Genomic DNA, 71,822 nt, shown 5'->3' with positions numbered 1-71,822 from the left:
CACAGAGGCTGAGTACTCAGTGCAAGAAATTAATTAACTATGGCCAGGAAAACACAAAGTCTGCATGTCATATTACATACATAGTTATTCCATATTTATGACATTGGTATTTTACTGTGATGTTGCCTGTCCTGATGGTTATCATTATGAATCTATTTGAAAGCAGTCAGAAATGTCCACAGCCTATGCATGCATGCGTGCATACATCATATTCATATATATATGCATATATATGTACAGTTTGCAGTGAGCACTGGTGTTCTATTCACAGTCAGCAGAAAGACAATTTCATAGACAATGAATCTTTAGAAGCACCATGGAAAGATGGGTGTGGTGACACACGCCATTAATCCCAGCACTCCAGAGGCAGAAGCAGGCAGATTTCTGAGTTCGAGGCCAGCCTCGTCTACAGAGTGAGTTCCAGGACAGCCAGGGCTATACAGAGAAACCCTGTCTCGAAAAACAAAAACAAAAACAAAAACGCATGAATTAATTGGGAGTGGATATATCGTGTGAATCCAGCAGTAAGAGAATATCATTCTTGAATTGCAAATTGAGCATGCACACAGAATGTCAGGAAGGGAGAAGGAGGTGGATTGAAATGAGGAATGAGTCAGTGGCAAGATAGGCAACAGATATGGGTCATGGAGGTGCAGAAGATACCAGCAAAGTACATGTTACATTTGTGTCAACGTGCCATAATGAAACACACAATAATGAATAGTATTTTAAAAGAAATAGTAGTTATTAGCCACAAAAAAACCTGTATAGTTTACTAAATCTGGACTACTGAAAATTTCATTTGCACACTTGAAAGACAATTTTCCTCTGTATTCGTATGAATGACTTCTCCACTCACATTACTCTAGATACAAGTCTCAGCATTCTAGAACAGCTTATCACAAAACCAGAAGTCATACATATGAGATATATTGAGTTTAAGTATACAGCAATATCCATTATAAAACACTAAACTTATTTGTGTCATTCAAACACAAAATAGGACATATCATCACCCAAATCCATGAATTGACTACATAAGTTCTGCTTTCTTTCAGTCCAAATCCACTGAAAGTAGTGTATGAGTTTACAGTCTTCATAAAATTCTCCAATGATCAGTGTTGATTCTAGAATATAACCAAGAATAGGCAAGTAGAAAGATTTTAGAGGAAAACTTTGCACAGTAAAACACAGTGTTGCTTCTCAGTCACTATTTGCTTCTAAAATACTAAGATATTTCTAAGAAAAGACTTCTTCACAGCCACTACTGCCATGTAAAATGCACACAAAAAATACGTAGGAAAACATAGATAATTTAAAATAGATAGCTTAGCAAAAAGTATTAAATTGAAAAAACTGAGAATCTAGGAGGAAGATCATGGTTTGGAATTCAAATATTAAGATTACTTTCTCATTCGTAATTATTGTTTGAAAGGTGGAGTTAACTTTTTGTTGTAATTGAAATAAAGCACAGAGCACGGCATTCTCTCTGCATCTTGTTGGATCTTTAAAACTCAATCTTTTTTTTTTTTTTTTTTTTTTGAAACAGGGTTTCTCTGTGTATCCCTGGCTGTCCTGGAACTCACTTTGTAGACCAGGCTGACCTCGAACTCATAAATCCGCCTGCCTCTGCCGCCTGAGTGCTGGGATTAAAGGTGTCCGGCCAAAACTCAATCTTTATTATGTAAATTAACTGTGGATCTGTGAAGAACTGTATAATTTTGGATACAATTGGATTAAATATATTTCTGGATTTGGTCTGTTTATTGATTCTAAGGACATTGGAAGCACAGTCCTTGTTTAGATATTCTGTACCTGTCACTGGTGTGACATAGTCCATACTGTACATGGTCTGTGGATCTCAATAACTATAAACATGAGATTGTCTCTCCCTGACTTGTACTTTGTAATGTCCTGTTTACTACATTGTCCTGTGTGTCCCTTGTAGCTCTGATTGTAGCATTACTGGATGTCTCACTGTGAATCATCTGGCATAATCCACTGACATCATTTCTAAATGTGTTCACATAATCAGCTTGTTGAAACTTTCCAAGGACCAAATATAGACAAAAGGGCTTCCTCCTAGGGGTTCACAAACATAAGTGATATCATGGAGCCTGAGAATGAATTATCCTCTTAAGTATTACCTACCCATGTTTATTACATGGTCTGTGGACACCAGTTGCACAGCTCCGGGGAAGAGGGGGTTTAAGATTACTCCAGGGCTCAGAAGCAAAAACAATGAATCATGAACATGCAACAATCGTCTCCTTTGCCCAAAGAAATAAAAGCAGGCAGAAATCTGATGTGCTGATATGCATGGCACTTCACAATCCCCACTGCCCAGGTTTAAGGCAGGGTAAATATGTTCATTTTGTTGGTAGTCTTCTTCCTCCTCAACATTCCCATTCTCGTGGCTGTCATTGATCCCAGGTGCTTTTGGAGAATAAATATGAATGAAGTCAAGGATAAAGATTTGGGGACATTGTATTCCTTTATCATTGGAGCAGTTCAGTTGCTAATTAAGAAAGATTATTTCAACCAGACTCTGCCATATAAGTGCATTTGTATTTTTCATGTAAGCGTCATCGTGAACATTCATGAGTGGTCTGAGGATGAAGATTAGGCAAATCCCTGAGTCATCTGTTGCTAAGTTAGAACACCAAGAAACAACCTTAATTCTTGCACAGACTCAATCCTATTTTCTCCTTTTAATTAATCCAATGAAGGTTTTGTTTTTCTTCTAGATGGCTTCTGACTCAAAGTCTGGAAGCTAAGGAATAAAGGACTATCTACATTGATTCTTCACATATAGCCCACCTATTAACAGTCTATACTGCACGTTAGACAGTGATGATTTATTGAAATAGATCCCCTTCAAAGCCAAGTCATGCTTTTGATATATTTCAGGAACAGAATGTATAGAGAATGTTGTTCTATATATAGATTGTTATGTAAACAATTGTACATAATAGGAATTGTATATGTACCATGGAATACTATTCAGCTATGAAAAACAAAGACATATAATTTAGCAGAAAAATAGATGGATCTTGAGAATATCATCTTGAGTGAGGTAACCCAGTCCCAAAAGGGGATGCCCTGTATGTATTCACTTATAAGTGAATATTAACCATAAAATACAGGATACCTGTACTACACTCCTCAGACCTAAGGAGACTGGACAGGGGGATGGGCATAAGATCAGATGTTTGAGTCTCAATTAGAAAGGTGAATGGAAATGTCATGGAAGGCAGATAGAGAGGTGGAACTGTGTGAAGGAGGAAATAATGAGGGGAGTGGGGTGTTGAGGTCTGTTGTGTGGTGGTTAAAGATGAATGGCTTGATGTCCAGTAGAAAGAATGGGAGTCTGCAACCAATGGGCAGGGGGAGGTAGGAAGCATCTCCAGGAAGAGAGAGTTCTGGGATAGGGGAGGTGCCCAGAAATTAACAGGAGTGAGCTTAGCTGTGATTCAAAGCATGGAGATTTAGACTGCCTCCTGTGGCCAGGCAGGAAGTCCAGTGGAGTAATAGGGACATAGAACCACCCACAAATCTATCCTTTCTGCAAGAAATCCTGGGATTGTGGATGGAACTGGATGGAACAGAGACTGAAGGAACTGGACCAACTTGAGACCTCTTACATGGGCAAGCACCAATCCCTGACACTATAAAGAATACTTTGTTATGCTTGTAGGTAGAAGTCTAAAATGGCTGCCATCTGAAAGGCTCCATTGAGCATCTTACTCGGACAGAAACAAGCACTCACAGCGAAACAGTTGATGGAGCTTGGGGACACTTATGCAAGAATAGGAGGAAGGACTGCAGTCCCTAAGGAGATAGGAAATCCACGATAAGATCAACAGAATCAACTAACCTGGACCCTCAGGGTTCTCAGATTCTGAACCACTAATCAAAGAGCATACACTGGCTAGACCTAGGTTGCCCTGTACATTTGTAACATATGTGCAGCTTGGTCTTTCTGTGGGTCCCAAACTACTAGAGTAGGGGCTATCCCAAGAACTATTGCCTATAAGATGAATATGTTCTTCTACCTAGGCTGTCTTCTCTGGCCTAAGTGGAAAAGGAAGTACCTAGCATCACAGAGATTTGTGGTACTGGCATAGACAGATACCCAGGGTGTCTCCACCTGCTCAGAAGAGAAGAAAAAGGGTGATAGGAAAAGGATAATGGGAAGTGTTGACCAGGAGTTGGGCAGTGAACAGGATGTAAAGAGAATACGTATAGAAAGAAAGAAAGAAAGAAAGAAAGAAAGAAAGAAAGAAAGAAAGAAAGAAAGAAAGAAAGGAAGAAAGGAAGAAAGGAAGAAAGGAAGAAAGGAAGAAAGGAAGAAAGAAAGAAAGAAAGAAAGAAAGAAAGAAAGAAAGAAAGAAAGAAAGAAAGAAAGAAAGAAAGAAAGGGAGAAAGAAAGGGAGAAAGAGAGAGAAATAAAGAAGAGAGAGGAAAAAGGAATAGAAGAAGGAGGTGGCAGAGAAAAGGAAGAGGAGGGGGAAGAAGAAGAGGAGGAGAAAGAGGAGGAAAGGAATCTAAATGGTCATTTGTTACTTGTGTTAAATATTAAATATGTGATCAAAAATTATGTTTGTGTTTCTTTCTGTGTATGTATGTTTCTGTGTTTATGTTTGACTCTGGTTATGTGATATATACACACACACACACACACACACACACACACACACATATATTCATATGTGCATATATTAACTTTGGAATTCAGAAGAAGTTGTCAAATACCCTGGGATAGCAATACAATAGGATGTATGCTGTTCTGTGTGTCCTGGAAACAGTAGCATATTCCTTTTTTAAAAATATTTATTTATTTATTTATTTATTTATTTATTTATTATATGTAAGTACACTGTAGCTGTCTTCAGACACTCCAGAACAGGGCATCAGATTTCGTTGTGGATGGTTGTGAGCCTCCATGTGGTTGCTGGGATTTGAACTCAGGACCTTTGGAAGAGCAGTCGGCGCTCTTAACCGCTGAGCCATCTCACCAGCCCAAGAAATAATTCACTTTTTTTGTTGTTGTTGTTGTTTGTTTTTTGAGATAGCCCTGGCTGTCCTGGAACTCACTTTGTAGACCAGGCTGGCCTTGAACTTAGAAATCCTCCTGCCTCTGCCTCCCAAGTGCTGGGATTAAAGGCATGTGCCACCATGCCCGGCGCATATTCTTCTAGAAAAACATCCAACGTTGCTAACCACTGAGCTATGCTTTGGAGATGGTGTAAGAGAGGAGATTCTGTCTGGGATGATGGCTGAGGATCATGGTCAACTGGGTGCTTCCTCTGCCTCCCTGAGCTACCAGGCTTTTACCTGAGCATCTGGCTCCTGTATCTTCAAAAGTAAAATCGGGCAATTGCTATTTTGTTTTTTAAAAACCAACAACAATGATTTATCTCCTGTGCTTGAGTTAAGAAGCAGGAGGCTTCCCACTCATTGTCCCAACGCTTTACTGTGCCAGTCACAGCTGATCACCAACGCTTCCTCATGGCACACTGTGGCCTAACAGAAGGAGACTGGGTAGAAAATGACGAACGTTGCAGGAAGGACTCCTACTAGGCCCATGAGAAAAAAACAAGAATACAGGTGGAGGTGAATGGGTAGTGCATCTTGGAATTGAGCAGACCTGTTTTCAAAATTCGGACTGTTTTAACATCTTTACACATCAGATAGGATATGGTCACCATTGGCTTTTTAGCTGAGCTTTCTTCTGCCAAAGGAACTTTGCTAATGCATACCGGAGTCAGACCCAGGAATCCACTTTACTTTATCCTTGATGATCAGGGAGTTGAAACACTGGTGCATCTGTAGGCAAGGCAGTGTCTAAATCCTTACATATCGCTTCCCCTGCTTACACATCTGCAGCAGTGTCCAGGTCTCCAGGGTGCACGCTGTCTGAACTACATTACCCAGAAGTGACAGCGCAGAAGAGCTTAACCAATGGAAACTGGCGCTTCCGTGGGCTATAACAGAAAGGAGAAGGGCGAAATAAGGAAAGGAAGGGGGTAAAGAAAGGGGTAGGAGAGCATTGGGACTTAATGGTTGCGTGCAGGTGATTATCTTTCTGGATGCTTGTGTCAGGTCAGAGGAAAACTGGTTTTACAGCTCTCTGTCCAGAACTGGAAGGCGCGAGAGGAGCGAGGCTTTGTCCTCTAGCAGACCGTTTTGAAGTCTACGAGGACCCCGTGTGGTTGGTTGCAGGCCTGGAAAGAATAGCCATGTCCACGGACCCAACTGCCCAGCAAAATCAGACTGCAGTAGCTCTGCAGGGTGGCCAGGCACAGGTGCGTACCACGTGGTCACACCCCCTTTCCCCAATCCTAGAGTGCAATGCGGGCTGGGATGTTAGTTGGAGTTTCCAGATAGCATAGAGTACTCACACTCGCCCACTAAAGAGCCTGGGAAGCCCTGTGAATGTAAGACCTACCTGTTCAGAGCCACCGGAACCTTTGTGTTCATAGCCTCCTTTATTCACAGGTTTCAGTAAGTGCAAAGTTACTACTATGCTACTGACTATGGAGAGGTAAATGGACGGACGGTGCCGCAGGAACTCACATTTCTAGATCCCCACATAAGTAATGTCTAGTACTACAATGCTTTGGGACTCTTTGCTTGATATTATTCTCCTGTCTTTCCATCTGAATTCCATAAAAGATAATTATAGAATATAAGGTCTCTGAGTCCAGAGCAGGAATTATATGGACAGGTTCCATTTATAGGGAGCCACTTCCTTAAGATTCAGAAGTATTCAAGTTCCAGTGACGACTGTTAAAAAATGTCTGGAAGTGAGATGGATTAGGGATGCCCAGAAGCCCTCAGGTGTACTTGAGATTGGCTGGTGCAGTGGAAGGCAGCCATTGGGAGGGGTAGAGGAGATGAGAAGCTGCAGGCACGAATATTAACATGAACATGGAAGGACGTTATGAAGGGTGATATGCGTAGTGACAGAAAGTATGAATAGATGTGCTCATGTCCAAGATCATGTGCCAGAGGTAGAGTGGAGAACTGTGGCTCAAATCTGGACATATCTGGCTGGCATGATGTGAAGAAGCCTATAGAAATAGGTGGGACTTTCCATAGCAAACGTCAAGACTGGTAAATTCCATTTGTCTGTCTACCTGTTTGTGGCTGGTGCTGAAAACAGTGGCCATTGCAACCCTGAGCAGAGACTGGGTGTCAGTGAATGAAGAGTCTGCTGCTCTCTGAAGAAGGAATCTAAATGGGATTGTCTGTCTCTGGGATGTCAAAGTCCAAGGGAAGGAAACTTCTTGTTAACTCAGCATTCTCTGTTGTGGCAGGGTGGTATGGCCTTTAGTGATGTGGCTATCTACTTCTTGAGGGGGGAATGGAGACTACTTGATGACTCTCAGAGGCGTCTGTACCACCAGGTGATGATGGAGGTCTTTGTTCTCATGTCCTCATTAGGTAAGCTCCCACCCCACACCCATTCTGTAAGAGCATCCTGTCTGGGTGGGCATGGCTTCTTTTCTATACAGAGACGTCTCCTTCCCAAATCTGGTCCATGGGCATTCATCCTTTCCCCAGTGTCATGGATTGGGAAGTACAGGTGAGAGACCTGGGCATGGTACACTACCATCTTCTCTCTCTTATATAGCAAAGACACAAAGGAAGCAGCCTGAAGTGAGGACTCTTATAGTAGTTTAATAGACTTCACACTGGTAGCTTCTCCATGGCTGGAGACATTGTAAATACTCTGTCATTCTCATGACCCAGGTACTCTTCTCTTCCTGTAGGTGACTTGGGTCAAGTTGTGGCACTGATATGGATACTACTTGGTGGGTTTTCTTGCAAGACCTCTCTATGGGTATCTTAGAGTTTCTATTGCTGTGAAGAGACACTATGACCATAACAACTATTTTTTAAGATTTATTTGTTTATTTTATGTATATGAGTACACTGTAGCTGTATAGATGGTTGTGAGCCATCATGTGGTTACTGAGAATTGAACACAGGACCTCTGTTCACTCTGGCCCCTCTCCCTCCAGCCTAAAGACTTATTTATCATTATATGTAAGTACACTGTAGCTGTCATTAGACACACCAGAAGAGGGCATCAGATCTCATTATGGATTGTTGTGAGCCACCATATGGTTGCTGGGATTTGAACTCAGGACCTTCAGAAGATCAGTCAGTGCTCTTAACCACTGAGCCATCTTCCAGCCCAACCATGGTGACTCCTATAAAAGAAAACACTTAATGGGGGGCTGACTTGAAATTCAGAGGTTTAGTCCACTGTCACCATGGTGGGAAGCATGATGGCATGCAGGCAGATACGATGCTGGAGAAGTAGCTGAGAGTTCTACACCTGAATCTGAAAGCAGCAGGGTGAATGAGACACTGGGCCGACAAGGGGTCTTTGTTGTCAGTTTTCATTCCTGTGGATTGCATGAGTTACATCACTCTGTCTGAGCATGGGACATTCCCCTTTCCTTTATTTTACATTAGGACTTATACCTTCTGGGACTGACATCACTCAGCTGGGGTCTTCAGGAAATCGCTTCATCCCTGCCCTGAGATTTTTGACTCCAAGTAAGTGCACAGGTATTTGGAGGGTGGGGGTTGCTGATGTATACACTCTAGATGAGTTCATAAGAAGTATCTTTCTGTTGGTTCTTTGGTGCCTGGGCAAAGGATCGTGGTAAAGTCCTTTTGGCTGTTTACCCAGTTGTCTACCAGTCATTGCTATTATCTCTGATCCAGGGCTATCTCTCACCTATGAGTCTTGTATGTTTTTCCTGCTCCCCTGTGACACTGTAAAGCATAAGTTTTCCTTAATTATGTTGTTAGTGTGTACAAGTGCCCTAAGCAGTCCTTGAAAACAGGTTCTTCAGGTATTGTATTGAATGGGCTTAGACACAGCCTTCTGCACTGTGTTGAACATCTCTGATTTTGAGTTTTTATAGCTATGATAAATCATGACCAAAGGCAACTTAGAAGGGGAAAGGGTTTGTTTCCTCTTTCATTTCCTGATAAAAATCCATCAATAAGAATAATTCAAGGTAGAAACTCAAGGCAAGAACTGAAGCAGAGGCCATGGAGGAGCATTGCTTACTGCCACCCAGGATCACCCTGGCCAGGGGTGGCACCACCAGAAATGAGATGGGCTTACCTGCATCAAGCATTAATGAAGAAAATGACCCTTAATGGTTATTTTATGGAGGCTTTTTTTCAATTGAGGTTCCCTACTCTCAGATGACCCTAACGTGTGTCAAGGAGAGGGAAAAAAGCAACAACAACAACAACAAAAAACAATCAGGACAGTGTCCATTTGAGGCTCTTCAGAAAGTCGTTTTCTAAGGAAGGAAGTTCGGTCCCCAGCACTCTTCCTTGTGCTGCTTGCCTTTCCTTTGTTGTTGCCCGACATGTTTTCTGGGACAGGGCTCTTTCAGCCTCATCCCTGGAGGAGGCCCCTCCCATCTTTAAGTTTCTGTGAGAAATCTCGGGTGTTGATTGCTTGTGTTTGTTGCCACTTCAAAGTCTATATGTCCTTTATCATTGTCTCTCTGTGTTTCTGTGTTGCTGCAAAGGAGTGGAGCTTGCAAAGATACCTTGTGAGCAGACCCTTTCAACGACCATGCAGCAGCAGCAGCAGCAGCAGCAGCTGAGCCATGCTGAGAAACCCTTACAAAGAGCAGAATGCAGAATTTCAGTTCCGAAGAGAAACAGAAGTGACCCATCAGAAAAGACTTTACAAAGCACAGACAATACAATGGACTGCCACACTCTCTCCGGGCTTCACAGGCATCATGTGACTCACAGTGCTGTGGAGCGACCCAAGAGTACCAAGAGAGGAAAGGCCACTCCCAGTGAGAAGAGGAATTGCAAATGTTACGACTGTGGCAAATCCTTCAATTGTAAGTCTCTGCTTATTCGACACCGGAGGATACACACTGGAGAAAAGCCTTTTAAGTGTAGCGAGTGTGAGAAGTCCTTCATCCAAAAGACTGATCTGAATCAACACTTGAAAGTTCACACTGGAGAAAAGCCCTTTAGATGCAGCGAATGTGGGAAAGATTTCAAACACAACCGCTCCCTTGTTGGGCATCAAAGACTTCACACTGGAGAGAAACCTTATAAATGCAACCAGTGTGGGGAATCGTACATGAACAGGTCCAGCCTCATATGTCATTATCTGGTTCACACTGGAGAAAAGCCTTACAAGTGCGGCGAGTGTGGAAAATTATTTAAGGAGAAATCCAGCCTCGTTTACCATACCCGAGTGCACACTGGAGAAAGGCCTTTTGAGTGCAGCCAGTGTAGGAAGTGTTTTAAAAAAAACTCACACCTCGTGAAACACCAGAAAGTTCACAGCAGGGGAAGACCCTTTAAGTGTAATGTGTGTGGGAGATACTTTACCATGAGGTACAGCCTCATCAAGCATCAGAGATTTCACACTGCAGCAAAGCATCACGAGTGCAAGGAGTGTGGGAAAGTGTTTTGCTACAGGACTGGACTTTCTAGACACCGAAAGATTCACGCTGAAAAAAGTATTGAGTGTAATGAGCATGGGAAGTAGTTCCCATGATCTACCCTATCTACACAAGAGGACGTTCAATGGGCAAAAGTCAATAGTGCTTCAAATGTGGAGAACCTTCACCCACACGTCCATCCTGTTTAACCTAAGAGGCCAGAGTGCTGGGATGCATCCTGAATTCACTGATGCTGGGAAAGCCTGAGAGCAAAGTCTGTTCTTATTAGCAACACAGACACAACCCAGATAGGTTTGTGAATGCAGAGAAGGTAGAGAGAGCTCCAGTCATTGACCAAGCTTGTTGAGCCTTAGGACTGAACACGACGTTGAGCAGAGAAGTCCTGAGAGTGGCCTTTGTGAGGAAGCCAGTCATTGCAAGTTACTCATCAAAGAAGGTCACAGAGGCAAGATGAGAATTAGTGCCATCTTCTTATTCCTATGAAGTTAATGCTTTCTGGGGAATTAGCAAGAGGAAGCCGTGTTCTTGACTGCACCAGAATGGGATGCAATCTCCATGTTACTGAGTGTGAATGGGGGAGGAAGAAAGTGACCTCGGTTTAAATAAGACATATATTTGTTGCTGCTACTGCTGTTGTTTGTTTGCTTGCTTGCTTGCTTTGTTTTTTCCCTCACTGAATATTGCAGTCCGTGGGATAAATGATCATTTACTGTAAAGTCTTCATGACTATTGTGTACTTAAGTGTCACTAATTTTGTTGGGGACTAGCTCTGTGTAGCACCTTATGCCCTCTTGTAGGCATATAGCCCATATGTTTTAAGTATGTGTTGCTTTCTTGGGTATGTTTTGTCTGTGTATATGTAGATACAGTGAATATGTGCCTGATGGTTATGAAGGTCCAAAAAAGGCATTTGTTTCCTAGAACTGGAATTACAGTTGGGTATGAACCAGTATGTTTGCTGGAAATGGAACCCAGGCCCTCTGCAAGGGTGGCACTTGAACACTGTGCCCTTGCTCCAGCCCAAGTTAAGAAGTTAGCAGATTCTATTCTAAGTGGCTATGTGTTTCAGATTTCCTCCTGCAGCATATCAGATACAGGGTCCTCACATCCTCCCTGATGCTCTGTAAGCTGCGTGGAGTTCATTTGAATCACTTAGTTCATTTGAGTCATTTAGTGTGGCAGCATGTAATTGTAGTTTTAATTTGGCATTATCTTCATGTGTTATTATAAAGATTCGGTTAAATTTGTGGGTTTGTGTAGGAGCCAATATGCATGTGTGTGCACCACATGTATGTCTGGTCCCCTTTCAGGTCACAATAGCCATCAGAGTCTCTTGATTGTGTAGGGAGCCATTCTGGACTTCCTGGTCAGCAGGATGGAAGTCTGTTCCAGGTAGTAAACAAGCCCATGTTTGGTGGATGGCCCGCCCTTAATTCCTGATTGGCTGAGCAAGCCTGCCTGGTGAGGTGATGTGACCTGTGGTGATTGGTGGGGGCGTGGTTGTGGCTGGAGTGGAGAAAAACACTTGTAAACTAGAGAGGCTGGGGGGTTTGAAGTAAGTAGCTGCCTGAGTAAAAACTGCATTAAGAAGAACTGGTGGTTGCGTCTTTCTTGCTGCTCGAGTGGGACGCGACAAATGGTGCCGAAATCCGGGACCCGAATCCCCCACCGAAGAGGTTCAGAACTTTCTGCAGTCAGGGTCTGTCGACAGGATGAGTACGGTAAGTAACTCAGTATCCCGGGATTGGGATTAGACTCTCGGTAAAGAGACAATAAGGCTCTCGGTAAAGAGACAGTAAGGTTCTCGGTAAAGAGACAATAAGGATCTTCGGCTCTGGAGACAAGAAAGTGAAAGTAAGAGAGAAAGTGAAAGTAAGAGGGTAATAGGGACAGTCTATGGGTTATTTTCTTTTTCTAGCCGTTGGAGTAATTTTTCTGAGCCATTTTTGTTGCTGTGGCGACTGTGTGGAGCATGAAAGACTAGGTATGGGGTCGTCACAGTCACACCCAATTTTTTCAGCGCTCGATGAGCTGCTAAGAGCGAAGGGCGCAAAAATATATCTTTTGGGTCATATTCAAACTTCTGTATCTCCATGGAATACCCAAAATTTTGTTATCAGAAAGAAATCAGGCAAATGGAGGTTATTACAGGATCTGCAAGCTATTAATGCACAGTTGCAGGTGATAGGCTCCATTCAGAGGGGTCTGTCTCTCTTATCTGCCCTGCCAGAAAAGTGGCCTCTAATAGTAATTGATATTAAAGATGGTTTCTTTTCCATTCCCTTGGATTTGAAAGAGAGTGTTAGATTTGCTTTTACTTTGCCCTCCTGTGATCATGAAGAACTTGATCAAAGATTTGAGTGGGTGGTGTTGCCTCAAGGAAAGGCTAAGAGTCCTACCATGTGCCAGCTTTATGTAGGAAAAGCATTGGAACCAATTAGGAAAGAATATCCCAAACTTCGCTGTGTTCATTACATCCTTCTTGCAGCAAAGAAAGAAAAGTATTTGCAGGAAGCCTATGGAAAGATGGTGGAGAGTTTGAGGCAATGGGGTTTGCATATTGCACCAGAGAAAGTGCAACAAGAAAAAATAGTATCCTGTTTAGGAGCAAGGATTGCCCCTACGGCCTTTGGCCTCAAAAGATACAACTGAGGGTTGATTCCTTGCATACTTTGTTTCAAATTTTAGAAGGAGACTCAGAGTTAAGTTCAGAAAGGGAATTAACACCTGAGGCTAGAAAGGCCCTTACCCTAGTGGAAGAAGAATTGATTAAAGCCCAGCTTCAGCGTTGTAGAGAAGGGTTACCCATCATTTTGATAATATTACCTACTGAGATGCAACCCACAGGATTATTGTGGCAAGAAGGTCCATTGTTATGGATCCATTCCAAAATATCTGCTGGGAGGACATTAGATCATTATCTCCTACAACAGTGGCTTCTTTAGCCTTGTTGGGAATTCAGCATTGTTTACAATATTTTGGTATAAAACCCAGCTCTATTGTAATCCCCTATGATAGGTATCAGCAAAAGGTCCTAACAGCAAATATTGATGAGTGGGCTATTTTAGCCTGTATAAATGAGGGCACATTTGATAATCATTATCCCAAACATCTGTTAATGACATTTTTTAAGGAACATCCAGTCATTTTCCCTCAAGTAGTGAGGAAAACACCCATTAAGGATGCAGTTAACGTGTTTACTGATGGATCAAAAACCGGATGTGGAGTATATATGGTAGAGGGGAGAGATCCTGTAGTCAGGAAGGATTTTGATTTTCCTTTTAATCTAATTTCAGATTCACAATATGTAGTTAATTTAGTTTTATCCCTAGAAGTGGCAGGCCAAATAAAAGTTTGTAGTACCATCCAAACCTTAGCCTTACAATTACAGAAGTTGCTGTGGGAAAGACGCCAACCATTATATATTGGACATATCCGTGCCCATAGTGGGCTTCCAGGACCCTTAAGTAGGGGAAATGATATTGTGGATAATTGTACTCGTATGGAGTTCATATTTTTAGCATCCCCTATGGAGTTAGCCTCACAGTTTCATTCTAAATTTCATGTTAATGCTAAAACTCTACAGAGAAAATTTGGAATCTAGAGCACAAGCTCAGGATGTAGTCACTACCTGTGGACGTTGCCTTGAGTTTCAACACCCACCTTCTTATAGAGTGAATCATAGAGGATTGCTCCCTCTGCAAGTGTGGCAGATGGATCTGACACATTTTTCAGAATTTGGCAAATTGAAATACATTCATGTATCCATTGATACATGTTCAGGAATAGTTTATGCATCTCCCATGGCAGGGGAAAAAGGCCTCCCATGTTATACAGCATTGTTTGGAGGCCTGGGCAGCTTGGGGTAAGCCCCAACAACTTAAAACAGACAATGGCCCTGCATATACTGCCAAAACCCTGGTGTCTTTTTGTCAACAGATGGAAGTACAAGTTAAACACGGCCTAACATATAATCCTCAAGGCCAAGGAATCATTGAACGAGCACATAGAACCTTAAAAGAATTATTAATAAAACAAAAAGGGGGAATAGGCTATGGTCACACCCCAAAGATAAGAAATTTTTTGCAATTGGATAAGGAAGGTCGCTCTGCTGCTGAACGGCATGCTAATACCAGCCCCAGTAAACTGGGGTATGCTAAATGGAAGGATGTGCTTACAGGATCATGGAATGGTCCGGATCCCGTGTTAGCCTGGGGGAGAGGGTGTGTTTGCATGTTTCCACAGAATCGCAAAGAGCCAGTGTGGGTTCCAGAGAGGCTAGTGCGACGCTGTCAAAATGAAGAAGCTGATCTTGCTGGTGATGAGCACGTGTCTGCCCCTGATGGGTGCGGAACCCAGATGGGGAATACTGTCGGTGTTTAAAGTGGACTGCAAATTTGATGGCAAGATGAATGAGCTTTGGTCGGCAATTGTCACCGTGAATTCTACCTGAGTGGATCCTAGCTTGGCATAGGCAAAGAATGGACTGGGATAGGTGCCCTCGCTGTGGCCCTTGTCTTGTCATGCATGTTGTGTGTATGGTGTATGTGTCAGTTGCAGAATGCCCAGGTCCACACTGCCACCATGGTGGTGCAAGCTTTTGCCACAGTGGAAGCAAGGAGTCACCTCAGATTTGGCTTGCTACCATGAAAAGTGAACAATGAAGCCATCGCTCCGTAGGGTTGTATGGCTAAGCACCGCACAGAGGTTAGTCTGGAAGCTGTTTGACTATCTCTGGGAGGTATGTCTGATTGCATGAGGGTTGAATGTCCTAGTGTCCTTCCCCCAGGCAAAACGGCACGGGAACAGGTCAGGGTTGCTCTGGGTAAAAACCTGTGAGCCTAAGAGTCAATCCTGTACATGGCCCCTATTTCTGCACACTGGGGATCAGACCTCTATCTTCACCCACGGAGCTTGTTCAAAAAAATACAAAAGGGGGAATTGTAGGGAGCCATTCCAGACTTCCTGGTCAGCAGGATGGAAGTCTGTTCCAGGTAGTAAACAAGCCCATGTTTGGTGGATGGCCCGCCCTTAATTCCTGATTGGCTGAGCAAGCCTGCCTGGTGAGGTGATGTGACCTGTGGTGATTGGTGGGGGCGTGGTTGTGGCTGGAGTGGAGAAAAACACTTGTAACTAGAGAGACTGGGGGGTTGAAGTAAGTAGCTGCCTGAGTAAAAACTGCATTAAGAAGAACTGGTGGTTGCGTCTTTCTTGCTGGTCGAGTGGGACGCGACAGAATTGGAGTCCCAGATTCTTGAACCTCCATTTGGATGCTGGGAATGAAACCAAGGTTATCTATAAGAACAGCAACTGCTGTTAGACAGGGCCATTTCTCTGTGCTCCTCACCCAGGTTGCCTTTACTTTCCTTTCCCTTTTTCTTTTCTCTTCTTTTCCTTTTTTTCCTTTTCTTTTCTTTCTTTCTTTCCTTCTTTTTTTCTTTCCTAGTCAGTGTCTCACTGTGTAGTCCTAACTGGCCTGGAATGCCCTCTGAAGACCAGGCTGGTCTAGAACACACAGTGGCCACCCACCTCTGCCTCCCAAGTAATGGGGTTAAAGATGGGAACCATCCCACCTGGTACCCACATTTTGGTTTTGCTAATTTTCTTTTACTATTTACTTTTTCAATTTTTGTTTATATGTGTGCTTATTCAAAACACAAACAAACAAGCAAAAAGGAATTGTGGTTTCCAAGCTGGGAAGTGGAGGCACTTGTCTTCAGTCCAAGTACTCAGGAGACACAGACAGGTGGATCTGAGAGTTCAAGTGCAGTCTGGTCTACAAAGTGAATCCCAGTGCCTCAGAGTATGAATGCCCTATCCCCACACACAGAGGAAGAGAATGTGGAGAACCTTCACCCACACTTCCATCCTATTTAACCTAAGAGGCCAGAATGCTGGGATGTATCATGAAAGGAGAAAACCTCGTTTTCTGAATCTGTTTTGAAAGTTTTGGGTATTTCTGAGAAAAATATCAAAGTCTATGGGTTTTGTTTTTTCTTTTATGGAAGCTCACTGTTGACCCCAAGATGTCCTCAAACTCTTCTGTCTCCTTTTTCAGTCTCATAAAAACTGAGATTGCATCTGTGCTAGCATGCACAGCTGTTTCCTTTGATCTCTTGAGGAGGCGTAGGCATTTCTGTCAACCTGCTGATTTAGTAACCTTTCTCTAAAAATGTGAGAATTCTCTAACCATGAAGGTAAGACCACATTCATACCTACTATAAGGAGTATGATTACGCCTATAAACAGAGGCACGTGTCATAGGATCTTGTAGTGTCTGCACAGACTTCTGCCCATTCATACTTTCCCAGACTGAAGGGCAGGGCATCCTGGAGAGGCCTTTGGTGTGATGTGAGATAATGGTGGCCTTGTATCTTCGCCTGGTATACAGTGGACTTTACCTGCAATTGAGTGCTTCCCAGACACAGCAAGTGGATCATGTGATAGCAAATGAAAATGAGACATTGGTGAATAAAGTCTAGTCACAAGCAGGCCTCATGATGTTTAAAAGAAAAAATGAAATAGAAGAGAAATAAAGCATATACTAAGGTATGTCAGTACATCATAAAGTCAGCAGAGAGACTGAGATCTGAAGAGGAATTATTTGGCTTCATTGACAAAGTACATGTGCAAAATATTATACTTTAATATTTTAAATATATGGTCAAAGGTCTGCATAAGCTATATGGTATGTGTATCAGTCAGTGGTATGGAAAGGCATGTGCATAGGCAGACACACAGACATCCAATAAAAGCAGTTGGAAGACTTCAGATAGGCACTGAAACTCCACTTTCTCCTCTGTAAGAACAAAACATACTCGTAGTTGCTGAGCCATCTCTCAAGCTGTGAAACTCCTTTTGAAAAGGCCAACATAATGGTGAGGTCAAAACATGAGGGTAGTAAGGTTGGGTTCAATTGGTAGAGTGCTTGCATAGCACGCATATGGCCCTGGGTTTGATTCTCAGCAGCATATAATCAAGAGGTGGTGGCCACACATTCTGGTCAGGGAGGCAGGTGGCTAGGAACTTCCAAAGTTATCCTGAGCTACAAAGATGGAGGCCAGCCTAACCCATAAAAACCTGTCTTTAAAAAATGAAAATGGGACAGAGTCGATGTGAGGTTGTGCAAGCCATTAATCCCATCCCTTGGGAGACAGAGGTAAGTAGATCTTTGTGAGTTATATACTAATATGGTCTACATAGTGAGTTCCTTCAAACCCCAAATTCTGGGATTATAGACTTGCATGTATATTCTCTGTTTGAAGAAAGGTATTCTTAATCATGAATGTGTAAGAAAAAATACAGGCCAGGTGGTAATGACACATACCTTGAGTCCCAGCACTTGGGAGACAGAGACAGGCTGATCTATGTGAGTTTGAGGTCTGTGGGGTCTACAGAGTGAGTTCCAGGATACCCGGGCCTACACAGAGAAACCCTGTCTTGAAACATTAAAAATGAAAAAGAAGGAGAAGGAAGATAAGAAGAGGGAGGAGAAGGAGGAAGAGAAGGAGGAAGAGGAGGAGGAGGAGAGCATGAATTTAAAAAGAACCAGGATGGAGTCAATCATGTCCCATCATGAAACCAGGAAATCCCAGAAAAGAAATAAGAGGAGAAAGAAATCAACAAACAAACCAAACATAAACACCCAACAAAATTACCTGACTCAACAAACAGTCCCCAGTAATTAACCTGTCTACTAACCATCTAAGTTCTCTAGTTATAAGCCAAAGGCTAATTGCTTGGGTTGAAAGCAAAGTCTCACTCATTTTTGTTCCCAATAAATAAGGTCACTAGCAAAGAAATTGAAAAGAAAACAATGTAAGATACAAACTCATGGAAGACAAAACTTAACCATGAGCAGTTAAATCTTCCTTCTGATAAATTACACTTTACCTAAATTGGATAAGATAAAACATGCTACAACATATTAATAAGAGGAACAATGTGTTAAGAATTTGATAGATAGATAGATAGATAGAGATTTAGATATCAATTAGAGTCCTTTATTTTCTAAGATAAACATAGATAGACATGAACAAATAAACAAATAGAGTGACTTCAATAACTCATTGTCATCAGAAGAGAGCAGTCACCTAGATTTAAAAAAAAAAATCAAGTGAAGAATTAAATTGCAAGAGATTTCCAGACTATTATAAATGGATAAATGGGCTGGACAGATAGGGGTGGTGCATAGATAGATAGATAGATAGATAGATAGATAGATAGATAGATAGATAGATAGATAAATATAGATAGATATATATATACATAAATATACAAGACACCTATACATATTACAATTTTAAAATAATAATATTTATTTAAAGCAACTACTATTGAAGACTTATTCTCAGAGGACCATGAAGCTTTTCTGACATAAATCACATTGTAGAATATAATTGATGTCGTTTTGTTTTGTTTTGCTTTGCTTTGCTTTGCTTTGCTTTGCTTTGTTTAAGACAGGGTTCTCTGCAACAGACCTGGCTGGCCTGGAAATCACAAAGTTCCACCTACCTCTGCCTCCCAAGCCCTGGGATTAAAGATGTACACCACTACTCCCACCATAAAAGGTATCTTCAAAAATACAAAACAATCAAAATTATTACTTGTATCTACTCATGTAACAGTCAAGTAAAACTAAAATCTACAAAGTATGCAAAGAAAAACATCAGGAGGAAAATCTAAAAATTCTTAAATTCCAATGTAAATGAAAATACCATGTATGGAGGGACAATGTGGCGCTGTAGGTTCAAGGCCAGCCTGCAGATTTTCATATAGTTCACAGGCAGCCAAGGACATATAAAGATACCCGATTTCAAGAAGGAAGGAAGGAAGGAAGGAAGGAAGGAAGGAAGGAAGGAAGGAAGGAAGGAAGGAAGGAAAAGAAAGGAAGGGAGAGAGGGAAGGAGGGATGGAGGGAGGGAGGGAAGGAGGGAGAGAGGGAGGGAGGACGGAAGGAAGGAAGGAAGGAAGGAAGGAAGGAAGGAAGGAAGGAAGGAAGGAAGAGGGGACGGAAGGAAGGAAGAGAGAGAGAGAGAGAGAGAAGAAAGGAAAAAGGACCCTTGGGATACAAACAGTTCTAAAGAAGGGCTGATAGCTATGAAAGCTGTATCAGTTACCTTTCACATCAATGTGGCAGGATATTTAATATATGTAACATAGGGGACTTCAATTTAGTCATTGAAACTTGTTTTGTCACTCGTTGTCCTGGCTTGAATCAAAGGGTAACAAAAGAAAAAAAACAAAATCCAAGAAGGGCTGGAGTGATTGCTCAGCAGTTAAAAGCACTAGATGCTATTTCAGCCTTTAGGCAAAGAGCAGGCTACATCTGACTATTGTCACTCTGTTCTGTTGTGAGGCCACTTTCCTTGGACAAAGAATCCTTGTCCATCTTATACTGTACCACTTTGTGGAGCTGGTGCTTGCCACATTGCTTGCAGAAAGTCTGGAGTATCTTAGTAATGTTCACATGTTTACAGGAGTAGTACTGGCACAGAAAGGAAATACAATCTTCAGGAGAGTAAAAATAAAAACAATAAAAACAACCTTCTAGGACTGGATTGCTATCAGGGACATCAGCCCTGTGCCTGGGCTCATTATCCAGACCCCAGGGTTCTGTAACATCAGTAGACCGGGGACCATGTACCATCTCATCTGCATCAAGAGTTTGCAGCCCAGCTGACCCAGCTGACCTGAGAGGCTCATGAATAGAGGCATTCCTACTTAAGGCTTAGAATCAGTCACACTAAGGCAGCAGATTTCAGACTTGTCCAGATGTCAGAAGACAAAACCTATCTCCGCTCCTACCTTCCAACCTTGTTTTTCTTTTAGTAAAAGGGTTTCTTGTGTATTACTGGAAATTGCTCTGTAGAGAAAGTTAGCCTTGAACTCCAAGATCCATTTGTCTCTGCCTCTCAAGTGCTGGAATTAAAGGTGTATGAGCCATCTCTTCTGGGTATTGTAGTTCAGACAATGTGGACCATGGGAAACCGGGACAGTTGCAGAAGGGGAAAGTGGAGAAGCGATATGCATGAAATTAACAGGACTTCTGCGGACACTGTCATGATTACAGATACGCCCGTGTTCGCATTTTCCAGAGCAGTCTTGGGGGGGGGGGGGAGTACAGCAAAGCTTCCTAAATGTTCCTAAATGTTCCTTTAATTTTCTCTTAGCACAATAGAAGCATTAATCCTGACGACTCCATAGTGGTGTGAGAAGTGTCTGAATCTAGAGTCCTGTGGTGAAGGAATCTTTGAATCCAATCCAAACATGTCCTTTTCCCCTCTTCCATGGTCACCATTTCTGTATTTATTAGCCCACGAACCTGGCGAGTATCATTTCACACAAGGCAAATGTCTCAAATGCAAAATTCAACTTTGCCCGTCTCCTGTATTTCTAGACATCAAATAAAACAAGGTTTCACTATGTAGCCCTGTCTGGCCTGGAACACACTATGACAGCTTCGAAAACACAGAAATCTACCTGCCTCTGCCTGCAGTTCTGTAATTTAAGAGTTCCAGCAAGCCTGACCTTGTGACTCAGCCTCTACTATTTCTAATCCACATCTAACTCACCTAAGGTAGAAAACGGTGTGGAGAAAATAGTCTCCACGCCAGTGCCAAGAAATCCACTGAAACTTGGTCTTGTCAAGCAGGGCAGTTGTGTCCGGATCGCAGAAATTTGCTCCTGCATGAACTACATTGCCCAGAAAACATTGCATGAAACTCAGCCAATGAAAATGGGCATTTCAGCGACGGCGAGAACCGTTGGGCGGGACTTTTGGCTTTGCGTGCTGGAGGTTCTTTGTAACTTCCTGGACCCGTCAGTATGGCTCACAGAAAACTGGTGTCATCTGCTTTGGCCATGGCAGGAAAGCCGGCACGTTAAAAGCGTTTGTCCCCCGTCACAGAGACGGATCTGAGGTTTGCGACAGCTCGTGTGATCTGATCCAGGCTTCGAGTGCGGATGGCGACTTCCCAGGGCCCCACCATCCTCTGGAGCCCGATGGTGATTGTGGAGGCTGCGGGTGGAGCCCTGCCCCAGGTGAGTGCCTAGTGATCGCCCACCTACCTGAGTTCTAGAGCACTGAGATCTGGGTCAGGAGCCAACAGGGCAGACGTTCATGTCCCCGACTGTAGGGTACGGATGAACGAAATAATGTTTTTTGACATCTGTGTGCTAGATCGCTAGAGCCATCCCCTCTGACTCACAGTGCCTGTTGGACTGTACCTCCCAAGGCTTGTGGGCGGGCCTGAGCTCGGAGACAGAGCCCTGGGGTGACCTCTACTGGCGTTTTAGATGAGGGAAAAAGGGCCCAGTACCCCTAAGGACCTGACTTTTGTTTATAGAGAGACTGGTAGCCATGGAAGATTTGAACAGAGGTGAAACTTGATCTATTCAAACTTTCCCAAGCATCTCCGGGGGAATATTGAGCAAGGATGAAGTTATGTGGATGGAGACAGAGATCTATGAATCCTTAGGTAAATGCTGTGGACTAATGCAGCAGTTAGGGTTGTAGACCATAGAGGGAGAGATTAGTCTTCAAATATCTGAATTTTTTTGAGACATATGTAAACGAGGCTATGTAAACGAGGCTAGAATCAAACTTGCAATCCTTTAGAGTGATTGGATTAAAGGCAGGACCTCCCACTTCCTGCTTGTTTGACTTTAAAGTAGTACTTTCTTTCCCTTTTATTATTCATTCATTCATTTACTTACTTACTTACTTACTTATGTGAAAACATTCAGCATTTAACTAAAGTCTGCTGTGTTAACTACTTTTCCCCCTGGAACTCAGGTCTGGCTGGCCTATGTAGCCAGTGCTTGCCTCAGTCTCCGAGATCTGCCTTCCTTTGCCTTCCAAGTGTTGCAGTTAAAGGGATGCACACCATGCTTACCCAATAACTTTTTTTTTTCATTTTCCCCTTGGCTTTTTATAGAGACAGGGTTTCTCTGTGTAGCCCTGACTGTCCTGGAACTCTCTCTGTAAATCAGCCTAGCCCTGAACTCAAAGATCTACCTGTCTCTGCCTCCCTAGTTCTGGCATTAAAGGAGCGTGCCACCACTGCCTGACATCTTTTTTGGTTTTTTGAGACAGGCTTTTTCTGTATAGGATTAAAGATGAAAGCCACCACCACCTGCCTCCCAATTGTATATAGATAAACCTATACATTCTAAAACAATTGTGTGTTTGTGAAATTCTCGACACAAGCATTAGTGAGGTGCATAGGAAACAGCTGTACTGAGTACTTCACGCATAGGACTCAGTTTGGTGCAATCACTTTCCTTTTGAGCTAGGATTGTGTGGCGGTATTAATGAGAATGATTTCCATAGGCTGATGTATTTGAATGCTTAGTCACCAGGGAGTGGCACTGTTTGAGAAAAACTAAGAGGTGTGGCCTTGTTAAAGGAAGTGTGTAGCTGGGAGAGTTTGCCAAGGCTAGTGTCTCTCTCTGCCCGAACCCCACCCCTCTTTCCTGCTGCATCTATATTAGGACGCAAAGCTCACATCAGCTACTGTGCCAGTACCACACCAGTCTGCTTCCCACCATGATAATGATAATGGACTAACCCCCATGAAACTATAAGCAAGCCCTACTTAAATGCTTTTGTAAGAGTTGCCTTGGCCATGGTACCTCTTCACAACAACAAAGCAGTAACTGAGACAGGCTGCCATGCTTATCCTCAGGTAACAAACTGAAGAGATTGATTCTTTGTCCAAGGTCACCCAGTAAGAGACACCATTAAGGGATGGAGCCCAGTGGGTACCCGACTGCATGTATGAGAGGGGACTTGGGTGAAATTTTGGGATACCAACACTCTTGCTTATTATTCCCAACCTTGTTTTTCTACAGGTTTCCCAGTATTCAGTGAAACCTGCCAACCAGGAAGAGGTAAGTGGAGGGTGCCCAGGAATCACACTCCTGACTTAACACATAAGGGACCTCAGGGACGGTGGTGTCCTGGGACTCTGTGCTGGAATTGTCTCTGTCCTTTTGTGATAGTTTGTTTATGCTTGGCCCAGAGAGTGGCACTAATAGGAGGTGTGGCCTTGTTGGAATAGGTGTGTCACTGTGGGCATGGGCTTAAGACCCTCACCCTAGCTTCCTGGAAGCCAGTATTCTGTTAGCATCCTTCAGATGACGATGTAGAACTCTCAGCTCCTCCTGCACCATGCCTGCCTGGATGTTGCCATGCTCCTGCCCTGTGATAATGGACTGAACCTCTGAACCTGTAAGCCAGCCTCAAATGTTGTCCTTTATAAGGGTTGCCTTAGTCATGGTGTCTTTTCACAGCAGTAAAACCCTGACTAAGACACCTTCCATTGGATTTCCCTGGCACATGCTCAGAATGAAAGGTCCCCACGTCCACAGCAGGGATTACATGGCTAGGTTTCCCTTTATGGTAACCATTGGCTGAAGATTCAAAGGTCTTAAAGCTCCAGTGATGACATTAGACCAGGCCTGGAAGTGAGATGGGTTGGGGATGATTAGAAATGCTCAGGCATGCATGAGATCAGCTGGTTTTAGTGGAAGGTAGGAATTGTGGTAGCACAGCAGCTGAGGGCTAAGTCTGCATACTGAGATGAAAATGGAGGCTCAGTGTGAAGACTGATGTGTGTGCCCTGCGGTCATGTACAGATGGCTTCCTGGCCTTTGTGCCAGGGACAGAGTGGACAACAGTGACCCAAATGTGGTCTGTGTGAGACAGATGATTGGGAGGAGCCCAGATGAATTCCCTGATAGCCTGATAGAAAGGAGGGACTTTCCTTGGCAGCCTTCTAGCTTGGATTGATTCCAGCTGTGGTGGTTTCAACGGAGATGTCCCACATTGGCTCATAGACTTGAATACTTGGTCCTCATTGGTTAAAAGTCTGGGGAGAATTATGAGATATGGCCTTGTTGAAGGAGATGGAGGTGGGCTTGTATGTTTTTAAAGCTCTTGTCATTTCCAGTTAACTCTCTTAGCTTGCTACCTATGGATCATGATGTATTTAATTTCTCAGCTAGTGCTCCAGTGCCATGTATGCCTGTAGCCATGCTCCCTGCCATGAAAGTTACAGACCCAACCTCTGAAGCCCCAATAAACTTGTTGTTGTTCTATAAATTGCCTTGGTCATAGTGTCTCTTCACAGTAATAGAAAAGTAACCGAGCCAGCATGTCCACTTGGCTGTTGTTGCTGAGTGCCCAGTACAGTGATTAGTGGGACCTGGAGGACAGCTGTGTGTCAATAGGTTCACAGCCTGGTACCCTCTGAGATAGGAGCCTAAGTAGAAATGACTGTCTTGAGGATATGAAGATTCCCTGACGAGGGAGCTTCATATAAACAAATTCAACTTTCCCCATGTGCAGGGCTGCGTGTCCTTTGAGGATGTGGCTGTGTACTTCTCCTGGGAGGAATGGACACTGCTCGATGACTCTCAAAGGCTCCTGTACCAGACTGTGATGACGGAGATCTTCACACTGGTGTCTTCACTGAGTAAGGGACCTCCTATCTTGTCAGAGCACAACTGTGGTAGAAACCAGGAGACATCTTAAAGCTGCCCTATGAACACTCAGTCTTTCCTCAAGTGACCTATAGCTGAAAGTACAGGTTATAGACATAGGCTTGTTACACAACTACCTTTTCACTCTTAAGTACAGTAAAGGCAAACAGGAATCAGTTTGAGGTGACAATATTTGTTTGGGTGGTGGGTTAAGGCAAGGTCTCCTAGAACTCTCTATATTGACCAAGCTGGCTAATATTCACAGAGATCCTTCTGCCTCTGCCTTCCAAGTGCTGGGATTAACGATTTGCACCACTAAGGGGTTAGGAGTCTTAACAGTGGTCATTTCTCCCTGACCTGATGACACTGTAAATGCATGGCATTTCTGTGACAAGTACTACTCTCTCTATCTAGGTGACATGCCTTGTGTCTGTGTGTGCTAGGAATTATGACCCTGGTGGGCTTACTATTTGGTGTTTTTCTTACAAGACACTCTTATGAGGATTGTTCTCATTGGGCATCTTTACTTTCTATTGTTGGGGTTAGTCTTATGTGCTGTGTATTCCCAAACTGAGTTATGTGTCCCAGTCCAGACTACAACCTGATCTTGGGGCACTGTGTAACCGATTTACTGTAAAGAATGCTCCCTAATGATTCCTGGTTGGCCAATAAATGTCTGGGGCTTATGACTGGGCAGAGAAGAGAAGAAGGAGGGACTAAGAATTGAGTGAGGGGTCTCAAGACAGACCATGAAGGGAAGGAGGGGGAAGACAACAGAGAAGGTCGCCATGAGGCAGGTTGGACCATGAGCACGTGACTAAGAGAAGCTTGTCCTAAAGACACACCCGTAACACACAAGCAGGACAAGACTCAAACTACAAGTAACATGAGGCCTGTGATTTGGATAGTGTTTAGAATAGCTCAGGATCTGCCCAGTCTAGGCTTACAGCTTTATTGCACAGGTGCACATTCCCAAGAGACATAAGAGATTCCTTCCAGATTGGATTATTATGAGTTGGAGATCAGCCAGTCCTTATATGGAGCGCTCACTTCTCATTTTATTTTAGGACTTGAACTTTCTGGGATTCATGATTCAACTCAGGTGGAATCTTGTGGAGATCTCTCTGTGCCTGCACTAAGATTCCTGACTCCGTGTTTATGGACAGGTACATTTTGTCTGTTTCTTTTGCAACGTTTTGAAACACAGGCTTTCCTCTATTGTGTTAGTGTGCACTCTACCCAGGGCAGTCCTTGAGTGCAGGCTCTTCAGTTACCATGTCTTAGGGGGCTAGACAGTGTTCTGCACCGTGTCCTGCATCTCCAGCAGCTGAGGCTTGCAGAAAGTTATTGGTGAGGAGTGTGTTACAGTTCCTAGCATGCCTCCCTGTGATTCTCGCTGCCCCTAAGTTCTCTAGACCTATGAACTTGAAAAATTCAGCATGGTAACTGGCCCTATCCACCCTGAACTAGACCCTTTGTTCCATGAGAAATCCCAGATCACCATTAGTATTAGGTAGTATCTGTCTGTCTGTCATTCAGCAGTCTATATGCCACTCATCAGTATTTCTCTGTATTCAGGTTGTTGGATCAAAGTGGAGAGTGAAACACCCCCCTTTAATCAAAGCCTGTCCACAGAAGGAGGTGTCAGTCCGTCCACACTGCAACAGCACATGCTGTGCTGTGCTGAGACACCCGTGCTAAGCACGGACAATGTGACGATCCTCCAGACCTCCTCGGGCCTTCTCAGGCATCAGGTGACTTCCAGTGGTGGGGACACCCCCACGAACACTGAGAGTGGAGAGGCCATTCAGAGTGAGAAGAAGAACTGCAAATGCACTTACTGTGGCAAGATCTTTACCAGTATATCCCACCTCAATCGGCACTGGAAGATACACACTGGGGAAAAGCCTTTTCAGTGCACCGAGTGTGGCAAGTCCTTCAGCCAAAAAGCCTTTCTCATTAAGCATTTCAGAATGCACACCGGAGAGAAACCTTATAGGTGCAGTGAGTGTGGCAAAGCCTTCAAGCATAATATCTCCCTTATTTCTCATCAGGGACTCCACACAGGAGAGATGCCTTTTAAGTGCACTGAATGTGGGAAATCGTACAGGAGCAAAGAAGGCCTTAAGGTCCATTATCGATTTCATACTGGTGAAATGCCCTTTGAGTGTAGTGAATGTGGCAAATCGTACAGGAGCAGAGAGGGCCTTCTGAATCATTTCTACAGTCATACCGCGGAGAAGCCTTTCAGCTGCGGTGAATGTGGCATGTATTTCACCCAGAACTCCGAGCTCATTGAACATCTAACAGTTCACGGCAAGCCTTTCAAGTGCAACGAGTGTGGACGAGTCTTCAATTCCAGCTACAACTTCATTAGACACATGAAAGTGCACGTTGTAGCAAAGCAGTATGCGTGCAGGGAGTGTGACAAGGTGTACTGCAGTAGCTCTAGCCTGTACAAACACCGGAAGATTCACGCTCGATAAACCCATAGGAGAGCCATGAGGGGAAGAGGTCCCTTATTCATCTCCATGAACACCTGAAATCTCAGCAGGAGGAAAAAAGAAGTGTCTAACGCTTCAAAGCAAGCGTGGGCATCATCCAGCCACACCTCTAGCCCATAAAAGCAGAGCGGTCACTGGACTAGGATGCATCCCTTGGATCCTGGGATAGGCTCTGATCGGACCATAAGTGTTTTCTGAAAACAACACGCACACCCTGCATAGGTCTCTGGGTGCAGAGTTTGTAGAGAGCAGCTTCAGCCGCTGGCAAACCTTCAGCCCTAGGGTTGAACCTGACCTTAAGGAGAAGTTCTGAGAGTGGCCTTTGTGAGACACAGCTACTGAAGCTTCCTGCTCTAGTAGGTATACTGGAACATGATGAGGACTGCTGTCATCTTTCTGTTACCCAGGAGTTGACACCAGGGAGCTCCGGGAGACTGAGCTCTGTGTTCTTGACTTCACAGAGTGCAGTTTCCATGCTGCTGAGTTTGGATGACGGGGGAACGGAGTGGTTTAATAATGAGACATGAATTCTCTTTTTACTAAGTGTTGCAGTGCCCTGAATAAATGTGTTTTCCTTCTCTGGAATCTTTAATGACTCTTGAGGTTTTCTGTTATGCTCCTGAGTTTTAGTAGGTTTGGGTTTTTGTTTGTTTGCTTGCTTGCTTATTTGGTTATTTTGTTTTGTTTAGTAGATAATTATTTTTGTGTATAAGTATTTGGTTGCATATATGTATGTCTACCATATACATATGTCTATGTATGTATACCATATTTTGTTTGGTGCCCACAAAGATCAGAAGAAGACAGGCTTTTCCGGAACTAGAGGTACAGATGATTGTGAACCACAGTATCAGTGCAAGGGAAACCCCTGTGCTCTAAAAGAGTAGCACGTGCTCTTAACCTCTGAGCCATCTCTCCAGCCCCAATTTTCACTATTTTTGATGGGGAACGGCTCTATGGTGCTTCTCATGTTGAAGTGTAGCCCAAATGTTGTATGTGTTCACCTGTGTGTATTTGTGTGTCTTGAGTACACATGTGGTGCCTGAAGAAGTCATTGGGACATGACTTATCTATGCTGGGAATGGAACCTAGGTCCTCTGCAAGGTAACAGGCATTTTGTTTTGTTTTGTTTTGGTTTTGGTGAAAGTTATTTATTCTTCTTTCATATGTTACATCAAGACTGAAGTTTACCCTCCCCTCTCTCTTCTCTGTTCCTTTCTTCCACCATTTCTCTTCCCCAGATCTACTCTGTTTCCCTTCAGAAAAGAGCCAGGCCTCCTAGAGATATCAACCAAATGTGGCATAACAAGTTACAATAAGACTAGGTACAAACCCTCATATTGAGGCCGGACAAGGCAGTCTGGTGGGAGGAAAAGTACCCCCAAAAGCAGGCAAAAGTGTCAGGGGGAGTCCCACGAGAACACAAAGTTATACAACCATAACATACATGCAGAAGATATAGGTCAGACCCAGAGGCTCCCTGATAGTTGCTTCAGTCTCTATGAGCCAGATTAGTTGATTCATGGGCTGTTTTGTGGTGTCCTTACCCCTTTGGCTCTTACAGTCCTTCCTCTACATCTTCCACAGGATGCCCCAAGCTCCACCTAATGTTCCTATCAGTTGCTGGATGAAGCCTCTCTGATGAGGATTAGGACAGCAGGTTCTCTTAAGCTCTGAGCCATCTCAGCCACCCTGTTACATGCTTGCTTTGTTTGTTTTCTGAGTCCCCTGGAGAGATGCTAAGGTGGGGTGAGTTTGAGCTTATGAACCTGTCGTCTACTCCGCACACTTCCATCATTTACCTCAGGCATCCCGCAGAGCCTCCCTTCTTTTTTGGTTTTTCTATGGAGCTCTGGCTGTTCTGGAACTCGCTTTGTAGATCAGGCTGGCCTCGAATGCACTGAGATCATCTGCCTCTATCAAGTGCTACCATTAAAGGCCTGTGCAACCACATCCAGACGAAGAGGCTCCCTTCCTCTCAGAAACATTTCCCCTTTCTTTCCACTACTGGCCAAAGACAGGTTGTACTGTTCCTGATGTGTTGTCTTTTGCCATTAGTTCTCCAAACCACATCCGTTCCAGCAAAAAGCTCCTATCGACATGAACTTGCTTCTTCATCTCCATCAGCAGAAGGACATGCCAGCCCCACTCAAACATGGCCTCCTATGTTTCCTCCTGGAAGCTGCTGGAGGTTGCAGCTTGTCTTATCTGCTCAGGTTTTGGTTTTTGTTTTTCCTCACCAGTGCTGGGAAAATTGCCTTTGAGCTTTCTTTCTAGTCCATTTCACGATTTTTTTTTTAATTTCTTAAAATTTCTCTCTTTACATTTTTTGTTTCGTTTGTTTATATATGCTCACAATTTGGAATGGAGGTCAGAGAAATTGCTTATCTTCTAGCATGAAAACCGTCAGGCTTGGTGGCCAGCACCTTTACCTCCTGAACCATCTCACAAGAACTTAAGTACACCACCCACCCATAGATTTTATTTTTATTTACATTGGTGTTTATGAGCAAGAGTGGGCATGCATATGTATATGTTTGCCTCCAGGGGCAACAGAAATTGGATCCCCAGGAGCCAAAGTCACTGGCCGCTGTGACTGCAGGACTGGAGTTTCTAGAACAATGGCTTTCAAACTACCAAATGTTGTGACCCTTTAATATATTTCCTCATGTTATGGTGACCCCCCCAACCATAAAATTACCTATTGCTACTTTATAACTGTCATTTTGCTACTATCATGAATTTGTAATGTATCTGATAAGCAGGATATCTGACCTATGACCTACAAGGGGGTCATGACAGGCTAAGAACCACTCTTCTAGAATGTAAGGATTCTGGACTGTGTGAAGACCTGCCTGTTGGTATTGCCTGTTCTGCCCAGTCCCTGTGGACAAAATGAAGGTTAGTCATGCAGATAGTGCAACCTATTTGTGGCTCAGATCCTCAGCTTTCACAGAAAAGGGATGATCCCCTGTCCCTTTGGAAGGGTCCTAGCAGAATTCCCTCCTTGGGAATGTACCCCTGGCAGTTAGCTGAAACAAAGAGCTAACTTCTAAGGGCCAGCCAGTCTTAGTTTTCTAGCAAGTACTTGTTGAAAAAGTACTGAGTCAATATTCATCCACAAATGGACAATAAAATATTATGAGAGCTTAGCATTTGCGTTAAAATATTTGGCATTTGATTAAAGTCTAGTTATTCATTCATTCATTTATTTTGTTTTGTTTTGAGACAGTGTCTCTTTATATGGCCCTGACTGTCCTGGAATTCACTAGGTACACTGGCCTCTGCCTACTTCTGCTGTTACAGTGCTGGGACTAAAGGTGTTTGCCTACACACAATGTCCTGGATCTGTCAAGACTTAAACATTTCTGCTGCCTTGACAAATCAAGGTAAGGTAGTGCTGAGACCTGAAAACAGCTGAGTGTCTGTGTGGGCTAAAGTTATATTTAAGTTTCAATTACTGTGCTTGAGTCCTATAAAACAAAAATGCCTCTCACCTTTAAGCCCCACTTGCCCACGGACACATAACTTTCTGGAATGCTAGGGACTGTCACGTTTTCACTTTTGTAAACAAGGTCGGTTGCCCCAACTTGCACAGGATCTGCTTGGTCACACATAGGCAGGAGAGTATGGCCTGGTGTACATTTGCCCTGCTTAGATGAAGCAGGAAGTACATGTCTTTGTGGATTTTACCTTTATAAGCCTCTGACTAATGTAATTTGGTGTCATACTTCAAGCATCCTAGGTGTGAACCCAGTCAGTGTCCATCATCCTGGCCAGTATTTAATAAAGCATGCTTCAATTTTGGCTCAAGGGCTGGTGAGGTGGCTCAGCAGATAGGAGCACTTGACTGCTCTCCCGAAGGTCCTGAGTTCAAATCCCAGCAACCACATGGTGGCTCATAACCACCCATAATGAGATCTGATGCCCTCTTCTGGCACATCTGAAGACAGCTGCAGTGTACTTCTGTATAATAATAAAAAATCTTGAAAGAAAGAAAGAAAGAAAGAAAGAAAGAAAGAAAGAAAGAAAGAAAAAACAAATTTGGCTCAAAAAAATTGTGGTAGTGGTCTTATTCTCACCTGGTGGAAATAACAGAAAACACTTCAAAGAGTGTTTTCCTTTTTTTTTTTTTTTTAAGGAATTAAAAACTACCCCTCATGTTGGTGTAAACTAGGCTACCACACTTCCAGGTGTGTAAAAGCATAGCACATATGACTGTGTACAACATAAAGCAATCAGTAGTGATAATAAAGGTCTATATTACTGTTTCAAAAAAAAAAAAAAAAGCTACCCCTCAAGGAGAGGCTGGGCTTCAACTTCCAGAGTCTCCCTCTTGATGTGTGCTTGCTGTATGAGTGTGTTTCATCATCTCTAATAAAGGCCTTTCTTGCAGGCTGATGTTGTCTGCTCATATCTGCTGTGTTTGAGATGTTCCCTGCTGCTACCTACTGGAGACTTTTTCCTGCCTTTTAATTCTTTAACTGGAGAGAAAACAAAGCTTGTTTCAAAATTGGCTCCAAAATTGTGGTAATGGTTGTATTCTCCCTGGTGGGATCCTGAGGAGCTGGTAGGCATACAATCCCGGTGCTCAGGAGACTGAAGTATGAGAATCAAGAGCCTAAGGCCAGACGGGAACGCAGAATGGAGTCTGTCACAAAACACTAAAGGACAAAGAAGGGAAATGGACTTGGATACTTGTTCTGAAGTCAAAACAAAACCAGGTGTGGTGGCACTCACCTCAATCCCAGCATTCAAGAGGCAAAAGCTTGCAGATCTGTCAGTTTCAGAGCCAACCTAGTAGAGTTCTGGCCTAGGCAGGGCTATAAAGTGAGGACCTGGTCCCCCAAAATAAAGACAAAAACAAACATACAAGCACTTGAAATTTTAAAACAATAACAGATGCACATAAACACAGAAAGACAAGAAAAGCACAAAATTAAGGGTACACCTTAAAAATGATGTATGTGCATGCCTTTGATCCACCCAGAAGGCAGAAACAGTCCAATCTCTGAGTTCAGCCTGGTCTACAAAGTGAGTTTCAGGTTACCCAGGGCTACAACAGGGAAACCCAGTCTCAAAAAACCAGTAAGAAGAAGGGAGGCTCTTCAGACTGCCTGAGGTAAACTGTGAAAGTTCGAGGAGGTAGTCTGTGGAGGATAAACTCAGAGTCACCTCATCTTAGAATCTGTAGGGGGGGGGGGCGGGGCTCAGATTTCATGGAGGTTCAGAATTCCAGGTAAAAGAAGGCAAGATCTATGGGGCAGGTGACTGACAAGCCCAGATGGATCAACACTGGAAAGAATTTATTTATTTTACGTGTATGCATCTTGGGTGCCTGTATGTCATGTGCTTCTGTGGAGACCAGAAAGGGACATCAGATGCCCTGGAAATGGATTTGCCATGGGAACTGAGGGTCCCCTGCCTGAGCAGCAAGCAAGCTCCTTTAATCTTTGAGTCATCTTTCGCTAGAATCTGAATTAACTCTTTAAAAAGGGGGAAAGGACACATATTACGTAATAGGGAGTTTCTCAGCTGGGCGGTGATGGCACACACACTCAGCCAGGGATACACAGAGAAACCCAGTCTCAAAAAACAAAACAACAAAAAATATAATTTCTCCACCTATACCTGGAATTTAGATTGCAGTCCCCAACCTTGCAGCTAGTAAGAGGAAGCTTTGTCTTAAAGGGCCTCAGTGCAGACCAGAAATCCCCACCTTCCAATCCTAAAGAGTGGCTGAGTTGAAGTTCACCGTTCCAGAGCTACCAGTCTGGATCTCTGTATTAGTCATGGCCCAGTGTCCCATAGGCCTTGGAACAATCAGGAAATCAGGTCAGTGATCACTCAGCATTCACTTGATATTCATTCTGACATGCTCCTTCAGTGCTGCTCTTCTGAAGAGCAAGGTGGAAGAACTTGGCAGTCCCTAGCCAAGGCTTGAGCAGGTCCCTTGTGGTGTCTCAGATTTCCACCTCTACTGCCTTTCCATCCTGGTCAATACAGGATAAAACCAGTTTGTGCAGACCTGGTCAACCAATCCAGGTACTTTGAAAAGAATTACCTGCAGGCAACACACTAAATTTGATTCGACACTATATTTAGTTAGTCTCAAAGACACCTATTTTCACTGACTGAAAAATTTTTATTTTTTATTTTTTTCATACAATATGCTGGTCATTTCTTTCCTCCTCCCAGATCCCACCCCCACCTAACTTCATATACTTTCTCTGTTTTATTTAAGAAATTAAAAAAAGCGGGAGTACAAACACCCATGAAGTTTGCCATGGGGCGTGGTATACCCAAGGGCTGGCATGTGGAGAAACTTTAAAAAAAAAAAAAAACAGCAACAACAACTCAGCACGCCTTTAATCCATCCAGCACTTGGGAGGCAGAGGCAGGCAGATTTCTGAGTTCGAGGCCAGCCTGGTCTACAGAGTGAGTTCCAGGACAGCCAGGGCTACACAGAGAAATCCTGACTGGGAGGGGGGGTGGGGCAGAGGGCACCTCAGCCAATCAAAATGGAGGCTTCCATTGTTGCAACCCGTGTTGGGCGGGACTTTTAGTATTGCGGCCAAAAGACTCCCTCAAAGTTCCTGGTTGAGCTTCCAGTTCCACAGAGTCCGGGTTATTAGTCCAGGAGAGTAAGTTGCCAGAGGAGCAGAGCCTTGACCTCTGGTACCAAAGTCTGAAGTCTGTGGTATCCTTGTGTGACCCGCCGCATGTCTGATTCAAAGATGCTCCCCACATCCCTGTTCCCTACTAACTGGCAGAGTGAAATGGCAGCTGCTGAGGCGGGACCCCAGACCCAGGTTAGTGCCACGTGGCTCTGGGCCTACCAAAATGCGAGAGCGCTAGGAGGAAGCCCTGGGGTCATAAGCCTACGGGGCGGGGTGGGACGGGGCGGGGCGGGGCGGGGCGGGCTGGGGCAAGATGGGGCAGCATCCCAGATTGTGAGGTACCAGAGCTCTGTCTTGGACTGCTAGAGTCTCCTTTCTGACAACCTGTGCTGGAAGTCTGTCTGACCCATGTAGATGGAACGAACCTCCTAAGGTTTGCAGGCAGGCCTGAGCGCTGAGACTTAACTAACCTCTGAGGTGACCCCTGCCTTACTGTGGGAGAAAGGGCTCAGCGCGCTTAACACAGCTCAGTTCGGTTTGTGACAATGCCCGCTGGCTATGGGTTTATAAGCAGGGCAGACTTTGAATCAACTTCTCCAAGCTTCACCCCTCCTGCTCGCAAATGCAGGATGGTGTGGACTACAGGGGTGGAGAGGACAGATCAGATTTCTTTTATTTTATTTCTTTTTTTATGGTGGAAAAAAAAAAGTATATGTTTAGAGTTAGCCATCTGGACTCAGTTTAGATGGTCCCAATCTTGTTGGCAACATCTAGAGCATCATAATCAGGAGCCAAGCGAACATACACCTGAAAGATCCTGACAAAATATAAAAGGTCACAGAAGCCCTGAAATTGGCAAAATAGATTTCATTGTTAGCAGAACTAGCTTCACTGATTTAGAAAAATAGAGGTGCACAATGCTCTGGCCACTCCTTGAACCCGTGTGTGTCTGCCAATGTTTTGACCGTTTCTTGAACCCATGTGTGTGCCCACTGATGAAGCCCATTGCCAGGTGTTTGTAATATTGGTTGCTGGGGAAGAGTCGGAAAATCTCCCCAGCAACCACAGCAGAGGCAATCCAGAGTTGCTACACCTGCACCAGACTCTTTCCTTGTACCCCACCCATACCCATTTCTTAAGAATGGACTTTGTTTAGATCTGGAAATCCCCTATCCCCCCCTTTTCCTTCCCCCCCCCCGAGGGCCTATAAAAACTGGGACCCCTTTCCCCTCAAGGTTGACTCCTCTACCCCTACGTTGGATATGAGTCATCCCCAGAGCTCTGGCTTTCCCCGAATAAAGCCTCATGTGGTTTGCATCAAGCTTGGTCTCTCGTGAGTTCTTGGGGGTCCGCTATTGTCCCGAGGCTTGAGCGAGGGGCTCCTCTCAGGGTCTTTCACACCCTCTTCTGTCAGGCCTTATCAGTGTCCCACAAGGAACACAAGCATGTTGTCCCATCTTCCTCATGGCTGACTCAGTGGTCAGTGGGAATTTGATGATAGCGTAGTGGTCAACCTTGTTTCTCCCGGGTGCACTCTTTCAAGGGTATTTTGGCTGCCTCTGGAGCAGCTGGGTCTTATTTTTGTGGCTGTGGACGCCATAAGGCACCGCCTTCTTAACTTACAAGGCCTTGGCTTCGGCTTCAGGAGTGGCAGGCGTGTCCCTCTTCACTTTCGGCTCCATCTTGGTGAAAAGGGCCCAATCAGATTTCTTGACAGATTTTAAAATCCGTCAAGGATTTTACTGTCAGAACACTCTCCCTGGCGGAGGGCAGCAAATAAAGAAGAAAGGACTATTCGAGTTTTTCGGGTCCCTTTTTTTTTTTTCCCCCCTGACCATCTGGAAAGATAGCGGTCTGAGAGTTTGTGCCGTGGCAACTTCACAGAGTGAGATCAGTTTGTCCTTGGCGATGCTGATGCTAGAGTATCAGAATTAGAGTGCCAGATGGGCAGCTTCTCGCTCACTTCTGGAGTTCTGGGGAAGGGTGTGAGCTGAGGATAAATAAGGGAGGTCACTGGGTGCCAGTACCAACACAAAGCCTAGGCTGATATTTAGGGAGGACAATATTAAAGAGTTCTATTAAATGTGTGTGGTGGTAAAATTCTTTAATCTCAGCCCTTGGAAGGCAGAGGCAGGAGGTTCACTGTGAGTTTGAGGCCTCCAGGGATATGCAGACAGACCTTGTCTCTGAAAAACAAAATAAAACTAACAGTCTTAACTAAGTGGGATCTGAGGTGAAGGAGGAGGCAGGTGGACCTGGGGCTAGGAATGCTTCCATTGGGTTTATGTTCAGGGTTTAAAGTTTATCATTAAAGAGTAGGATTCTGGACTGTTGAATTTATAAATAAAAAAATATTAATTTCAACAGGGTCTGGTCAAGATCCATACCCAAACAGTGGCAATAAAACCAGCATTGTTGGGCTTGGTTGGGTCACCATTCTGACCCCAGAAGCAGGCTGATCTCTTTGAGTTCAAGGATAGCCATAATGAGACTCTCTTGATGGATATATCTAAAGATACATAAACATACACACACACACACACACACACACACACACACACACACACGTGTGTGTGTGTTATTGTGGACATACATTATTAAAAGCACCTACCAATTGATTAAAACCATATTCAGTGTTTGATGTGTTCAGTGTTTGATTAAAGTCTAAAGTTGATTACCACATTTGTTTGTGATTCCTACCCCTAAGATAAGATCACTCTGGGTATCCCTAGCTGATCCAAAACTCCCTATGTGGACCAGGCTAGCCTCTAATTTACAGAGTCCCACCTTTCTCAGCTTCTAGAGTGCTGGGGTTAAAGGCTATGCCACTATGCCTGGTATAAGTCTTCATTAAATATATTAATTAATTATATATAAATAAAGTGATATATTCTGAGAGCATATATAAGTGTTTATACTGACAGCTATTTGCTTGTTCTGAGACAGAGTCACTCTGTGGAACCCTGGCTGGCCTGTAACTCACTATGTAGACAAGGCTGGCTTCAAATTCATACAGATTCACCTGCCTCTGCCTCTCAAGTGCTGAGATTAAAGGTATACACCACCACACATTGTGCTAAAACACTTCAAAAAATTATGTGTGTAGGGAGCACCTTTTTATTATGATGATGATTACTTCACACGTTGAACTGAGTGTAGCATAATAACATACATGCATGGGTATTTTTTTTTTTGAGACCTGATTTTGCTCTGTAACCCTGACTGGCCTTGAACTCACTTACTCACTGTGGTTAGCAGGCTGCCCTCAGACTCAAAGATATGCCTGCGGTTTCTTTCCCAAAGCTGGAATTAAAAATGTGCACCTTTTCACCAGGCAACATGGGTAACATTCTTCTCCTTGTATTCTAATAGACAAGACTAAGAATATTGCTTCCTTGCCCAAGAGGACACAGAAAGAGCTCTCCTTGAGGACTGGGGCTCAGGTGGCAGTTGGGTATACCTTATTGTAGATATGAGAGAGGGCTTAGGTGAGCCTTGGAGATACCAGCACCATAGCTTGTTTCTTGGAGCTTTGTTACCTCACAGGTTCCTTTTGGATCCTTGACAACTACCAATGAAGAAGTGGACAATGCCCCATGACTTGTTTCATGCCCACTTTTGTGATCTCTGAGATTGTAATGCCTTGGGACTCTGCTTTCTACCCTCTTATTCTTCTATATACTTGCCAAAGAACATGATTACTGAAAATAAGGTCCCTGAGTCCAGAACAAGGATTATATGGAGAGGTCCTATCTTACACCATGACCAAAATGTGAGTTGGGGAAAAAGGAGTTTATTTGACTTATACTTTTATTTTGCTATTCAAAGGAAGTCAAGACAGGAACTCAGACAAGACAGGAACCTGGAGGCAGGAGCTGATACAGAGGCCAGGGAGTGGTGTTGTTCACTGGCTTACTTCCCTACGCTTGCTCGGCCTGCTTCCTTATAGAATCTAGGACTGGCAGCTCAGGGATGAGACCACCAGGTATTGCTGGGCCCTCTCTCATCAATCTTAATGCCTTACAGCTGAATCTTAGGGAGGCATCTTCTCAATTGAGGTTCCTTCCTTTCAGATAGCACTAGTTTGTGTATCAAGGTGACATAAGACTAGCCAGCGTAGGTTTCCACTTATGGCAGCACTGTCTTAACATTTAGAGGCATTGAACTTCCAGTAATGACCATTATAGAAAGCCTGGAACTGAGATGGATTGATGATGCTCAGAAGTCCTCAGGTGTGCATCTCTTTGTTAGAGTTAGACAGGGGTACATTGCTCAGTAGCCGAGCACCTGGACTTGAATGCTAAATAGAAATATAGGTACAGGTAAAGTGTATGGTGAGAGTGTGCATACATGGCCTCCAAGCCCATGTGCCTGTGCATCATGGAGTGGCACAAATGGTCATATGTGCTAAGATAATCTATAGGAACCCAAGGGAATTATTTGGTAGAAACAAGGGGCTTTAAATGTCATAATAGAGTAATCGATGGGCTTCTTCTGCCCACCTACCTGTTGTATTAGGTTGGTGAACACAGTGGTCAGAGAAACCTTGAGGAGAGATTGAATTTCAGTAGCTTCAGAGCTTAGTACCCTCTGAGGAATTAGCTAAGTGGGAATGACTGTCTTGGAGAAGGCTGGAGTGCCACAGGAGGTGGTTTTCTGTGAACTCAGATATCCTCATCGTGGCAGGACCGTGTGGAATTCAAGGACGTGGCTATCTACTTTTCGGAAGAAGAATGGACACTTCTTGATGACTCTCAAAGGCTCCTGTACCACAGTGTGATGATGGAGATCTTTGTCCTCATGGCTTCATTAGGTAAGGGCATCCCATCTTATCAGAGCAAGTCTGTGATAGGTGTAGCTTCTTTTCTACAGAGGGATGTGTTTTCCCAAAGTTATGCCATGTTTGGTGAATCATTTCCAAACATCCTGGAGTACAGAATACTGGTGACAATCCTGGCTTAGAACAATTCTCTCTCTCTCTCTCCCCCTCTCTCTCTCTCTAGAGAGAGAGAGAGAGAGAGAGAGAGGTACATAGGAAGCAGTATGGGATAAGCAGCCATATAGTGAGCATAATAGAGGTCAAATTGATGGCTTTCATGTGCTGGTGACACTATGACTATATGATATCCCTATGTTCTGGATACAGCTTTCTCAGAGAGAGAGAGGGAGAGAGGGAGAGAGAGAGAGAGGTACATAGGAAGCAGTATGGGATAAGCAGCCATATAGTGAGCATAATAGAGGTCAAATTGATGGCTTTCATGTGCTGGTGACACTATGACTACATGATATCCCTATGTTCTGGATACAGCTTTCTCAGAGAGAGAGAGAGAGAGAGAGAGAGAGAGGGAGAGAGGGAGAGAGGGAGAGAGAGAGAGAGAGGGAGAGAGAGGGAGAGAGAGAGAGAGGTACATAGGAAGCAGTATGGGATAAGCAGCCATATAGTGAGCATAATAGAGGTCAAATTGATGGCTTTCATGTGCTGGTGACACTATGACTACATGATATCCCTATGTTCTGGATACAGCTTTCTCCCTCTAAGTGGCCTGCATTGGGTGTGCCTGTGTCAGTAATTGATGAATTAATGTGATAATTGTTTGATGGGTTTTTCCCATAAGACACTCCTAGGGACAATTCTTATTAGTTTTCTTTCCTATGGATCACCATGCTTTGCATCATTGTTTCTAGTATGCACTGTTCACTTGTCCCATTTTTTACTTTATAACTCATACCTGCTGGGGTCCGTGACATCACTCAGCTGGAGTCTTCAGGGGGTCCCTTCACCCCTACATTGAGATTCAAGGCTCCAGGTATGTGGGACAGGTATTTGGAGGGTGTATGTTGCTGTTATATGCTGAAGTATACATACGTATACTTCCTATGAAGTATTTTTCTGCTAGTTCTGATGGTTTGGTGCCAAGTCAATAATGGCAGATTCCATCTCTGGTTTCCCAGTTATTCTGAACCAAAGCTGTTCTTTATGTTCTAATCTTTACGCCACTGACGCACAGCGTTTCCTTTATTGTACTGTTAGTGTGCGGTGTGTCCTGGGCATCCTTGAACATAGGTTCTTTGGTTACCATATCTTATGGGCATAAACAGCCTTCTGCACTGTGTCCTGCATCTCCAGCAGGGGAGGCTTGCAGAAAGCCATTTGCTGAGGAGTGTGCTATGTTCTGCTCCACTCCTCCCTGTGCTCTGCTTCTGGTTTATATTCTTGCTGCCTCTAAGGTCCCTAGAGACTATAGTCGTGACAATTTCAACATGGTAATGGGCCCTTACGACCCTGAACTAGCCCCCTTGTTCTGTGAAGAATCTCAGAGCGCTGTTAGCAATATGTGCTGTCTGTCATCCCATAGCCTCCATGCCCTTCATGACTATTTCTCTGTGTTCAGGATGTTGGAACAGTGGGGGTGAGATGTCACCCATTGAGAGGAGCACTTCTCCCGAAGAGATCAATGCAACCATGCTTGAACAGCAGAAGCAGAGATGTGCTAAGAAATCCCTACAAAGGAAACAGGTCAGGATTCCAGCTATGAAGACTGGCAGAAGTGACCCTCCAGAGAAGATGTCACAAAGCATAGACCATGTGATGGACTTCCAGGACTCCTCAAGTCTTCTTGGGTCTCAGGTGACTACCAGCACTGGGCAGCCACACAGAAGCTCTGTGGATGCAGAGTCCGTTTAGCCCGAGAATGAAAACCACAAATGCAGTGTCTGTGGCAAAACTTTTAGTCATAAGTTCCGGCTTAGCCGACACCAGAAAATACACACTGGAGAAAGGCCTTTTAAGTGCTCTGAATGTGAGAGATCCTTCCAGCAAAATGCCCATCTCACTGTGCACTTGAAAATCCACACTGGAGAAAAGCGATTTAAATGCAGCGAATGTGGGAAAGCTTTCAATTATAAAAACTCTCTCATACACCATCTGAATGGCCACAATGGAGAAAAGCCTTATAAGTGTAGTGAATGTGGGAAATTGTACAGGAACAAATCCAGCTTGGTATGTCATCGAGTCTATACCGGGGAAAAGCCCTTTGAGTGCACTGAATGTGGAGAGTCTTATAGGACCAGAGACAGCCTCGCAAGTCATTATCAATTTCATACTGGTGAAAAGCCCTAAAAGTGCTTTAAATGTGGGAAATAATTTATGGAAAAATCTGGCCTTTTTTATCATGACCTTGTGCACAATGGGGAAAGGCCTTTCGAGTGTAGCAAATGTGGAAAATGTTTCATCCAAAAATCTCACCTTGTGAAACACCAAAATGTCCATGGCAAGCCTTTCATGTGCAATGAGTGTGAGAGGGTCTTCACTTCCAGTTACAGCCTCATTAGACGTAAGAGAGTTCACAACACAAGAAAGCAGTACGAGTGCAAAGAATGCAACAAAGTGTATTGCAATAGCTCTGGTCTCTATAAATATCACAAGGTTCACAATAGATAGATGACCACTGAGCAAAAAAAAAAAAAAAAAATGGTCAAAGTTCCTTAGTTGTCTAAACACCTGAAAATTCTCTGAAAAAAAAAAACATAAACAAAACCAAAAAAAGCCATGAATACTTCAAATGTGGAGGACGTTCTCCCAGATCCTCACACGGTGGGCTCCTCATCAAAGAAACTTCTTGCTGGTAATTAACTGAGCCACAACTGGACAGTGTGCGAGAGTGAGAGACTTTGGAGCACTCTGCCCTAAATACGAAGTCTTCTTCAAACCCTCCCCTCAAGGCCCAGGGATCTCTAGAGGAGAGGAGGCAGATTATATGAGTCAGAGGTGCTGGATGACTCCCAGGAAAGAGTCACGTCTGTTTATACACATCGGGACTGATAGAAATGGAAGTCACAGAGACTGGAAGCACAGACAAGACACCACATTCAAAGCAGACAAAATCCTAGTACTGAGAGAAGTGCACACAAAATCCCCCTTCTAACCAAGAAGCAATTTATTACCCAAGTTTTCTCCAGTGAACTATCACTGGATATATGAACCACACTCTAGAAGAGGCCCTATGCCCAGAAGTAGCTGACCAGTGGATTGATTTTGTTGTTGTTGTTGTTGTTGTTGTTATTGTTGTTGTTTAGTTTTAGTATTTTGTTTTTTCGGAGAAAGTAAAACCATTAAGTTGAGTGGGTAAGGAGGTGAGAAGAGTCTGGGTGGAGTCGGGAGTGGGGAGAATATGATCAAACTACACTGTATGAAAAAATGTAAATAAAAAAGAGACATTGTTTGCATATATGAATTTTCCAAGGAATTAATTTAAAAGATGTATTTATTTACTACGTGTGTATGAGCTTTTACCTACATGTGAATACGGACATCCAGTGCATGCCTGGATGGTGCTGGAGGAAGTTGCCTAGATGGTTAGATGTCCTGCAAGTGGGAGTACATACACTTGGGAACCATCCAGGCCCTATGCTAGAAACCAAGTCATCCTAACCACTGAGCCATCTCTCTATCCCCATCACCCACTTTCTTGAAGGACATGTGCCTTCAAATTTTGTGCTTATTTAGTTTTGGTCATATCTTTGTGTGTGTGCTTTGTTTTGTTTTGTTTTGTTTTGTTTTTGAAACAGGGTTTCTTCTGTGTAACCCTGGCTGTCCTGGACTCACTTTGTAGACCAGGCTGCCCTTGAACTCACACAGATCTACCTGCCTCTGCTTCCTGAGTGCTGAGACACCACACCCAACTATGTGCACTAATTTTTTGTTGTTGTTTGTTTTTATTTGTTTTTGTTTTTGTTTTTATTTTTTTTTCGAGACAGGGTTTTTCCCTGTAGCCCTGGCTGTCCTGGAACTCACTCTGTAGACCAGGCTGGCTTCGAACTCAGAAACCTGCCTGCCTCTGCCTCCCAAGTGCTGGGATTAAAGGCATGCACCACCACTGCCTGGCACACTAATTTTTTTAAAGCTAGTTTTATATTATTGTTTTATAATTGTTTTCTTTCCTTATGTTATTTTAATACAAGTTCTCAGAATATAGCCCTTGTTGGTCTGGAGCTCTCTACCCTGGGCTGGCCTTAAAACTTACAGATATTCACCTGCCTCTACCTCCAAGTACTCAGATTAAAGGTGTGTGCCTCTATTTGCTGTGTCTATAGTTTGATGCTCGTATCATACCCCAGTCCCCTGAGCACTGGGGTTGTATGTGCACCAACATGCCAAGCTATTTTCAGTTTTCAAAACTACCATGATCTGTCAAGGGCTTAAGCATTTCTCTTGCCTTTGTGATTCATGGTTACTTCTCTAACCTTGAAAAGTCTAGCCATATTCATATCTAATATGCCAATGCTCCTGACATTAGAACATAGAGATGCAACATAGGAAATTGTGATGTCTGCATAGGCTCGTGCCTATTCATGCTTCTCAGATCATAAAGGGCATTATCAGCAGAGGCCTTTAATATGATTCCAGACAGTGGAAGCCCTATATTTTTGTCTTGAATGCACCAGGATTGGCCCACAGTTGAATGTTTTCTGGAGAAGCAGCTAAATCACATTATAGTGAATGAAAGCGAGCCCTTTGTAGATGTAGTCTAGCAACAAGCAGGTCTTGTGGTATATAAAGAGATAAAATAGAACAAAAATGAATAAATTAAAATGGGTCTTTTCTGCCTCATTTACAAGACAATAGTGGAACTTCCAGGTTCAAGGGCATTGTGTATCAGAGTAGATGAGAACTTGCTAGCACCAGCAGAGAAATCCAGAGCTGAAGAGAAATGTCATTACATCACCTACCTTCTCTAATGTAGTGTCAAACGTATGTGTGCAAAAACTGATTTGCTATTTTACTTGAGTAATACTTTAAGTATATGGTATTAAAATGTCTTCATGAGGTCTGGAGAGATGTCAAAACTACAGAATAACTGGCTCGGTAGAATGCTTGCCTTGCATACACCTAGCCATAGGTTTGATCCATAGTACACCACCATACAAGCTGACACATTAATTACTTTTCCTAAAGACCAGAGTCCAGTTCTCAGCACCCACATGGTAACTCTAAACAATCTGTAACTCCAGCCTCAGAGTATCTCATGCCCTCTTGAGTCCACAGAAGCACACGTACAGATAGAATACTCATACACATATAAAAGAATAGTTTCCAAAAAAAGATAGTATAAGATGATAGGTGAACAAATAAACATTAGGAAAGGGTCAATTATGTCCAACTCAAATTCATAAACACCTAATAATAATAATACAGAAGAAAGAAATAATCAGATAATTTAGCTAAGTATTTGAGCAACCAAGGAAACTATCAGAATTACCAAATATTTTCCAATAAATACCCTACTCATTAATATTCTGAATGGTCTAACTACAAGACAAATGATAGCTGATTGGATTTAAAACAACACCCAGTTAAGTTGTTTATATAATTAATAGTTTTAGTGGTAAAGAAATTCAAATAAAAGGATGTAAGTAGATATGCCAAGCAAAACCAGGGAGAGATAGATATACTTGTAACTGATAAGTTAGACTTTGACCCCAAACTCAAATAGATAAGGCAGGCCACAACATATATTCCCTATATTAATATGTAAAGGAATAATCTGTTAAGAATTTAAGAGGGTGGGCCGTGTGGAGGAGGCTAGACAGCAAGCCAGGCTAGACAGCGGCTCACCAGGACGAACCATGGACAGCCAGGGCAGGAAGGTGGTGGTGTGCGACAATGGCACTGGATTTGTGAAGTGTGGATATGCAGGCTCTAACTTTCCAGAACACATCTTCCCAGCTTTGGTTGTAAGACCTATTATCAGATCAACCACCAAAGGGGGAAACATTGAAATCAAGGACCTTATGGTTGGTGATGAGGCAAGTAAGCTGTGTTCCATGTTGGAAGTGAACTACCCTATGGAGAATGGCATCGTGCAGAATTGGGATGACATGAAGCCCCTGTAGGACTACACATTTGGACCAGAGAAACTCAATATAGACACCAGAAACTGCAAGATTTTACTTACAGGACCATCTATGAATCCAACCAAAAACAGAGAGAAGATTGTAAAGGTAATGTTTGAAACTTACCAGATTTCTGGTGTGTATGTAGCCATCCAGGCAGTTCTGACTTTGTATGCTCAATGTTTACTGACTGGTGTAGTAGTGAACTCTGGAGATGGTGTCACTTACATTTGCCCAGTATATGAAGGCTTTTCTCTCCCTCACCTTACAAGGAGGCTGGATATGACTGGGAGGGATATTACCAGGTATCTTATCAAGCTGCTGCTGTTGCAAGGATATGCCTTCAACCATTCTGCTGATTTTGAGACAGTTTTCATGATTAAAGAAAACTTTGTTATGTGGGTTACAATATTGAGCAAGAGCAGAAGCTAGCCGTAGAGACCACAGTGTTAGTTGAGTCATATACACTTCCAGATGGACATATTATTAAGGTTGGAGGAGAAAGATTTGAACACCAGAAACTTTATTTCAGCCTTATTTGATCAATGTTGAGGGGGTTGGTATTGCTTAATTGCTTTTTAACACAATCCAAGCAGCCGACATTGATACCAGATCTGAATTTTACAAGCCCATTGTGCTTTCTGGAGGTTCTACCATGTATTCTGGCCTGCCATGATCGAGGTTGAACAAGAACTTAAACAGCTTTACTTAGAACGAGTTCTGAAAGAAGGTGTGGAAAAACTTTCAAAATTTAAGATCCAAATTGAAGACCCACCCCGCAGGAAGCACGTGGTGTTCTTGAGTGGCACATATCCTAGCAGACCTCATGACATACAAAAACAACTTTTGGATGACCAGACAAGAGTACCAAGAAAACGGTGTCTGCGTGCTGGAGAAAGTCGATGTAACTGTTGGATAAAATGGCAGGCTTGTCCCCATCACGCCTCTAATGCTTTTTCTTTTTCCCTTTAAAAAATTTTTTTTCTTTATTGCCAATCTTTGAAGTCATTCAACTCCAGGACTGAAAGAGGCTCTCTGTCCCTTTTGACAGAAAGGTCAAGTTTTTCTCTATCTTGGGGAAGCATTGCTAAATTCTTGTTAATATGGGTAAATCTGGTTGTTTAAGGCAACCAGTTCTCTGCAGACATTACCAGGGCGAGGGGTTGCTGCTGCTCTGTCTCTTTCTTTGTAGGCATTTAGAACTTCTTGTAGGCTTCCAATTTTTGCTTTCTTGCTCTAATGCTGCTAGTTTTAGTTTTAGTTTTAGTTTTAGTTTTAGTTTTAGTTTTAGTTTTAGTTTTAGGACAGTAGGTGGTATGTCTTTATTAGCATAAGAAAAAACTTTCACAGGAGCTTTTACATATTCTGGGTTGGGGTGGTACAGGGTGGGTGGGCAGCCTGAGCCCAGGAGGGCCTTTCTTCTGTAGTGTTAGCTTTCAGCAGTTAGCTGATGTTACTTTTTAAGTACTCTGACGTGTCTCCTAGTAACATCTTAGGGAAATATTAAGCTCACAAATAAGGTGTTTGGGGTAGAGTTTTATGTGATGGAACAAATGGGTGGTCTTTCTGTTGTGATTTTTGAGGTTTTCTGCTTCTGGGTACAAAAGACAAATGAACTTCATTTACAGTACTCAGTAATGAATGAGACAGGGTTTCTCTGTATAGACCTGGCTGTCCTGAAACTCACTTTGTAGACCAGGCTGGCCTCGAACTCAGAAACCTGCCTGCCTCTGCCTCCCAAGTGCTGGGATTAAAGGCGTGCGCCACCAACGGCCGGGCAAAAAAAATAACATTTTAAAGGAAATGCTTTTGTTAGGTCAAATTACAGATAGAAAATCGTGCAAGCGGGCTGGTGAGATGGCTCAGTGGGTAAGAGCACCGGACTGCTCTTCCGAAGCAACCACATGGTGACTCACAACCATCTGTAATGAGATCTGACTCCCTCTTCTGGAATGTCTGAAGACAGCTACAGTGTACTTACATATAATAAATAAATAAATCTTTAAAAAAATTTTAAAAAAGAAAAAAGAAAATCCCAACTAATAACCAAAACACGAGTTTAAAAAAAAAAAAAAGAAAAGAAAAGAAAAGAAAATCGCGCAAGGGCCGGCATTTTCTAATGCTGTGGTTTTTCCTGGAAGCACTAAGGTAACGAACCAACCAAGTTCCATTCTTAAAAAGTTGTACTTTTATGTTCCTGATCAGTGCTTCTCAACAAGAGCTACTGTAATTCATAGCCATGTGTTAATTATATTGTTGTATTAACATTAACATTGGGACTTGGTGCCAGTTGTCTTCTTTTGTTTTTTTCATGAGACTTGGGACTAAAATTTTAGCAACAACAACCACAATAGAAAATTTACCAGTAGTTAACCATGTCTGTACAGTTGTGGAGGCTACTTCCCAGCCCTCTTTGGTTCTTGCAGGAAAAGTGTTTGCAGACCTGTCAGGAAATCCTACTTCTGAGTCCTGTTGGTATTGTTTGTCAGCTCAGAAAGAATCAGGTGGTACCCAAGCCTTTCTAACGTTAAAAAATGAAATGAGAAGCTGTATCACACAAAATACAAAATGATGATTCTGAGAGAAATATTTTCCTTCATTTCAAATGTTCTTTACTAATGATGAATTTGAAAGAATGGCTTTTTTCTTTTGTTTCTTTCTTTTTGGATGCTTAAAATCAGAATTTTTAATGGATTTTTTAAAGGTAGCTTTAAAATTAGTTTATATGCAAAAGAAAGTTTGTCTTAATAATGCAGCTTCTGTGATGTTAAGTATTTTTGCCAGTTTTACCTCAATTTGAACAAATAGGAGAAGTCTGTGTGCATGCTGTGTGCATGCTGGACATGCTCAGTACACACGACAGCCCGCCAGTGCGGTGCCGGCTGCTCGGTGTTGGGTGCCTGACTCAAAGTCACAGTGAAATTCCTAAGTGTTCCTAAATCATGTTGTCAAATTCTCCATTCTCAGGAGTTCTCAGCCCATTACCTGCTGTACATAGGACTGGTACCAAGGACCATTGAGTGTAGAAAAATGATCAACTCTTGGCTTTGACCATGGCTTTAAACAAAGGAGTGAAAACAAGAAAGAATAGGATAGAATCTTGAATAAAACAGTGAAAGAACATTATTCTTTGTACCTTGAATATAGAATTTGTTTTTATTTTATAATTCTGCTAACAAACATGACTGTTAAAATGATATGTTTGTATCATTTATTTAGAAATTCCATTTTATAGTTTTCCTATTCTAAGGTGAAATAATGGATTTAATAATTTGGGAGTTCGGACATACTGTATTCTATTGGAGGTGCCAGGTTTGAGTCCTTCAAAAAAAAAAAAAGAATTTAGTAATATGGGGCTGGTGAGATGGCTCAGCAATTAAGAGAGCTGACTGCTCTTCAGAAGGCCCTGAGTTCAAATCCCGGAAACCACATGGTGGCTCACAACCATCTGTAATGAGAACTGACATCCTCTCCCGGTGCATCTGAGGTCAGCTAGAGTGTACTTACGTGTAAAAATAAGTCTTTGGGTCAGAGCAAGCAGAGACTGAGTGAGCAAGGCTAACCAGAGGGAGCAGGGTTGACTAGAGCGAGCAGAGGTCCTAAAAATTCAATTCGCAACAACCACATTAAGGCTCACAACCATCTGTACACCTAGCTACAGTGTACTCACATACATAAAATAAATAAATAAATCTTAAAAAAAATAAATTTAATAGTGTAAATATATGTGCACCAAATATTAAGGTATATAATTTCATAAATCTAGCCATGAAAGACAAATAAGCCAGATACATTAATAGTGATTTCAATATATCACTGTTACCAAAAATCTGCAACCCAGATTTTAAAAAATCAGGAAGAAAATGCAGAGTTAAATCATACCAGACTTAACAGAAATTTCCAGAATATTGCATGCAACAGCTGTGGAATATACATTCTTCTCAGCAGCTCATGGAACATTCTCTAAATTAAATCATGCTATAGGCATTAGATAACATCTTCACAAGTACAAAAGAATCAAGATCATCTCTTGTTCCTGATCATATCATAGCTGACTAGAAATGGGGGTTGGACTGGTAATAAGAACACATGCTCCACTATGTTCATAGCAGGCTTATTTATAATAGCAAGAAGCTGGAAAGAACCCAGATGTCCCTCAACAGAGAAATGGATAAAGAAAATGTGGTACATTTACACAATGGAGTACTACTCAGCTATTAACAATGAATTTATGAAATTCCTAGGCAAATGGATGAAATCTGGAGGGTATCATCCTGAGTGAGGTAACCCAAACACAAAAGAACTCACATGATATGCACTCACTGATAAGTGGATATTAGCCCAGAAACTTAGAATACCCAAGATACAATTTGCAAAACACATGAAATTCAAGAAGAACGAAGACCAAAGTGTGGACACTTCACCCCTTCTTACAAGTGGGAACAAAACACCCATGGGAGGAGTTACAGAGACAAAGTTTGGAGCTAAGATGAAAGGATGGACAATCTAGAGACTGTCCCACCCAGGAATCCATCCCATAATCAGCCACCAAACGCAGCCACTATTGCATATGCCAGCAAGATTTTGCTGAAAGGACCCTGATATAGCTGTCTCTTGTGAGGCTATGCCAGTGCCTGGCAAACACAGAAGTGGATGCTCACAGTCAGCTATTGGATGGAACACAGGGCCCCCAATGGAGGAGCTAGAGAAAGTACCCAAGGAGCTGAAGGGTTCTGCAACCCTATAGGTGGAACAACAATATGAACTAACCAGTACCCCCGGAGCTCATGTCTCTAGCTGCATATGTAGCAGAAGATGGCCTAGTCGGCCATCACTGGGAAGAGAGGCCCCTTGGTATTGCAAACTTTATATGCCCTAGTACAGGGGAATGCCAGGGCCAAGAAGTGGGAGTGGGTGGATAGGGGAGCAGGGCAGAGGGAGGGTATAGGGAACTTTCAGGATAGCATTTGAAATGTAAATGAAGAAAATACCTAATAAAAATTGGAAAAAGGGAAAAAAAGAAATGGGGGTTGGAGAAATAGCTCAGAAGAAATAAGAGCACTGGCTGTTTGTTTGTTTGTTTGTTTGTTTTTTCAGAGAGCCCAAATTCAATTCCCATCACCTAAATGGCAGCTCACAACTATCTGTAACTCCAGTTCCAGGAGACTCAACACCTTTATACATGCATGCAGGTAAGACACCAGTACATATGAAATGAAAACAAAGAAATTAAGAAGTAATGAAATTAAACTGGATATCAACAGACAAAAACTGTACAAGGAAAAGGTAGTTTGACCAGTACCCCGAAGAGATCAATGTGTCATTAAAGCATTCAGGGGGGAAAAATAAAACTCTTGAACAAAGGCACAACTTACAAGGACATTCGACGTATACCATACCCGGTTCTAAAGAAAGCTGGCAGTTATGAGTGCTATATTAATTACCTTTCTTATTGCTGTGGGAGAATACTTGCAGAACCATCATAGGAGACTTGAGGTTTATTTTGGCTTATGTATGGTTCAGGGCTTGGAATCCTTAACAGGGAAGAAGACAATGTAAAGGGACCAGGTCTACACCCCTTCATGCACACACAAATTAATTAAAATTTAAAACCGTCTACTAGAGAATCTGAGACATGATAAACACTTTCATCAAATTACCTAGATAGATCATTGACCTAGAAAGATCTAAGAGATGGGGGGTTCCTGTGGTTCATAGCTGAGTAAAACCATGGACACCTTTTCTCCCCCAGCAGCGTTCAAGTACCTTATGTAACTCTAAAAGCCAGTCTGCTGGAAGGAAAACTCTTTATATCTGCAATCAACATGTGTTATCTTCAGCAATAGTGTCTTAGTCTCTAACTCTGATGAGGAAGGAAGAAGGGTGGCAGAAGCTTCTAACTTTTAGATGCTCTGGTTCTTCCCTGTCCAACGACTCAGAAGGCGTTATCTCACTTTGCTATTGGGATTTTTGTTTAATAACTCCTAGCTTCTAGTAGGCAAGATACACACACTGGTGCAATACTGGCATGACTATGATGGAGCAACCAATCACACTGTTTGTATTATAGGTCCATTCCCAAGGAATCCTACAAATCTGACCAAAAAACCATGCTAGAAGGGGAATGCACCAGTCCTCGCATGGGAACTTAACATTGCTATTTTGGAAAACAAGCATACCATTAAATTACTGGTTAAATATTTTTATTTGTCCTCATGGATAAATGCTACCTCCCCCCTTACTTAGAGAAGCCCCTCTTCCTTAAATGGCAATGACTGAAGAGGCTTCTCATTTCTCAAAATAATGACATCATCTATTTACCCTTTAAATTTTAATTTAAATTTTACTTCTTTGTGAATGGATGTTTTGCCTGTATACTGTGTATGTGCCTGGAGTTGCTAATCCTAAGGATTTGAGGAGAAATACCACTGACCTAAATTATCATAGCCAAATTAATTAAACAACCAAGTAAATAATGCAAGTGCTTTTATTTGTGTATACCAGGTGCCTCCCTGGTGCGGTTCAAGTGGTCAGCATTGGGCATTGGCAAAATAGGGGTTTTATAGTCAGGGGTGGGGTGTTTCCAAATAGGGCATTTTGCAGGCAAATAGGAAGGGTTACAGAAGCCTAACAAGTTGGTCATGACAACAACCTCTTGTGAAATAAAGATATGATTGCAAGGTGATTATAACAAGGCAATCATAACAAGATAGTCATGATAGCCTTCTGAAAGAAAGGCATGGTTGCTATTACCTGAAACAGGCAGGACAGAACCATTTGTGGTTAAGGTTACAGGACAATCTATGAGAAACATAGTTAATAAAAAACAGGAATGAACCTAGTTTGTCTTTATGAGAAGATGGCTTTCAAGCCTAAGATGGAGGCAGGCTAGTTCATCAGTGTCCACAGAGGCCAGGAGAGTCACAAACTGTTGTAAGCTGCTACATGGCTGCTGGGAACTGAAACCATGTCCTCTGATGAACAGCAAGGGCTCTTAATCACTAAGACATCTTTAGCATTCATGGATGTTTATAATACAATCTGGTTGTTCTCTCCATTGTGAGAGACCAAACTGTGGGAAACCAGACCCTCAACAACTCTCACCCTGAAGATCCGGCTGACCCTTTGATGGGAGCAGTGGCACCCCCCTCCTTCTTGTCTCCACTTGGCACCTGGGACTATTTAGATAGAGCCTGCATTCCAAGATAAGCTGCAAGATGTCTGAAGCCTGCACTCAGCATCCTCCCCAGATGTCCATTTCTGTGCTTTGATTGTTCCCCCTCGGCCCCTCCCTATTTTCTCTCACTGTGTGCTTATAATCAGGCTCCCAGCCTCCATTAAACAGACCTTGACAACTCTTTGCTGGTCTCGCTCCCTTTTCTCACTCATTTCTTTTACAGGGTTGGTCCCCCTCGATCTCACAAATAACTATGTCCCGCAGGTCAGGATACTCCACCAACCATTTTACCATCCTGGGATTTCTGTCAACTCTCTTCTCCCTACAGACCTATTTGACAAATCTCTGTTATTGATGTTGTTGTTGTTATTGTTGTTTAAATTTTGTGATCAAGTGAATTCAACCAGAGTTATATATTTGACCATCAGCTTAAAGTTACTCACTGGAGTTTTGTGGGCTCAACAGTAGGCAATAATTTCACTTCTCCCATAATGTATTCATAGCCAATAGTGAAGAGTAGACACCTCCTTGGGCATCTCCTCTATCCATGCCTGACAGTCACAGCACCCACATTGACTGGAAAAAGAATTCTAAGATTAAGGCTGAAAGTAGCATTTATCTATGAGTATAAGCAAGTACTTAGTAAGAAATTTATGCTATCTTTATTTAGGTAGATGATAGTATTAAGTTTTGGTCTAGGGCCTGTGACTTCCAGACATTAAGGGTTGTAACCTGCCCCCCTCAGCCTGAAATCTGGCTGATCAGGTTTGACTGTTAGCACCAGGAGAGCATCGGGGGTGGAGCCTGCCACCCTATCATTCTGCCACTCCCACTGCTGCTCCTGCCTACCTAGCTGTTCCAGAGCCAACATGTGGTCACCTGAAACTGGACTCCAAGGATGATTTGGCGGAAATGGGCCCCTCCCCCCTTCTTCATAACCTGGTGTTCCGAATAGTAAAATTGAACTTTGATCAGAACCTTTGTCTTAGCTTCATTCTTTCTCTCGTCCATCTAGTTCCCTCTCTTTCAGCCCGAGTCTGCAGCTTCAGCCATACCCTGTTCCTCGAGAGCCGCTGGACGGCACCCAACAGTTTGTCGCCTGAACAGGGACCTGAGGAATGGCGGAAGGACGCTGAGAGAACGCTGTCCATGTGGAGCTCCACGGGAAAAGCAAAGGGTCTTTCATATCAGGCACCGGAGCAACAAACAGGTCACATGCTAGCATTAGCTTAAAACTTCATTTTTTAAAGTGTTGCTGAGGGTGAGGTAAGATACGAACTAAGCTTGAATCTGCACTAACCCAACACTAGTTCTGCTTTGGTCAGCAGCGAATTAATCGGAACTAGAAACTGGAATCAGGCAGTTGTCCCCAGCTTTCAAAAGCTGTTTTAGGTGAGAGAAAGTAGGGTGTGAAGTTATGGATCAGGCAGTCGTCCTCAGCTTCCAGGAGCTGTTTCAGGCAAGAAGAGTAGGGCTTGAAGTACAATTGATAAGAAATTTTTTAGATAGGATAGATTTTTGTTGCCCATGGTTCAAGGAAGAAGAAACAGTAGATTACAGAACCTGGGAGAAAGTTGGTGAGGCCTTGAAAATCACTCAGGCAGATAATTTCACCTTAGGCCTCTGGGCACTCCTAAAAGATGCTATTGAAAAGGTGATCTCTTGGGGGTCGGACTGTACCCAGGCAGAGCTTGTAGAATCTCAGGAAGAGTGCCTATCGGAAAGGGTCTTCTCAGAAAAGGGTCCTCTTAGCTCTAAATTTGATAAATGTGGAAACTCTGATGATGAACTAATTTCAGACAAAGATCACTCAGATAGAGGAGCTGCCCATTATTTTGATGAGAATTGGCCTTCTTTTGAGTCTTCCTCTCCACCTATGGTCCCCACCTCGGGAGGTGCTACTCATAGGGACACGCAACTAAGCAAATTAGAGTTTGAAATTAGGCTTCAGAAGTTGACTAATGAGCTTCAGGAGCTAAAAAGGATGTCAGAAGCGGGGAAGAGTAACTCTTCTGAAGTTCACCAGGTGCCGCTAGAAAGACCTGTGAGTCAGGCTCGTGGGAGAGGACAGAATAGGTCTGATATGCTAGCCTTTCCTGTGGTCGAGGTAGTTGATCAGCAAGATACTAGAGTCAGACATTACCAGACTTTGGATTTCAAGTTGATAAAGGAGTTAAAACAGCTGTTGTGCAATAAGACCCTTCAGCCCCATTCACTCAAGCATTACTGGATATACTTTTGGAGTCACACTTAACCCCCCCTAGATTTGAAGACTCTTTGTAAGGCTACCCTGTCAGAAGGAGATTTTTTGCTTTGGGATTCTGAATGGCGAGACACCAGTAAGGGAACTGCTGCTTTAAATGCTCAGGCTGGTAATTTAGACTGGGATAAAAACATGCTTTTAGGAGAGGGTCCATATGAGGGACAGACAAATCAGATTGATTTTCCCGTTGCAGTGTACACGCAGATCGCTGCGGCTGCTTGCCGTGCTTGGGGATTGTTACCAGTTAGAAGGGATATTGGTGGGAGTTTAGCTAGCATTCGGCAGAGTTCTGATGAGCCTTACCAAATCTTTGTGGACAGGCTTTTGATAATGGCAGCTAGTAGAATCCTTGGAAAGTCGAACACGGGAAGTCCTTTCATTATGCAATTGGCTTATGAGAATGCTAACGTGACCCACGCTACCGTCTCGCCAGCAAAACGCACGCAGGCCACTCGGATCCTTCTGCAGTACAGCTTTAATACATCTCGAGAGATAGATGATCAGCTTCAGGAGAGGAGACCCAGAGAGCAGAAAACCCTTCCCTTTTATAGGCTGCGAAAAAAACGGTTGGAGATGTGCACCACTGGGATTGGCTGCCCACTATCAGTCAGTTAACGCCACGAGAAAGGCAGGGCTCAGGTAATGGAACGATACCCTGACGCCTGCGCACATTTTACTACGAGCAACGGATGTCAGCGCCATCTTGTAATGGCGACTGTGAGGGCGGCTCCTCACATTTCCCCCTTTTCTTTTATTTAGAAGCAACAGGCCACCCAGTACTGAGAGTGGAGATAGAGGTCAAATCACCAGTGTGCAAGCATAGGGGCCTTACACAAAACCTCCTCCCAGTCTCGTCACCCAGAGGGGTTTTGGTCTGCTCCCATGTCGTTTTTCCTGCGGGAAGGACACTTGGACACTCAACCTTCATACAAGATGACATGTCTCCCTAGAATAGGCTCATTTTATGCCGCAGAGCCTTTCTACTGCAGTGCTTAGCCGTACAACTCTCCCGGGCTGCTGAAGCACACTCACTCTGTCCCGTGCAATGAGACTAGCCTCGTGGGGTGCAAGAGCTGAGCAGCCAGCGACCTATTGCTTAAGTATCAATAATCATATATTGGGGGAGGCACCATGCTCCAAAGCAACAAGCGCCTGGGTTACTACCATCCTGTCCCTCCTTGTTTGGGCTTTAAGTTTGCAGATCATCCATAGTAGGAGCAGTACTCCACCGCACACAGCCACTCCAAACAAATCCACCCCCACCCATTCCTTGAAGTAGGAGAATGCTGCCGAAATCCAGGTCCTTCCATCAATGACAGGTCAAGACGTGTCGAATTGACTTGTAAGACAGCGATCCTCAGCTCCCAGAGTGTCTGTTCAAATTCTATGGTCCAATTCTGTAACAAATAATGAAACAAAGCCTTTGACAGGTTAGTTGCTCTTATAAAATTCTCAAATTGTACTGAGGTGATACCGAGGCTAGGCAGCTTATGTTCGCAACTCAGCTAAGCCATTTGCCACAGGATATCCACCTGTTCTTGGACCAGATCGATCCGTTGGTTTACCAACATGAGGCCTCCCTATATCTGGGAGTTGGCTGTGGCCTGCCTGTCCAGGGCGATGTCACTCTTGCCGAAAGGTCATTGATGGTTTGCGTTGTCTGAACCGTAGCAGACAAGGCAAGGGCCGAAGCAGTGATAGAGGCAGCTATTGCTGCTGTTGCTACCAAGACAACTATAATAGCAGAGATTCTAAAATCTCTCTTTTCTTTAAATAAGCTTAAACTGCTCACTTGTGCACTGTGCATGACAGGCATGGGCAGGGAAAGGTGGACATAATACCCAACGCAATTCCCCTGATATACTAGGAACCAGGATCTCCGGTAGAAGGGTCAGTATCCATCATTGTTTCAGTATTCCCTCTTTTGTCCACATCTTCTGAAGGGGAGATCCTTCGGGTGAGGCGTTCTGGAACCCAAAGAGGATTGTCTTCTTCCTGTGGAAAAACACAAATAGCTCCCCTGGATCTTATTAAAATAGGATCCGGGCCTCTCCATTTTCCGGTTAAGACATCCTTCCATTTGATCATTTCTCTAGGTCTGTTTGGTTCCGAACAGTGACGATCAGCCGCAGTGCGGCCTTGTTCATCAAGATTCAAAAAATTAAGAGTAAAGAGGGCCATAGAGACGGCCACTCTCGGTGTTAAGGGCAGAGCCTCATCGACTCCCCCTTTCTGTTTGATTAGGTAAGATTTAAGAGTGCGGTGGGCACATTCCACAATGCCTTGTCCCTGAGGGTTGTATGGCAAACCAGTTAAATGAGTTACATTCATCTGGCGACAGAACTGTCGAAATTTTTGAGAGGTGTAGGCCGGTCCATTATCTGTTTTAAGAATTTTGGGTTGTCCCCAAGCACTCCAGGCTTCAAGGCAATGTTGAATTACATGTGAGGCCTTTTCCCCCGTAAGAGGCGAGGCAAAAATGATACCAGAACAAGTATCCACAGAAACATGCAGGTATTGAAGCCTCCTAAAGGAGGAAATGTGTGTTACATCCATCTGCCAGACTTGTAGTGGTTGAATTCCCCGTGGGTTAACCCCGACATGTGGCACTGGCAAGAACTGGCAACAGTTTTGACACTGAGTAACTATTTCCCTAGCATACTTTCTGGTCAATGCAAAGCGACGGCGCAAGGTTTCAGCCGTCACATGGAATTGTTTGTGAAAATTTCTTGCAGCATCCACTTGGGATGAAAGGGCAGCAGCCACAACCCTGGTGGCTCGGTCTGCGAGATCATTGCCTCTGGATATGGACCCAGGGAGACCTGAATGTGCTCTAACATGGGTGATATAAACAGGAAATCTCCTATGTAATAAAACAGCTTGTATTTTTTGAAAAATATCAGCGACTTTACTGGATGATTTTATTACCCCAGCAGCCTCTAGAAGGTTAACTGCATTGACCACATAGGAGGAATCTGACACAATGTTAAGCGGTCCCGGGAAGGCCTTAAGGACCTCCAAAACCACCAAACACTCCACAATCTGAGTGAAGTTTCATTATATTGTTTAGACACTATTTTGTTATTGGTCACATAAGCGCCTACACCAGTTTTTGACCCATCTGTATACACTATGATTCCCTCTGGAAGCGGATTTTTTGCTGTCACCTGTGGAAACACTATGGCCTGATTCAGGGCAAATTGTAAAATTGGATGTCTAGGATAATGATTGTCAATTTGTCCTGAAAAGGAGGTGACTAATACTGCCCAGTCATCAGATGTAGCTGCAAGGACCTGAACTTGTGTGGCAGTATAGGGAACAATTAGCAATTTAGGATCTCATCCAAAATGAGTGACTGCTGCTTTTAAGCCACGAAGCGCAAGTTGCGCAACGGCGTTAGGATACCAATCGATTACTCTTGCCAGAGAAGCATTGGGATGGATCCATAATAATGGTCCATCTTGCCACAATACAGCAGTTGGTAACTGAGCTGTCTTAAAGACACACAAGTTGAAAGGTTGTGATTCCTCAATACGCTGTAACTGGGCATTTTGTAAGGCATTCTCTACTACTTGCAAGGCTTTATTAGCCGCAGGAGTAAGGGGTCTGGGGGAGGAGATATGTGAATCCCCCTTTAAAATATCAAATAAAGGTTTAAGCTCGGCAGAGGAAATCTTTAAAAAAGGCCTAAGCCAATTTATACTCCCCAATAACTTTTGAAAATCATTAAGAGTATGTAAATGATCTCTGCGAATTTCCAATTTTTGAGGAAGTATCTTATCTGGGAAAATAATGGTTCCCAGAAAGGAACCCACTTCTGAAATCTGAACCTTTTCTGCAGCTATCTGCAGTCCCCATTGGTTTAACATTTTTATCAAAAATGAATAGGATTTTTGTAAAAGCATCATATCTTTATGGCACAGAAGAATATCATCCATATAATGTAATAACAGTAAGGAGGGAAAATATTGTCTCACAGGTTCTAATGCTGCCTGTACAAAAAGCTGGCACATAGTGGGGCTATTTGCCATGCCCTGAGGGAGGACTTTCCACTGGAACCTCTTATCAGGCTCCATATGATTAAGGGCTGGAATTGTAAAAGCAAATCTTGGTCGATCTTGGTGACACAAAGGGATGGAAAAGAAACAGTCTTTAATGTCTAAAATGACAATTTTCCATTGCTTAGGCAGGGCAGTTAACAGAGGTAAACCCCGCTGGATTGAGCCGAAAAGGTTCATTTGTGCATTAATTGCTCAAAGATCATGAAGTAACCTCCATTTGCCTGATTTCTTTTTTATGGCAAAAATTGGAGTATTCCACGGGGACGTGGAAGGTTCCAAATGTCTGAGCTGCACCTGTTCTGTAACTAGCTTGTTGACTGCCTCAAATTTTTCAGAGGATAGCGGCCATTGGGAGACCCACACGGGTTCCTCTGTTACCCAGGGGATGGGTCTTGTAACCCCAATGGCCCCTAGGAAAAACCCAAGCCCCGTCTACCTGGGTTACCGTTGTGGGAGACAGGCTCAAGTCTACCTTGTTCTTTGCTTCCCAATCCCTTTCCCTTTGTGTACCCCATCTTCTTCATAATATTAGTGGTCTGAACTGAGTATTCATTGGTTAATGTGATTCCCATCTCAGAAAGCACATCTCTGCCCCATAGGTTTATCGGCAGTGGGAGCACATATGGAGTAAATAGGCCCCTCTGTCCTTCTGAGGTTTGCCATGTCAGGGTGGATGAACTAATCGCTGGGCAAGATTGATAACCCAGGCCTTGTAAAGAATGAGAAGATTTTGTAACAGGCCAGCTCTTGGGCCACCAGTAAGATGAAATGATACTCTTATCTGCCCCAGTGTCCATAATCCCCTCAAAATCTTTGTCATTAATAAAAAGATGTAGAGTAGGCCTGGCATTCAAAGGCATAACTAGATAGGCTGAATCGGGGCCAGAAGAACCCATACCTCTCAATTCTTTTATGTTATCTTCATCCTTATCAAGGCTGGGCAAGAATATTAATTGTGCAATTCTATCTCCTGGGCTAATGGAAAAAATACCTTGGGGGCAGGAGCAAAGGACTTGAATGTCTTGCAGGTGTTGGTGGTCCACTACTCCAGGATGAACCACAAGGCCTTGCAAAGTGAGAGATCCTCGCCCAACAATGAGACCCATAGTCCGAGGGGGTAAGGGTCCAGGAGACTTAACAGGAATTGGTTGCACATTCATTTGGGGCATGAGTAAAAAACTGGAGGTGGCGCGCAAGTCCACTCCTGTAACTCGTCGGGTGTTATCTCCTCTGTCCTGCTCTGGCTTCTGACAAAACGGCTCCCATATTTGTGAGGGCCCTGGGATCGGGGGCCCAGCACCCCGTTTTTTGACTGTGAGGGATTAACTTCACCTATCGGGGGCAGGAGTCTGCCTTTTATATCTCTGACAGAGCAGCATTCACTAGCCTTGTGATAGCCCTTTCTGCAGCGGGAGCAGAGAACAGCTCCTCTTGCACGTTCAAGTACAGGGCAATCTCTTTTCAAATGTCCAGCTTTCCCACAATTGAAACACGCCTTTTGTTTGTTGAAATTAGGACGCCTCTGAGATTGCAATATAGCCGCGGCTAGTCCCGCGTTGGTGAGAGGCCCTCCTAGCTCCCTACATATCTTAAGCCAGTCTTGTACCCCCTTTTTCTTTCTTGGCATGATGGCTGCCCTGCACTCTTGGGTGGCTTGCTCATAAATGAGCTGTTCAATTAGAGGCATGGCTTGCTCGGAGTCGCCAAAGACCCGGGCTGCAGCCTCAGTCATTCTTGCCACAAAATCAGAGAATGCTTCCTGGGGGCCCTGAACGATCTTTGTAAGGTGACCCCCAGCCTCCCCTTTTCTTGTAAGTGCCTTCCAAGCCTTGACCGCAGCTGCCCCTATCTGGGCGTATGCCCCCCAAGGATAGTTAATTTGATTGGTGGCATACTGCCCTTGGCCGGTCAACAATTCAAAGGTCCATTGTCTTTGGTTGTCATCAACTGCTGTGGTATTGACCCTGGCCTGATTTTGGGCCACATCATACCATAGAGCTTTCCATTCCATATATTGTCCCATATTAGGGAGTGTAGCCTTTGCTATCATTTGCCAATCTGACGGGGTCATGGCCATATTAGCGAATCTCTCGACCTGAACCAGAGTAAAATTGGCACTGACCCCATAGTTACGGACAGATTCAGCAAGTTCTTTAAGGTGTTTATAGTCCACTGGGGCATGCATACGCCCCGCCTCCCCAGTATCAAAGACTGGAAATGCCATCTGTATCTTTTTTAACTCTTCCTGAGGAAAAAAAGAGTTAGCACTACCCTGCAATTCATAAAGTGGTGGCGCTGTGGGCACAGTAGCTGATATGCTACCCTTTTTGTTACTTCTTGATCGCGACCATCGGTCAGGGTTATATCTTTGTTCTTTATATTTTGCTGCCTCCTCCTCTAATTTAGCCTCCTCACTGGGGTCTAGATCTTCGGACCCTGAACTATCAATCTCTAAGGCCTCCAAGTCATGGATAGGATAAAAATTAGTATAAGGCTTTTTCTTAGTAGAGGGCTCAGTTTCACTGCCCTTCTTTTTCTCTCCCCTTCCTTCTGAATCCTGGGGAGGTCTTTTTTTTCTTAGACATGTCTTTTTTTGAGCTCTTATTCTCTCGCTCCGTTCGGTTTCTGACATACTGTCCTGAACCTCTTCTAGTGTTCCCTGTCCCTCCACAATGGCGGGTCGGCAGGTTTCATCCTCTAGACAGTTTTTTATCAGCTTCCAAATTGCCTTGGTGCCTAGGCGTAAGTCTCCCTCTTCATGCTTACGGTCAAGGTCCCTTCCTAGCTTATTCCATGAGGCTACAGTTAGAGACCCCGAACAGGCATACCAGGGAGCAACGCGATCCACCTCCTTAACAAAATTCTGCAGCGTACGGGAGGTGACCTGCAGATCACATTGCTTTATCACTGCCTGTAATGCAGTGATCACTGACTGTGAAGAGCCCATGATAGAATGAGTACCTGCGGCTGATCTACGCCCGACTTATGGTACTCCTTAAGCAAAGCTGAAAGTAAACACGGTGCTCCGCTCCCTTATCTATGGAAAGCTTACAAGATACCTCGGTGCTGCCGCTTATCTACGTCGGACTGACCACACCTCAAATTTCAACACCAGCCTCGATGGACAAAATAAGAATTTCAGCACCAGCCTCGATGGACAGAAAATTTTAGCACCAGCCTCGATGGACAGAAAATTTTAGCACCAGCCTTGATGGATAGCAATTTTCAGCACCAGCCTCGATGGATAACAAATTTCAGCACCAGCCTCAATGGACAGCAACCAAGACTAACGCTTCTACCGCCCCTTCTTAGGGTGAAAACCGAAATCAAAAGAGATAAGAGGTTCACGATCAGATATATCTCTCCGAACTCACCTTTTCCCTGCAGTTCTGAATCCGCCCCGTCTCCGGGGGTTCTCCCCAACGCCGGCGATGTTAATTCCCGGGATTCCGGCAACCAGATGACCCACGCTACAGTCTTGCCAGCAAAACGCACGCAGGCCACTCGGATCCTTCTGCAGTACAGCTTTAATACATCTCGAGAGATAGATGATCAGCTTCAGGAGAGGAGACCCAGAGAGCAGAAAACCCTTCCCTTTTATAGGCTGCGAAAAAAACGGTTGGAGATGTGCACCACTGGGATTGGCTGCCCACTATCAGTCAGTTAACGCCACGAGAAAGGCAGGGCTCAGGTAATGGAACGATACTCTGACGCCTGCGCACATTTTACTACGAGCAACGGATGTCAGCGCCATCTTGTAACGGCGACTGTGAGGGCGGCTCCTCACACTAACGCAATGTGCCAAGCTGCGATTCAACCGCACAAAGGACAGACAGATTTGGTGGGATATGTCCTTCTTTGAGCAGACATTGGGCCATCTTGTGCAACTTCACAGGGGACCCACGTACAAGCAATGTTCTCTCGGAAATGAGGGAATAATGCATGTTTTAAATGTAGAAGTTTGGATCATTTTAAAAGTAATTGTCCTAAGAACAAAGGTGCCAAGAGTGGGCAAGCAGGCCGTGACCCAGGAATTTGTCCCCGGTGCAGAAAAGGCAACCACTGGGCTAGGGTGTGCACGTCTAAGCCAGGCATTCTGAGCCACCCAGTGCCGGGAAACAAGGGAAGGGGTCAGCCCCAGACCCCGACTTACTCGAAGAAAACAGCTTATGGGGCTATAAATCTGCTGCCCAGCCAAAAAGATCAGTTTTTGAGCTTGTCAGGTCAAACCCAGGATATGCAATACTGGACCTCTGTTCCACCATCCACTCAGTATTAATCCCAGAAATGGGAGTCCAAACTCTGCCTACTGGAGTCTTTGGACCTCTACCTGTAGAAACTTGTGGATTTCTTTTAGGACGAAGCAGTTCTATTGTAAAAGGCCTGCAGATTTATCCAGGTGTTATAAGTAATGATTATGAGGGAGAAATTAAAATCATAGCTGCTTCCCCCTCATGGTGTTATAACTTTACCCACTAATCAGAGAATTGCTCAACTTACTTTGATCCCTTTACATCAGTCACCATATAGATTCTTTAAAAATGAGAGAGGACAAGATGGCTTTGAATCCTCTGGTGTTGATTGGGTTCAAACTATTACTAATCAGAGACCTAACCTTAAATTGGCATTTGATGGAAAAAGCTTTGAAGGATTAATAGATATTGGAGCCGATGTAACGATTATAAGAGGGCAGGACTGGCCCTCAAACTGGCCCTTGACTGATTCCTTAACTCACCTTCAAGGAATTGGGTACGCTAGTAACCCAAAACATAGTTCCAAATTGCTAACCTGGAGAGATGGGGATGGAAAATCAGGAAAAATTCAGCTGTATGTTATGTCAAATTTGCCTGTAACTCTATGGGGAAGGGATCTCTTGTCACAGATGGGCGTTATAATGTACAGTCCTAATGAGGTGATGATTAAGCAGATGTTCAGGCAGGAACCTCTGCCTGGTCATGGACTAAAAAAGAAGGGACAAGGAATTAAGGCTTTTGAGGATCCTAAACCTCACTCTAACACAAGAGGTTTAGAGTATTTTCAGTAGTGGCCACTATCTTGCCTGCATCCCATGCCGATAAAATCCAATGGCTTAATGATATTCCAGTGTGGGTGGATTAGTGGTCTTTACCTAAAGAAAAAATAGAAGCTGCTTCTTCGCTAGTGCAGGAGCAGTTAGAAGCAGGACATTTAGTAGAATCTCAGTCTCCTTGTAATACACCAATTTTCATTATCAAGAAAAAATAATCTGGTAAATGGAGACTGTTACAAGATTTATGAAAAGTTAATGAGACTATGGTACCTATGGGACCTTTACAACCTGGGCTTCCCTCCCCAGTAGCCATTCCTAAGGGATATTATAAAATTATGATGAAAGACCCCACCATCAGGCTTAGCAAGCTAGCTGCAGTAACGCCATTTTGCAAGGCATGAAAAAGTACCAGAGCTGAGTTCTCAAAAGTTACAAGAAAGTTCAGTTAAAGATTAACAGTTAAAGATTAAGGCTGAATAATACTGGGACAGGGGCCAAATATCGGTGGTCAAGCACCTGGGCCCCGGCTCAGGGCCAAGAACAGATGGCTCTCAGACGTCAGTGTTAGCAGAACTAGCTTCACTGATTTAAAAAAATAGAGGTGCACAGTGCTCTGGCCACTCTTTAAACCTGTGTGTCTGCCAATGTTCTGACCAGGTGTGTGCCCATTGTTGAACCTTCATTAGACCCTTTCCTCGTACCCCTCCCATACCCATTTCTTGAAAATAGACATTGTTTAGAACTAAAAAGTCCCACCTCAGTTTCCCCAAATGACCGAGAAATACCCCAAGCCTTATTTAAACTAACCAACCAGCTCGCTTCTCGCTTCTGTAACCGCGCTTTTTGCTCCCCAGCCCCAGCCCTATAAAAAGGGTAAAAACTCCACACTCGGCGCGCCAGTCCTCCGATAGACTGCGTCGCCCGGGTACCCGTGTTCCCAATAAAGCCTCTTGCTGTTTACATCCGAATCGTGGTCTCGCTGGTCCTTGAGAGGGTCTCCTCAGATTGATTGACTACCCACGTCGGGGGTCTTTCATTTGGAGGTCCCACCGAGATTTAGAGACCCCTGCCCAGGGACCACCGACCCCCCGCCGGGAGGTAAGCTGGCCAGCGGTCGTTTCGTGTCTGTCTCTGTCTTCGTGCGTGTTTGTGCCGGCATCCAATGTTTGCGCCTGCGTCTGTACTAGTTAGCTAACTAGATCTGTATCTGGCGGTTCCGCGGAAGAACTGACGAGTTCGTATTCCCGGCCGCAGCCCCTGGGAGACGTCCCAGCGGCCTCGGGGGCCCGTTTTGTGGCCCATTCTGTATCAGTTAACCTACCCGAGTCGGACTTTTTGGAGCTCCGCCACTGTACGTGGCTTTGTTGGGGGACGAGAGACAGAGACACTTCCCGCCCCCGTCTGAATTTTTGCTTTCGGTTTTACGCCGAAGCCGCGCCGCGCGTCTGATTTGTTTGTTGTTCTTTTGTTCTTCGTTAGTTTTCTTCTGTCTTTAAGTGTTTTCGAGATCATGGGACAGACCGTAACTACCCCTCTGAGTTTAACCTTGCAGCACTGGGGAGATGTCCAGCGCATTGCATCCAACCAGTCTGTGGATGTCAGGAAGAGGCGCTGGATTACCTTCTGTTCCGCTGAATGGCCAATTTTCAATGTGGGATGGCCTCAGGATGGTACTTTCAATTTAAGTATTATCTCTCAGGTTAAGTCTAGAGTGTTTTGTCCTGGTCCCCACGGACACCCGGATCAGGTCCCATATATCGTCACCTGGGAGGCACTTGCCTATGACCCCCCTCCGTGGGTCAAACCGTTTGTGTCTCCTAAACTTCCTCCCTTGCCGACAGCTCCCGTCCTCCCGCCCGGTCCTTCTGCGCAACCTCCGTCCCGATCTGCCCTTTACCCTGCCCTTACCCCCTCTATAAAGTCCAAACCTCCTAAGCCCCAGGTTCTCCCTGATAGCGGCGGACCCCTCATTGACCTTCTCACAGAGGACCCCCCGCCGTACAGAGCACAACCCTCCTCCTCTGCCAGGGAGAACGACGAAGAAGAGGCGGCCACCACCTCCGAGGTTTCCCCCCCTTCTCCCATGGTGTCTCGACTGCGGGGAAGGAGAGACCCTCCCGCAGTGGACTCCACCACCTCCCAGGCATTTCCACTCCGCATGGGGGGAGATGGCCAGCTTCAGTATTGGCCGTTTTCCTCTTCGGATTTATACAATTGGAAAAATAATAACCCTTCCTTTTCTGAAGATCCAGGTAAATTGACGGCCTTAATTGAGTCCGTCCTCATCACCCACCAGCCCACCTGGGACGACTGTCAGCAGTTGTTGGGGACCCTGCTGACCGGAAAAGAAAAGCAGCGGGTGCTCCTAGAGGCTAGAAAGGCAGTCCGGGACAATGATGGACGCCCCACTCAGTTGCCTAATGAAGTCAATGCTGCTTTTCCCCTTAAACGCCCCGGTTGGGATTACACCACTACAGAAGGTAGGAACCACCTAGTCCTCTATCGCCAGTTGCTCTTAGCGGGTCTCCAGAACGCGGGCAGAAGTCCCACCAATTTGGCCAAGGTAAAAGGGATAACCCAGGGACCTAATGAGTCTCCCTCAGCCTTTTTAGAGAGACTCAAAGAGGCCTATCGCAGGTACACTCCTTATGACCCTGAGGACCCAGGGCAAGAAACCAATGTGTCTATGTCATTCATCTGGCAGTCTGCCCCGGATATCGGGCAAAAGTTAGAGCGGTTAAAAGATTTAAAGAGCAAGACCTTAGGAGACTTAGTGAGGAAAGCTGAAAAGATCTTTAATAAGCGAAAAACCCCGGAAGAAAGAGAGGAACGTATCAAGAGAAAAACAGAGGAAAAAGAAGAACGCCGTAGGGCAGAGGATGAGCAGAGAAAAAAAAAAAAGGGACCGCAGAAGACATAGAGAAATGAGCAAGCTCTTGGCCACTGTAGTTATTGGTCAGAGACAGGATAGACAGGGGGGAGAGCGGAGGAGGCCCCAACTTGATAAGGACCAATGCGCCTACTGCAAAGAAAAGGGACACTGGGCTAAGGACTGCCCAAAGAAGCCACGAGGGCCCCGAGGACTGAGGCCCCAGACCTCCCTCCTAACCTTAGGTGACTAGGAAGGTCAGGGTCAGGAGCCCCCCCCTGAACCCAGGATAACCCTCAAAGTCGGGGGGCAACCCGTCACCTTCCTGGTAGATACTGGGGCCCAACACTCCGTGCTGACCCAAAATCCTGGACCCCTAAGTGACAAGGCTGCCTGGGTCCAAGGGGCTACTGGAAGAAAGCGGTATCGCTGGACCACGGATCGCAAAGTACATCTAGCTACCGGTAAGGTCACCCACTCTTTCCTCCATGTACCAGACTGCCCCTATCCTCTGCTAAAAAGAGACTTGCTGACTAAACTAAAAGCCCAAATCCACTTCGAGGGATCAGGAGCTCAGGTTATGGGACCAATGAGACTGCCCCTGCAAGTGCTGACCCTAAACATAGAAGATGAGTATCGGCTACATGAGACCTCAAAAGAGCCGGATGTTTCTCTAGGGTCCACCTGGCTTTCTGATTTTCCCCAGGTCTGGGCAAAAACCGGGGGCATGGGACTGGCAGTTCGCCAAGCTCCTCTGATCATACCTCTAAAGGCAACCTCTACCCCCGTGTCCATAAAACAATACCCCATGTCACAAGAAGCCAGACTGGGGATCAAGCCCCACATACAGAGACTGTTGGACCAGGGAATACTGGTACCCTGCCAGTCCCCCTGAAACACGCCCCTGCTACCCGTTAAAAAACCAGGGACTAATGATTATAGGCCTGTCCAGGATCTGAGAAAAGTCAACAAGCGGGTAAAAGACATCCACCCCACCGTGCCCAACCCTTACAACCTCTTGAGCGGGCTCCCACCGTCCCACCAGTAGTACACTGTGCTTAATTTAAAGGATGCCTTTTTCTGCCTGAGACTCCACCCCACCAGTCAGCCTCTCTTCGCCTTTGAGTGGAGAGATCCAGAGATGGGAATCTCAGGACAATTGACCTGGACCAGACTCCCACAGGGTTTCAAAAACAGTCCCACCCTGTTTGATGAGGCACTGCACAGAGACCTAGCAGACTTCCGGATCCAGCACCCAGACTTGATCCTGCTACAGTACGTGGATGACTTACTGCTGGCCGCCACTTCTGAGCTAGACTGCCAACAAGGTACTCGGGCCCTGTTGCAAACCCTAGAGAACCTCGGGTATCGGGCCTCGGCCAAGAAAGCCCAAATTTGCCAGAAACAGGTCAAGTATCTGGGGTATCTTCTAAAAGAGGGTCAGAGATGGCTGACTGAGGCCAGAAAAGAGACTGTGATGGGGCAGCCTACTCCGAAGACCCCTCGACAACTAAGGGAGTTCCTAGGGACGGCAGGCTTCTGTCGCCTCTGGATCCCTGGGTTTGCAGAAATGGCAGCCCCCTTGTACCCTCTCACCAAAACGGGGACTCTGTTTAATTGGGGCCCAGACCAGCAAAAGGCCTATCAAAAAATCAAACAGGCTCTTCTAACTGCCCCAGCCCTGAGATTGCCAGATTTGACTAAGCCCTTTAAACTCTTTGTCGACGAGAAGCAGGGCTACGCCAAAGGCGTCCTAACGCAAAAACTGGGACCTTGGCGTCGGCCGGTGGCCTACCTGTCCAAAAAGCTAGACCCAGTGGCAGCTGGGTGGCCCCCTTGCCTACGGATGGTAGCAGCCATTGCCGTTCTGACAAAAGATGCAGGCAAGCTAACCATGGGACAGCCGCTAGTCATCCTGGCCCCCCATGCAGTAGAGGCACTAGTCAAGCAACCCCCGGATCGCTGGCTATCCAACGCCCGCATGACCCACTATCAGGCGATGCTCCTAGATACGGACCGGGTCCAGTTCGGACCGGTGGTAGCCCTAAACCCGGCTACGTTGCTCCCCCTACCGGGAAAAGAGCCTCACCATGACTGCCTCGAGATCTTGGCCGAGACACACGGAACCAGACCAGACCTCACGGACCAGCCCCTCCCAGACGCCGACCACACCTGGTATACAGATAAAAGCAGCTTCCTGCAAGAGGGACAACGTAGGGCTAGAGCAGCGGTGACCACCGAGACCGAGGTAATCTGGGCCAAGGCATTGCCAGCCGGGACATCCGCCCAGCGAGCTGAACTAATAGCACTCACCCAGGCCCTAAAGATGGCAGAAGGTAAAAAGCTAAATGTTTATACTGATAGCCGCTATGCCTTTGCTACCGCCCATGTCCATGGAGAAATATATAAGAGACGTGGGTTGCTCACCTCAGAAGGCAAGGAGATCAAGAACAAGGGCGAAATCTTGGCCTTACTGAAAGCTCTCTTTCTGCCCAAAAGACTCAGTATAATTCACTGCCCAGGACATCAGAAAGGCAATAGTGCTGAAGCTAAAGGCAACCGAATGGCGGACCAGGCAGCCCGGGAAGCAGCCATGGGGACTAACACAAAGGCCTCCTCACTTCTCATAGAGACCTCAACCCCGTACACTCCAGACTTCTTCCATTATACTGAGACAGATATAAAGAACCTACAGGAGTTGGGAGCCACATATGATAGAGAAAAAAAATATTGGGTCCTGCAAAGTAAACCTGTGATGCCTGACCAGTTCACCTTTAAATTATTAGACTTCCTTCACCAGCTCACCCACCTTAGCTATCAGAAGATAAGGGCACTTCTAGACAAGAAAGAAAGCCCCTATTACATGCTAAATAAAGATAAGATCCTCCACGAAGTGGCAGAATCATGCCAAGCCTGTGTCCAAGTAAATGCCAGTAAGACTAAGATCAGGGCCGGAACACGAATAAGAGGACATCGACCAGGCACCCATTAAAAAATTGACTTTACTGAAGTAAAGCCCGGACTGTATGGGTACAAGTATCTCCTGGTATTCGTGAACACGTTCTCTGGCTGGGTTAAAGCCTTCCCAACCAAACATGAGACTGCCAAAATAGTGACCAAGAAACTTCTGAAAAAAATATTTCCAAAGTTTAAAATGCCCCAAGTGTTGGGGACTGATAATGGGCCTGCCTTCGTCTCCCAGGTAAGTCAGTCGGTGGCCAAGCTACTGGGGATTGATTAAAAACTACATTGTGCTTACAGACCCCAGAGTTCAGGTCAGGTAAAAAAAATAAATAAGACAATCAAGGAGACTTTGACCAAATTAACGCTTGCAACTGGCACTAGAGACTGGGTACTCCTACTTCCCTTAGCCCTCTACCGAGCCCGCAACACTCCGGGCCCCCATAGACTCACTCCGTATAAAATCCTGTATGGGGCGCCCCCGCCCCTTGTTAATTTCCATGATCCTGAAATGTCAAAGTTTACTAATAGCCCCTCTCTCCAAGCTCACTTACAGGCCCTCCAAGCAGTACAACGAGAGGTCTAGAAGCCACTGGCCGCTGCCTATCAGGACCAGCTGGACCAGCCAGTAATACCACACCCCTTCCGTGTCGGCGACACCGTGTGGGTACGCCGGCACCAGACTAAGAACTTAGAACCTCGCTAAAAAGGACCCTACACCGTCCTGCTGACCACCCCCACCGCTCTCAAAGTAGACGGCATCGCTGCGTGGATCCACGCCGCTCACGTAAAAGCGGCGACAACCCCTCCGGCCGGAACAGCATCAGGACCGACATAAAAAGTCCAGCGTTCTCAAAACCCCTTAAAGATAAGATTAACCCGTGGGGCCCCCTAATAGTCCTGGGGATCTTAATAAGGGCAGGAGTATCAGTACAACATGACAGCCCTCATCAGGTCTTCAATGTTACTTAAAAAGTTACCAACTTAATGACAGGACAAACAGCTAATGCTACCTCCCTCCTGGGGACAATGACCGATGCCTTTCCTAAACTGTACTTTGACTTGTGCGATTTAATAGGGGACGACTGAGATGAGACTGGACTCGGGTGTCGCACTCCCGGGGAAAAAAAAAGGGCAAGAACATTTGACTTCTATGTTTGCCCCGGGCATACTGTACCAACAGGGTGTAGAGGGCCGAAAAAGGGCTACTGTGGCAAATGGGGCTGTGAGACCACTGGACAGGCATACTGAAAGCCATCATCATCATGGGACCTAATTTCCCTTAAGCGAAGAAACACCCCTCAGAATCAGGGCCCCTGTTATGATTCCTCAGCGGTCTCCAGTGACATCAAGGGCGCCACACCGGGGGGTCGATGCAATCCCCTAGTCCTAAAATTCACTGACGCGGGCAAAAAGGCCAGCTGGGATGGCCCCAAAGTATAGAGACTAAGACTGTACCGATCCACAGGGACCGACCCGGTGACCCGGTTCTCTTTGACCCGCCAGGTCCTCAATATAGGGCCCCGCGTCCCCATTGGGCCTAATCCCGTGATCACTGACCAGTTACCCCCCTCCCGACCCGTGCAGATCATGCTCCCCAGGCCTCCTCAGCCTCCTCCTCCAGGCGCAGCCTCTATAGTCCCTGAGACTGCCCCACCTTCTCAACAACCTGGGACGAGAGACAGGCTGCTAAACCTGGTAAATAGAGCCTACCAAGCTCTCAACCTCACCAGTCCTGACAAAACCCAAGAGTGCTGGTTGTGTCTGGTAGCGGGACCCCCCTACTACGAAGGGGTTGCCGTCCTAGGTACTTATTCCAACCATACCTCTGCCCCAGCTAACTGCTCCGTGGCCTCCCAACACAAGCTGACCCTGTCCAAAGTGACCGGACAGGGACTCTGCGTAAGAGCAGTTCCCAAAACCCATCAGGCCCTGTGTAATACCACCCAAAAGACGAGCGACGGGTCCTACTATCTGGCTGCTCCCGCCGAGACCATTTAGGCTTGCAACACCGGGCTCACTCCCTGCCTATCTACCACTGTACTCGACCTCACCACCGATTACTGTGTCCTGGTTGAGCTCTGGCCAAAGGTGACCTACCACTCCCCTAGTTATGTTTATGGCCAGTTTGAAAAAAAAACCAAATATAAAAGAGAGCCGGTGTCATTAACTCTGGCCCTGCTGTTAAGAAGACTTACTATGGGCGGCATAGCTGCAGGAGTAAAAACCGGGACTACAGCCCTAGTGGCCACCAAACAATTCGAGCAGCTCCAGGCAGCCATACATACAGACCTTGGGGCTTTAAAAAAGTCAGTCAGTGCCCTAAAAAAGTCTCTGACCTCGTTGTCTGAGGTGGTCCTACAGAACCGGAGGGGATTAGATCTACTGTTCCTAAAAAAAGGAAGATTATGTGCTGCCCTAAAAAAAAAATGCTGTTTCTACGCGGACCACACTGGCGTAGTAAGAGATAGCATGGCAAAGCT

At 44.5% G+C, this 71,822-nt stretch overlaps 2 protein-coding genes and 2 pseudogenes across 2 annotated transcripts; all 4 read left to right on the top strand.

The window, feature by feature from the left end:
* Window positions 1-5,985: 5,985 nt before the first annotated feature.
* Window positions 5,986-12,063, top strand: Zfp773 (zinc finger protein 773). Its single transcript, NM_029584.1, has 4 exons — window positions 5,986-6,308; window positions 7,323-7,449; window positions 8,491-8,574; window positions 9,573-12,063. Exons 1-4 carry the CDS (start codon window positions 6,093-6,095, stop codon window positions 10,559-10,561), a joined length of 1,416 nt encoding a protein of 471 aa, NP_083860.1. The 5' UTR covers window positions 5,986-6,092; the 3' UTR covers window positions 10,562-12,063.
* A 9,201-nt stretch (window positions 12,064-21,264) lies between these two features.
* Window positions 21,265-28,058, top strand: Zfp954 (zinc finger protein 954). Its single transcript, NM_172738.3, has 5 exons — window positions 21,265-21,518; window positions 23,331-23,369; window positions 24,829-24,955; window positions 26,030-26,128; window positions 26,541-28,058. The coding sequence occupies exons 1-5, from the start codon at window positions 21,441-21,443 to the stop codon at window positions 27,446-27,448; spliced, it is 1,251 nt and encodes a 416-aa protein (NP_766326.2). The 5' UTR covers window positions 21,265-21,440; the 3' UTR covers window positions 27,449-28,058.
* Gm3530 (predicted gene 3530) lies at window positions 38,708-41,524 on the top strand (annotated as a pseudogene).
* Gm6828 (predicted gene 6828) lies at window positions 44,646-48,324 on the top strand (annotated as a pseudogene).

The sequence above is a fragment of the Mus musculus genome, chromosome 7 (assembly GCF_000001635.26).
Source record: "Mus musculus strain C57BL/6J chromosome 7, GRCm38.p6 C57BL/6J".
Taxonomy (NCBI): Eukaryota; Metazoa; Chordata; class Mammalia; order Rodentia; family Muridae; genus Mus; species Mus musculus.
This window is presented reverse-complemented; position numbering and strand designations above follow the sequence as displayed.

Coding starts and splice junctions, on each gene's coding strand:
- Zfp954 (NM_172738.3), top strand. CDS start 21,441: ATGGCGACTTCCCAGGGCCCCACCATCCTCTGGAGCCCGATGGTGATT. Junction 23,370..24,828: donor AACCTGCCAACCAGGAAGAG/GTAAGTGGAGGG, acceptor CCCCATGTGCAG/GGCTGCGTGTCCTTTGAGGA. Junction 26,129..26,540: donor GACTCCGTGTTTATGGACAG/GTACATTTTGTC, acceptor CTCTGTATTCAG/GTTGTTGGATCAAAGTGGAG.
- Zfp773 (NM_029584.1), top strand. CDS start 6,093: ATGCTTGTGTCAGGTCAGAGGAAAACTGGTTTTACAGCTCTCTGTCCA. Junction 6,309..7,322: donor TGCAGGGTGGCCAGGCACAG/GTGCGTACCACG, acceptor CTGTTGTGGCAG/GGTGGTATGGCCTTTAGTGA. Junction 8,575..9,572: donor CCTGAGATTTTTGACTCCAA/GTAAGTGCACAG, acceptor GTTGCTGCAAAG/GAGTGGAGCTTGCAAAGATA.